Source organism: Triturus cristatus, unplaced genomic scaffold, assembly GCF_964204655.1.
Source record: "Triturus cristatus unplaced genomic scaffold, aTriCri1.1 SCAFFOLD_222, whole genome shotgun sequence".
In the NCBI taxonomy this organism is placed as follows: domain Eukaryota; kingdom Metazoa; phylum Chordata; class Amphibia; order Caudata; family Salamandridae; genus Triturus; species Triturus cristatus.
In genome coordinates this window covers 514,944-583,031 of record NW_028187493.1, presented here as the reverse complement: position 1 = coordinate 583,031, position 68,088 = coordinate 514,944, and positions in this window count along the sequence as shown.

The following is a 68,088-nucleotide window of genomic DNA, read 5'->3' as shown; positions in this document are numbered from 1 at the left end:
GGTTCTCTGGCTTGGAAGCATGTCTGCTGACCTGGATCTCTGGCTCTTGAGCAGCTCTGCTGACCTGGTTCTCTGGCTCTAGAGCAGCTCGGCTGACCTGGTTCTCTGGCTCTAAAGCAGCTCTGCTGACCTAGTTCTCTGGCTCTAGAGATTCTCTGCTGACCTGGATCTATGGCGCTAAAGCAGTTCTGCTGACCTGGTTCTCTGGCTTTGAAGCAGCTCTGCTGACCTGGTTCTCTGGCTCTACAGCAGCTCTACTGACCTGGTTCTTAGGCTGTAGAGCAACTCTGCTGACCTGTTTCTCTGGCTTTACAACGGCTCTGCTGACCTGGTTCTCTGGCTTTGAAGCAGCTCTGCTGACCTGGTTCTCCGGCTCTAAAGCAGCTCTGCTGACCTTGTTCTCTGGGTCTAGAGCAGCTCTGCTGACCTTGTTCTTAGGCTCTAAATCAGCTCTGCATTCCTGGTTCTTAGGCTCTAAAGCAGCTCTGCTGACCTGGTTCTCTGGCTCTAAAACGGCTCTGCTGACTTGGTTCTCTGGCTTTGAAGCAGCTCTGCTGACCTGGTTCTCTGGCTTTGACGCATCTCTGCTGACCTGGTTCTCTGGCTCTAGAGCATCTCTGCTGACCTGGTTCTCTCCCTCTAAAGCAGTTCTGCTGACCTGGTTCTCTGGCTCTAAAGCAGCTCTGCTGACCTAGTTCTCTGTCTCTATAGCAGCTCTGCAGACCTGGTTATTAGGCTCTAGAGCACCTCTGCTGACCTGGTTCTCTGACTCTAAAACGGCTCTGCTGACCTGGTTCTCTGGCTTTGAAGCAGCTCTGCTGACCTGGTTCTCCGGCTCTAAAGCAGCTCTGCTGACCTTGTTCTCTGGGTCTAGAGCAGCTCTGCATTCCTGGTTCTTAGGCTCTAAAGCAGCTCTGCTGACCTGGTTCTCTGGCTCTAAAACGGCTCTGCTGACCTGGTTCTCTGGCTTTGAAGCAGCTCTGCTGACCTGGTTCTCTGGCTATAAAGCAGCTCTGCTGACCTGGTTCTCTGGCTTTGAAGCATGTCTGCAGACCTGGTTCTCTGGCTCTAGAGCAGCTCTGCTGACCTGGTTCTCTGGCTCTAGAGCAGCTCTGCTGACCTGGTTCTCTGGCTTTTCAGCATGTCTGCTGACCTGATTCTCTGGCTCTAGAGCAGCTCTGCTGGCCTGGTTCTCTGGCTCTAAAGCAGCTCTGCTGACCTGATTCTCTGGCTCTAAAGCAGCTCTGCTGACCTGGTTCTCTGGCTCTAAAGCTGCTCTGCTGACCTAGTTCTCTGGCTCTAGAACGACTTTGCTGACCTGGCTCTGTTGCGCTAAAGCAGTTCTGCTGACCTGGTTCTCTGGCTTTGAAGCAGCTCTGCTGCCCTGGTTCTCTGGCTCTAGAGCAGCTCTGCTGACCTGGTTCTTAGGCTGTAGAGCACCTCTGCTGACCTGGTTCTCTGGCTCTACAACGGCTCTGCTGACCTTGTTTTCTGGCTTTGAAGCAGCGCTACTGACCTGGTTTTCTGGCTCTAAAGCAGCTCTGCTGACCTGGTTCTCTGCATCTAGAGCAGCTCTGCTGACCTTGTTCTTAGGCTCTAAAGCAGCTCTGCATTCCTGGTTCTTAGGCTCTAGAGCAGCTCCACAGACCTGGTTCTTAGGCTCTAGAGCAGCTCTGCTGACCTGGTTCTCTTGCTCTAAAACGGCTCTGCTGACCTGGTTTTCTGGCTTTAAAGCCGCGCTGCTGACCTGGTTTTCTGGCTCTAAAGCAGCTCTGCTGACCTGGTTTTCTGGCTCTAAAGCAGCTCTGCTGACCTGGTTCTCTGGCTAAAGAGCAGCTCTGCTGACCTGGTTCTTAGGCTGTAGAGCAACTCTGCTGACCTGGTTCTCTGGATCTACAACGGCTCTGCTGACCTGGTTTTCTGGCTTTGAAGCCACGCTGCTGACCTGGTTTTCTGGCTCTAAAGCTGCTCTGCTGACCTCGTTCTCTGGCTCTAGAGCATGTCTGCTGACCTGGTTCTCTGGCTCTAGAGCAGCTCTGCTGACCTGGTTCTCTGGCTCTAGAGCAGCTCTGCTGACTTGGTTCTCTGGCTCTAGTGCAGCTCTGCTGACCTGGTTCTCTGGCTTTGAAGCATGTCTGCTGACCTGGTTCTCTGGCTCTTGAGCAGCTCTGCTGACCTGGTTCTCTGGCTCTAGAGCAGCTCTGCTGACCTGGTTCTCTGGCTCTAGTGCAGCTCTGCTGACCTGGTTCTCAGGCACTTGAGCAGCTCCACTGACCTGGTTCTTAGCCTCTAGAGGAGCTCTGCTGACCTGTTTCTCAAGGCTCTAAAGCAGCTCTGCTGACCTAGTTCTCTGGCTCTAAAGCAACTCTGCTGACCTGGCTCTATTGCGCTAAAGCAGTTCTGCTGACCTGGTTCTCTGGCTTTGAAGCAGCTCTGCTGACCTGGTTCTCTGGCTGTAGAGCAGCTCTGCTGACCTGGTTCTTAGGCTGTAGAGCAACTCTGCTGACCTGGTTCTCTGGCTCTACAGCGGCTCTGCTGACCTGGTTTTCTGGCTTTGAAGCCGCGCTGCTAACCTGGTTTTCTGGCTCTAAAGCAGCTGTGCTGACCTGGTTCTCTGGCTCTAGAGCAGCTCTGCTGACCTTGTTCTTAGGCTCTAAAGCAGCTCTGCATTCCTGGTTCTTCCGCTCTAGAGCAGCTCTGCTGACCTGGTTCTCTGGCTCTAAAACGGCTCTGCTGACCTGGTTCTCTGGCTTTGAAGCAGCTCTGCTGACCTGGTTCTCTGGCTTTGAAGCATCTCTGCTGACCTGGTTCTCTGGCTCTAGAGCATCTCTGCAGAGCTGGTTCTCTCCCTCTAAAGCAGTTCTACAGACCTGGTTCTCTGGCTCTAAAGCAGCTCTGCTGACCTGGTTCTCTGGATCTAGAGCAGCTTTGCTGACCTGATTCTATGGCTCTAAAGCAGCTCTGCTGACTTGGATCTCTGGCTTTGAAGCAGCTCAGCTGACCTGGTTCTCTGGCTCTAAAGCAACTCTGCTGACCTTGTTCTTAGGCTCTAGAGCAGCTCCGCAGACCTGGTTCTTAGGCTCTAGAGCAGCTCTGCTGACCTGGTTCTCTTGCTCTAAAACGGCTCTGCTGACCTGGTTTTCTGGCTTTGAAGCCGCGCTGCGGACCTGGTTTTCTGGCTCTAAAGCAGCTCTGCTGACCTGGTTTTCTGGCTCTAAAGCAGCTCTGCTGACCTGGTTCTCTGGCTAAAGAGCAGCTCTGCTGACCTGGTTCTTAGGCTGTAGAGCAACTCTGCTGACCTGGTTCTCTGGATCTACAACGGCTCTGCTGACCTGGTTTTCTGGCTTTGAAGCCACGCTGCTGACCTGGTTTTCTGGCTCTAAAGCTGCTCTGCTGACCTGGTTCTCTGGCTCTAGAGCATGTCTGCTGACCTGGTTCTCTGGCTCTAGAGAAGCTCTGCTGACCTGGTTCTCTGGCTCTAGAGCAGCTCTGCTGACTTGGTTCTCTGGCTCTAGTGCAGCTCTGCTGACCTGGTTCTCTGGCTTTGAAGCATGTCTGCTGACCTGGTTCTCTGGCTCTTGAGCAGCTCTGCTGACCTGGTTCTCTGGCTCTAGAGCAGCTCTGCTGACCTGGTTCTCTGGCTCTAAAGCAGCTCTGCTGACCTAGTTCTCTGGCTCTAGAGCATCTCTGCTGACCTTTATCTATGGTGCTAAAGCAGTTCTGCTGACCTGGTTCTCTGGCTTTGAAGCAGCTCTGCTGACCTGGTTCTCTGGCTCTAGAGCAGCTCTGCTGACATGGTTCTTAGGCTGTAGAGCAACTCTGCTGACCTGTTTCTCTGGCTTTACAACGGCTCTGCTGACCTGGTTCTCTGGCTTTGAAGCAGCTCTGCTGACCTGGTTCTCCGGCTCTAAAGCAGCTCTGCTGACCTTGTTCTCTGGGTCTAGAGCAGCTCTGCATTCCTGGTTCTTAGGCTCTAAAGCAGCTCTGCTGACCTGGTTCTCTGGCTCTAAAACGGCTCTGCTGACCTGGTTCTCTGGCTTTGAAGCAGCTCTGCTGACCTGGTTCTCTGGCTTTGACGCATCTATGCTGACCTGGTTCTCTGGCTCTAGAGCATCTCTGCTGACCTGGTTCTCTCCCTCTAAAGCAGTTCTGCTGACCTGGTTCTCTGGCTCTAAAGCAGCTCTGCTGACCTAGTTCTCTGTCTCTATATCAGCTCTGCAGACCTGGTTATTAGGCTCTAGAGCAGCTCTGTTGACCTGGTTCTCTGGCTCTAGTGCAGCTCTGCTGACCTGGTTCTCAGGCACTTGAGCAGCTCCACTGACCTGCTTCTTAGCCTCTAGAGGAGCTCTGCTGACCTTGTTCTCTGGGTCTAGAGCAGCTCTGCTGACCTTGTTCTTAGGCTCTAAATCAGCTCTGCATTCCTGGTTCTTAGGCTCTAGAGCAGCTCTGCTGACCTGGTTTTCTGGCTCAAAAACCGCTCTGCTGACCTGGTTCTCTGGCTTTGAAGCAGCTCTGCTGACCTGGTTCTCCGGCTCTAAAGCAGCTCTGCTGACCTTGTTCTCTTGCTCTAGAGCAGCTCTGCTGACCTTGTTCTTAGGCTCTAAAGCAGCTCTGCATTCCTGGTTCTAGGCTCTAGAGCAGCTCTGCTGACCTGGTTCTATGGCTTTAAAGCAGGTCTGCTGACCTGATTCTAGGGTTCTAAACCAGATTTGCTGACCTGGTTCTGAGGCTCTAAAGCAGCTCTGCTGACCTGGTTCTCTGGCTCTAAAACAGCTCTGCTGACCTGGTTCTCTGGCTTTGAAGCAGCTCTGCTGACCTGGTTCTCTGGCTTTGACGCATCTATGCTGACCTGGTTCTCTGGCTCTAGAGCATCTCTGCTGACCTGGTTCTCTCCCTCTAAAGCAGTTCTGCTGACCTGGTTCTCTGGCTCTAAAGCAGCTCTGCTGACCTAGTTCTCTGTCTCTATAGCAGCTCTGCAGACCTGGTTATTAGGCTCTAGAGCACCTCTGCTGACCTGGTTCTCTGACTCTAGAGCATGTCTGCTGACCTGGTTCTCTGGCTCTAGAGCAGCTCTGCTGACCTGGCTCTCTGGCTAAAGAGCAGCTCTGCTGACCTGGTTCTTAGGCTGTAGAGCAACTCTGCTGACCTGGTTCTCTGGCTCTACAACGGCTCTGCTGACCTGGTTTTCTGGCTCTAGAGCATGTCTGCTGACCTGGTTCTCTGGCTCTAGAGCAGCTCTGCTGACCTGGTTCTCTGGTTCTAGAGCATGTCTGCTGACCTGGTTCTCTGGCTCTAGAGCAGCTCTGCTGACCTGGTTCTCTGGCTCTAGAGCAGCTCTGCAGACTTGGTTCTCTGGCTCTAGTGCAGCTCTGCTGACCTGGTTCTCTGGCTTGGAAGCATGTCTGCTGACCTGGATCTCTGGCTCTTGAGCAGCTCTGCTGACCTGGTTCTCTGGCTCTAGAGCAGCTCGGCTGACCTGGTTCTCTGGCTCTAAAGCAGCTCTGCTGACCTAGTTCTCTGGCTCTAGAGATTCTCTGCTGACCTGGATCTATGGCGCTAAAGCAGTTCTGCTGACCTGGTTCTCTGGCTTTGAAGCAGCTCTGCTGACCTGGTTCTCTGGCTCTACAGCAGCTCTACTGACCTGGTTCTTAGGCTGTAGAGCAACTCTGCTGACCTGTTTCTCTGGCTTTACAACGGCTCTGCTGACCTGGTTCTCTGGCTTTGAAGCAGCTCTGCTGACCTGGTTCTCCGGCTCTAAAGCAGCTCTGCTGACCTTGTTCTCTGGGTCTAGAGCAGCTCTGCTGACCTTGTTCTTAGGCTCTAAATCAGCTCTGCATTCCTGGTTCTTAGGCTCTAAAGCAGCTCTGCTGACCTGGTTCTCTGGCTCTAAAACGGCTCTGCTGACTTGGTTCTCTGGCTTTGAAGCAGCTCTGCTGACCTGGTTCTCTGGCTTTGACGCATCTCTGCTGACCTGGTTCTCTGGCTCTAGAGCATCTCTGCTGACCTGGTTCTCTCCCTCTAAAGCAGTTCTGCTGACCTGGTTCTCTGGCTCTAAAGCAGCTCTGCTGACCTAGTTCTCTGTCTCTATAGCAGCTCTGCAGACCTGGTTATTAGGCTCTAGAGCACCTCTGCTGACCTGGTTCTCTGACTCTAAAACGGCTCTGCTGACCTGGTTCTCTGGCTTTGAAGCAGCTCTGCTGACCTGGTTCTCCGGCTCTAAAGCAGCTCTGCTGACCTTGTTCTCTGGGTCTAGAGCAGCTCTGCATTCCTGGTTCTTAGGCTCTAAAGCAGCTCTGCTGACCTGGTTCTCTGGCTCTAAAACGGCTCTGCTGACCTGGTTCTCTGGCTTTGAAGCAGCTCTGCTGACCTGGTTCTCTGGCTATAAAGCAGCTCTGCTGACCTGGTTCTCTGGCTTTGAAGCATGTCTGCAGACCTGGTTCTCTGGCTCTAGAGCAGCTCTGCTGACCTGGTTCTCTGGCTCTAGAGCAGCTCTGCTGACCTGGTTCTCTGGCTTTTCAGCATGTCTGCTGACCTGATTCTCTGGCTCTAGAGCAGCTCTGCTGGCCTGGTTCTCTGGCTCTAAAGCAGCTCTGCTGACCTGATTCTCTGGCTCTAAAGCAGCTCTGCTGACCTGGTTCTCTGGCTCTAAAGCTGCTCTGCTGACCTAGTTCTCTGGCTCTAGAACGACTTTGCTGACCTGGCTCTGTTGCGCTAAAGCAGTTCTGCTGACCTGGTTCTCTGGCTTTGAAGCAGCTCTGCTGCCCTGGTTCTCTGGCTCTAGAGCAGCTCTGCTGACCTGGTTCTTAGGCTGTAGAGCACCTCTGCTGACCTGGTTCTCTGGCTCTACAACGGCTCTGCTGACCTTGTTTTCTGGCTTTGAAGCAGCGCTACTGACCTGGTTTTCTGGCTCTAAAGCAGCTCTGCTGACCTGGTTCTCTGCATCTAGAGCAGCTCTGCTGACCTTGTTCTTAGGCTCTAAAGCAGCTCTGCATTCCTGGTTCTTAGGCTCTAGAGCAGCTCCACAGACCTGGTTCTTAGGCTCTAGAGCAGCTCTGCTGACCTGGTTCTCTTGCTCTAAAACGGCTCTGCTGACCTGGTTTTCTGGCTTTAAAGCCGCGCTGCTGACCTGGTTTTCTGGCTCTAAAGCAGCTCTGCTGACCTGGTTTTCTGGCTCTAAAGCAGCTCTGCTGACCTGGTTCTCTGGCTAAAGAGCAACTCTGCTGACCTGGTTCTCTGGATCTACAACGGCTCTGCTGACCTGGTTTTCTGGCTTTGAAGCCACGCTGCTGACCTGGTTTTCTGGCTCTAAAGCTGCTCTGCTGACCTCGTTCTCTGGCTCTAGAGCATGTCTGCTGACCTGGTTCTCTGGCTCTAGAGCAGCTCTGCTGACCTGGTTCTCTGGATCTACAACGGCTCTGCTGACCTGGTTTTCTGGCTTTGAAGCCACGCTGCTGACCTGGTTTTCTGGCTCTAAAGCTGCTCTGCTGACCTCGTTCTCTGGCTCTAGAGCATGTCTGCTGACCTGGTTCTCTGGCTCTAGAGCAGCTCTGCTGACCTGGTTCTCTGGCTCTAGAGCAGCTCTGCTGACTTGGTTCTCTGGCTCTAGTGCAGCTCTGCTGACCTGGTTCTCTGGCTTTGAAGCATGTCTGCTGACCTGGTTCTCTGGCTCTTGAGCAGCTCTGCTGACCTGGTTCTCTGGCTCTAGAGCAGCTCTGCTGACCTGGTTCTCTGGCTCTAGTGCAGCTCTGCTGACCTGGTTCTCAGGCACTTGAGCAGCTCCACTGACCTGGTTCTTAGCCTCTAGAGGAGCTCTGCTGACCTGTTTCTCAAGGCTCTAAAGCAGCTCTGCTGACCTAGTTCTCTGGCTCTAAAGCAACTCTGCTGACCTGGCTCTATTGCGCTAAAGCAGTTCTGCTGACCTGGTTCTCTGGCTTTGAAGCAGCTCTGCTGACCTGGTTCTCTGGCTGTAGAGCAGCTCTGCTGACCTGGTTCTTAGGCTGTAGAGCAACTCTGCTGACCTGGTTCTCTGGCTCTACAGCGGCTCTGCTGACCTGGTTTTCTGGCTTTGAAGCCGCGCTGCTAACCTGGTTTTCTGGCTCTAAAGCAGCTGTGCTGACCTGGTTCTCTGGCTCTAGAGCAGCTCTGCTGACCTTGTTCTTAGGCTCTAAAGCAGCTCTGCATTCCTGGTTCTTCCGCTCTAGAGCAGCTCTGCTAACCTGGTTCTCTGGCTCTAAAACGGCTCTGCTGACCTGGTTCTCTGGCTTTGAAGCAGCTCTGCTGACCTGGTTCTCTGGCTTTGAAGCATCTCTGCTGACCTGGTTCTCTGGCTCTAGAGCATCTCTGCAGAGCTGGTTCTCTCCCTCTAAAGCAGTTCTACAGACCTGGTTCTCTGGCTCTAAAGCAGCTCTGCTGACCTGGTTCTCTGGATCTAGAGCAGCTTTGCTGACCTGATTCTATGGCTCTAAAGCAGCTCTGCTGACTTGGATCTCTGGCTTTGAAGCAGCTCAGCTGACCTGGTTCTCTGGCTCTAAAGCAACTCTGCTGACCTTGTTCTTAGGCTCTAGAGCAGCTCCGCAGACCTGGTTCTTAGGCTCTAGAGCAGCTCTGCTGACCTGGTTCTCTTGCTCTAAAACGGCTCTGCTGACCTGGTTTTCTGGCTTTGAAGCCGCGCTGCGGACCTGGTTTTCTGGCTCTAAAGCAGCTCTGCTGACCTGGTTTTCTGGCTCTAAAGCAGCTCTGCTGACCTGGTTCTCTGGCTAAAGAGCAGCTCTGCTGACCTGGTTCTTAGGCTGTAGAGCAACTCTGCTGACCTGGTTCTCTGGATCTACAACGGCTCTGTTGACCTGGTTTTCTGGCTTTGAAGCCACGCTGCTGACCTGGTTTTCTGGCTCTAAAGCTGCTCTGCTGACCTGGTTCTCTGGCTCTAGAGCATGTCTGCTGACCTGGTTCTCTGGCTCTAGAGAAGCTCTGCTGACCTGGTTCTCTGGCTCTAGAGCAGCTCTGCTGACTTGGTTCTCTGGCTCTAGTGCAGCTCTGCTGACCTGGTTCTCTGGCTTTGAAGCATGTCTGCTGACCTGGTTCTCTGGCTCTTGAGCAGCTCTGCTGACCTGGTTCTCTGGCTCTAGAGCAGCTCTGCTGACCTGGTTCTCTGGCTCTAAAGCAGCTCTGCTGACCTAGTTCTCTGGCTCTAGAGCATCTCTGCTGACCTTTATCTATGGTGCTAAAGCAGTTCTGCTGACCTGGTTCTCTGGCTTTGAAGCAGCTCTGCTGACCTGGTTCTCTGGCTCTAGAGCAGCTCTGCTGACATGGTTCTTAGGCTGTAGAGCAACTCTGCTGACCTGTTTCTCTGGCTTTACAACGGCTCTGCTGACCTGGTTCTCTGGCTTTGAAGCAGCTCTGCTGACCTGGTTCTCCGGCTCTAAAGCAGCTCTGCTGACCTTGTTCTCTGGGTCTAGAGCAGCTCTGCATTCCTGGTTCTTAGGCTCTAAAGCAGCTCTGCTGACCTGGTTCTCTGGCTCTAAAACGGCTCTGCTGACCTGGTTCTCTGGCTTTGAAGCAGCTCTGCTGACCTGGTTCTCTGGCTTTGACGCATCTATGCTGACCTGGTTCTCTGGCTCTAGAGCATCTCTGCTGACCTGGTTCTCTCCCTCTAAAGCAGTTCTGCTGACCTGGTTCTCTGGCTCTAAAGCAGCTCTGCTGACCTAGTTCTCTGTCTCTATATCAGCTCTGCAGACCTGGTTATTAGGCTCTAGAGCAGCTCTGTTGACCTGGTTCTCTGGCTCTAGTGCAGCTCTGCTGACCTGGTTCTCAGGCACTTGAGCAGCTCCACTGACCTGCTTCTTAGCCTCTAGAGGAGCTCTGCTGACCTTGTTCTCTGGGTCTAGAGCAGCTCTGCTGACCTTGTTCTTAGGCTCTAAATCAGCTCTGCATTCCTGGTTCTTAGGCTCTAGAGCAGCTCTGCTGACCTGGTTTTCTGGCTCAAAAACGGCTCTGCTGACCTGGTTCTCTGGCTTTGAAGCAGCTCTGCTGACCTGGTTCTCCGGCTCTAAAGCAGCTCCGCTGACCTTGTTCTCTTGCTCTAGAGCAGCTCTGCTGACCTTGTTCTTAGGCTCTAAAGCAGCTCTGCATTCCTGGTTCTAGGCTCTAGAGCAGCTCTGCTGACCTGGTTCTATGGCTTTAAAGCAGGTCTGCTGACCTGATTCTAGGGTTCTAAACCAGATTTGCTGACCTGGTTCTGAGGCTCTAAAGCAGCTCTGCTGACCTGGTTCTCTGGCTCTAAAACAGCTCTGCTGACCTGGTTCTCTGGCTTTGAAGCAGCTCTGCTGACCTGGTTCTCTGGCTTTGACGCATCTATGCTGACCTGGTTCTCTGGCTCTAGAGCATCTCTGCTGACCTGGTTCTCTCCCTCTAAAGCAGTTCTGCTGACCTGGTTCTCTGGCTCTAAAGCAGCTCTGCTGACCTAGTTCTCTGTCTCTATAGCAGCTCTGCAGACCTGGTTATTAGGCTCTAGAGCACCTCTGCTGACCTGGTTCTCTGACTCTAAAACGGCTCTGCTGACCTGGTTCTCTGACTCTAGAGCATGTCTGCTGACCTGGTTCTCTGGCTCTAGAGCAGCTCTGCTGACCTGGCTCTCTGGCTAAAGAGCAGCTCTGCTGACCTGGTTCTTAGGCTGTAGAGCAACTCTGCTGACCTGGTTCTCTGGCTCTACAACGGCTCTGCTGACCTGGTTTTCTGGCTTTGAAGCCACGCTGCTGACCTGGTGTTCTGGCTCTAAAGCAGCTCTGCTGACCTGGTTCTCTGGCTCTAGAGCATGTCTGCTGACCTGGTTCTCTGGCTCTAGAGCAGCTCTGCTGACCTGGTTCTCTGGCTCTAGAGCAGCTCTGCAGACTTGGTTCTCTGGCTCTAGTGCAGCTCTGCTGACCTGGTTCTCTGGCTTGGAAGCATGTCTGCTGACCTGGATCTCTGGCTCTTGAGCAGCTCTGCTGACCTGGTTCTCTGGCTCTAGAGCAGCTCGGCTGACCTGGTTCTCTGGCTCTAAAGCAGCTCTGCTGACCTAGTTCTCTGGCTCTAGAGATTCTCTGCTGACCTGGATCTATGGCGCTAAAGCAGTTCTGCTGACCTGGTTCTCTGGCTTTGAAGCAGCTCTGCTGACCTGGTTCTCTGGCTCTACAGCAGCTCTACTGACCTGGTTCTTAGGCTGTAGAGCAACTCTGCTGACCTGTTTCTCTGGCTTTACAACGGCTCTGCTGACCTGGTTCTCTGGCTTTGAAGCAGCTCTGCTGACCTGGTTCTCCGGCTCTAAAGCAGCTCTGCTGACCTTGTTCTCTGGGTCTAGAGCAGCTCTGCTGACCTTGTTCTTAGGCTCTAAATCAGCTCTGCATTCCTGGTTCTTAGGCTCTAAAGCAGCTCTGCTGACCTGGTTCTCTGGCTCTAAAACGGCTCTGCTGACTTGGTTCTCTGGCTTTGAAGCAGCTCTGCTGACCTGGTTCTCTGGCTTTGACGCATCTCTGCTGACCTGGTTCTCTGGCTCTAGAGCATCTCTGCTGACCTGGTTCTCTCCCTCTAAAGCAGTTCTGCTGACCTGGTTCTCTGGCTCTAAAGCAGCTCTGCTGACCTAGTTCTCTGTCTCTATAGCAGCTCTGCAGACCTGGTTATTAGGCTCTAGAGCACCTCTGCTGACCTGGTTCTCTGACTCTAAAACGGCTCTGCTGACCTGGTTCTCTGGCTTTGAAGCAGCTCTGCTGACCTGGTTCTCCGGCTCTAAAGCAGCTCTGCTGACCTTGTTCTCTGGGTCTAGAGCAGCTCTGCATTCCTGGTTCTTAGGCTCTAAAGCAGCTCTGCTGACCTGGTTCTCTGGCTCTAAAACGGCTCTGCTGACCTGGTTCTCTGGCTTTGAAGCAGCTCTGCTGACCTGGTTCTCTGGCTATAAAGCAGCTCTGCTGACCTGGTTCTCTGGCTTTGAAGCATGTCTGCAGACCTGGTTCTCTGGCTCTAGAGCAGCTCTGCTGACCTGGTTCTCTGGCTCTAGAGCAGCTCTGCTGACCTGGTTCTCTGGCTTTTCAGCATGTCTGCTGACCTGATTCTCTGGCTCTAGAGCAGCTCTGCTGGCCTGGTTCTCTGGCTCTAGAGCAGCTCTGCTGAACTGGTTCTCTGGCTCTAGAGCAGCTCTGCTGACCTAGTTCTCTGGCTCTAAAGCAGCTCTGCTGACCTGATTCTCTGGCTCTAAAGCAGCTCTGCTGACCTGGTTCTCTGGCTCTAAAGCTGCTCTGCTGACCTAGTTCTCTGGCTCTAGAACGACTTTGCTGACCTGGCTCTGTTGCGCTAAAGCAGTTCTGCTGACCTGGTTCTCTGGCTTTGAAGCAGCTCTGCTGCCCTGGTTCTCTGGCTCTAGAGCAGCTCTGCTGACCTGGTTCTTAGGCTGTAGAGCACCTCTGCTGACCTGGTTCTCTGGCTCTACAACGGCTCTGCTGACCTTGTTTTCTGGCTTTGAAGCAGCGCTACTGACCTGGTTTTCTGGCTCTAAAGCAGCTCTGCTGACCTGGTTCTCTGCATCTAGAGCAGCTCTGCTGACCTTGTTCTTAGGCTCTAAAGCAGCTCTGCATTCCTGGTTCTTAGGCTCTAGAGCAGCTCCACAGACCTGGTTCTTAGGCTCTAGAGCAGCTCTGCTGACCTGGTTCTCTTGCTCTAAAACGGCTCTGCTGACCTGGTTTTCTGGCTTTAAAGCCGCGCTGCTGACCTGGTTTTCTGGCTCTAAAGCAGCTCTGCTGACCTGGTTTTCTGGCTCTAAAGCAGCTCTGCTGACCTGGTTCTCTGGCTAAAGAGCAGCTCTGCTGACCTGGTTCTTAGGCTGTAGAGCAACTCTGCTGACCTGGTTCTCTGGATCTACAACGGCTCTGCTGACCTGGTTTTCTGGCTTTGAAGCCACGCTGCTGACCTGGTTTTCTGGCTCTAAAGCTGCTCTGCTGACCTCGTTCTCTGGCTCTAGAGCATGTCTGCTGACCTGGTTCTCTGGCTCTAGAGCAGCTCTGCTGACCTGGTTCTCTGGCTCTAGAGCAGCTCTGCTGACTTGGTTCTCTGGCTCTAGTGCAGCTCTGCTGACCTGGTTCTCTGGCTTTGAAGCATGTCTGCTGACCTGGTTCTCTGGCTCTTGAGCAGCTCTGCTGACCTGGTTCTCTGGCTCTAGAGCAGCTCTGCTGACCTGGTTCTCTGGCTCTAAAGCAGCTCTGCTGACCTAGTTCTCTGGCTCTAGAGCATCTCTGCTGACCATTATCTATGGTGCTAAAGCGGTTCTGCTGACCTGGTTCTCTGGCTTTGAAGCAGCTCTGCTGACCTGGTTCTCTGGCTCTAGAGCAGCTCTGCTGACATGGTTCTTAGGCTGTAGAACAACTCTGCTGACCTGTTTCTCTGGCTTTACAACGGCTCTGCTGACCTGGTTCTCTGGCTTTGAAGCAGCTCTGCTGACCTGGTTCTCCGGCTCTAAAGCAGCTCTGCTGACCTTGTTCTCTGGGTCTAGAGCAGCTCTGCTGACCTTGTTCTTAGGCTCTAAATCAGCTCTGCATTCCTGGTTCTTAGGCTCTAAAGCAGCTCTGCTGACCTGGTTCTCTGGCTCTAAAACGGCTCTGCTGACCTGGTTCTCTGGCTTTGAAGCAGCTCTGCTGACCTGGTTCTCTGGCTTTGACGCATCTATGCTGACCTGGTTCTCTGGCTCTAGAGCATCTCTGCTGACCTGGTTCTCTCCCTCTAAAGCAGTTCTGCTGACCTGGTTCTCTGGCTCTAAAGCAGCTCTGCTGACCTAGTTCTCTGTCTCTATAGCAGCTCTGCAGACCTGGTTATTAGGCTCTAGAGCACCTCTGCTGACCTGGTTCTCTGACTCTAAAACGGCTCTGCTGACCTGGAACTCTGGCTTTGAAGCAGCTCTACTGACCTCGTTCTACGGCTCTAAAGCAGCTCTGCTGACCTGGTTCTCTGGCTTTGAAGCATGTCTGCTGACCTGGTTCTCTGGCTCTAGAGCAGCTCTGCTGACCTGGTTCTCTAGCTCTAGAGCAGCTCTGCTGACCTGGTTCTCTAGCTCTAGAGCAGCTCTGCTGACTTGGTTCTCTGGCTTTGAAGCAGCTCTGCTGACCTGGTTCTCTGGCTCTAGAGCATCTCTGCAGAGCTGGTTCTCTCCCTCTAAAGCAGTTCTACTGACCTGGTTCTCTGGCTCTAAAGCAGCTCTGCTGACCTGGTTCTCTGGATCTAGAGCAGCTTTGCTGACCTGATTCTATGGCTCTAAAGCAGCTCTGCTGACATGGTTCTCTGGCTTTGAAGCAGCTCAGCTGACCTGGTTCTCTGGCTCTAAAGCAACTCTGCTGACCTTGTTCTTAGGCTCTAGAGCAGCTCCGCAGACCTGGTTCTTAGGCTCTAGAGCAGCTCTGCTGACCTGGTTCTCTTGCTCTAAAACGGCTCTGCTGACCTGGTTTTCTGGCTTTGAAGCTGCGCTGCTGACCTGGTTTTCTGGCTCTAAAGCAGCTCTGCTGACCTGGTTCTCTGGCTAAAGAGCAGCTCTGCTGACCTGGTTCTTAGGCTGTAGAGCAACTCTGCTGACCTGGTTCTATGGCTCTACAACGGCTCTGCTGACCTGGTTTTCTGGCTTTGAAGCCACGCTGCTGACCTGGTTTTCTGGCTCTAAAGCAGCTCTGCTGACCTGGTTCTCTGGCTCTAGAGCATGTCTGCTGACCTGGTTCTCTGGCTCTAGAGCAGCTCTGCTGACCTGGTTCTCTGGCTCTAGAGCAGCTCTGCTGACCTGGTTCTCTGGCTTGGAAGCATGTCTGCTGACCTGGTTCTCTGGCTTGGAAGCATGTCTGCTGACCTGGTTCTCTGGCTCTTGAGCAGCTCTGCTGACCTGGTTCTCTGGCTCTAGAGCAGCTCTGCTGACCTGGTTCTCTGACTCTAAAGCAGCTCTGCTGACCTAGTTCTCTGGCTCTAGAGCATCTCTGCTGACCTGGATCTATGGCGCTAAAGCAGTTCTGCTGACCTGGTTCTCTGGCTTTGAAGCAGCTCTGCTGACCTGGTTCTCTGGCTCTAGAGCAGCTCTGCTGACCTGGTTCTTAGGCTGTAGAGCAACTCTGCTGACCTGTTTCTCTGGCTTTACAACGGCTCTGCTGACCTGGTTCTCTGGCTTTGAAGCAGCTCTGCTGACCTGGTTCTCCGGCTCTAAAGCAGCTCTGCTGACCTGGTTCTCTGGGTCTAGAGCAGCTCTGCTGACCTTGTTCTTAGGCTCTAAATCAGCTCTGCATTCCTGGTTCTTAGGCTCTAAAGCAGCTCTGCTGACCTGGTTCTCTGGCTCTAAAACGGCTCTGCTGACCTGGTTCTCTGGCTTTGAAGCAGCTCTGCTGACCTGGTTCTCTGGCTTTGACGCATCTATGCTGACCTGGTTCTCTGGCTCTAGAGCATCTCTGCTGACCTGGTTCTCTCCCTCTAAAGCAGTTCTGCTGACCTGGTTCTCTGGCTCTAAAGCAGCTCTGCTGACCTAGTTCTCTGTCTCTATAGCAGCTCTGCAGACCTGGTTATTAGGCTCTAGAGCACCTCTGCTGACCTGGTTCTCTGACTCTAAAACAGCTCTGCTGACCTGGTTCTCAGGCACTTGAGCAGCTCCACTGACCTGGTTCTTAGCCTCTAGAGGAGCTCTGCTGACCTGTTTCTCAAGGCTCTAAAGCAGCTCTGCTGACCTAGTTCTCTGGCTCTAAAGCAACTCTGCTGACCTGGCTCGATTGCGCTAAAGCAGTTCTGCTGACCTGGTTCTCTGGCTTTGAAGCAGCTCTGCTGACCTGGTTCTCTGGCTCTAGAGCAGCTCTGCTGACCTGGTTCTTAGGCTGTAGAGCAACTCTGCTGACCTGGTTCTCTGGCTCTACAACGGCCCTGCTGACCTGGTTTTCTGGCTTTGAAGCCACGCTGCTGACCTGGTTTTCTGGCTCTAAAGCAGCTCTGCTGACCTGGTTCTCTGGCTCTAGAGCATGTCTGCTGACCTGGTTCTCTGGCTCTAAAGCAGCTCTGCTGACCTGGTTCTCTGGATCTAGAGCAGCTTTGCTGACCTGATTCTATGGCTCTAAAGCAGCTCTGCTGACTTGGTTCTCTGGCTTTGAAGCAGCTCACCTGACCTGGTTCTCTGGCTCTAAAGCAACTCTGCTGACCTTGTTCTTAGGCTCTAGAGCAGCTCCGCAGACCTGGTTCTTAGGCTCTAGAGCAGCTCTGCTGACCTGGTTCTCTTGCTCTAAAACGGCTCTGCTGACCTGGTTTTCTGGCTTTGAAGCCGCGCTGCTGACCTGGTTTTCTGGCTCTAAAGCAGCTCTTCTGACCTGGTTCTCTGGCTAAAGAGCAGCTCTGCTGACCTGGTTCTTAGGCTGTAGAGCAACTCTGCTGACCTGGTTCTCTGGCTCTACAACGGCTCTGCTGACCTGGTTTTCTGGCTTTGAAGCCACGCTGCTGACCTGGTTTTCTGGCTCTAAAGCAGCTCTGCTGACCTGGTTCTCTGGCTCTAGAGCATGTCTGCTGACCTGGTTCTCTGGCTCTAGAGCAGCTCTGCTGACCTGGTTCTCTGGCTCTAGAGCAGCTCTGCTGACCTGGTTCTCTGGCTCTAAAACGGCTCTGCTGACCTGGTTCTCTGGCTTTGAAGCAGCTCTGCTGACCTGGTTCTCTGGCTTTGAAGCATCTCTGCTGACCTGGTTCTCTGGCTCTAGAGCATCTCTGCAGAGCTGGTTCTCTGGCTCTTGAGCAGCTCTGCTGACCTGGTTCTCTGGCTCTAGAGCAGCTCTGCTGACCTGGTTCTCTGGCTCTAAAGCAGCTCTGCTGACCTAGTTCTCTGGCTCTAGAGCATCTCTGCTGACCTTTATCTATGGTGCTAAAGCAGTTCTGCTGACCTGGTTCTCTGGCTTTGAAGCAGCTCTGCTGACCTGGTTCTCTGGCTCTAGAGCAGCTCTGCTGACATGGTTCTTAGGCTGTAGAGCAACTCTGCTGACCTGTTTCTCTGGCTTTACAACGGCTCTGCTGACCTGGTTCTCTGGCTTTGAAGCAGCTCTGCTGACCTGGTTCTCAGGCACTTGAGCAGCTCCACTGACCCGGTTCTTAGCCTCTAGAGGAGCTCTGCTGACCTTGTTCTCTGGGTCTAGAGCAGCTCTGCTGACCTTGTTCTTAGGCTCTAAATCAGCTCTGCATTCCTGGTTCTTAGGCTCTAAAGCAGCTCTGCTGACCTGGTTCTCTGGCTCTAAAACAGCTCTGCTGACCTGGTTCTCTGGCTTTGAAGCAGCTCTGCTGACCTGGTTCTCTGGCTTTGACACATCTATGCTGACCTGGTTCTCTGGCTCTAGAGCATCTCTGCTGACCTGGTTCTCTCCCTCTAAAGCAGTTCTGCTGACCTGGTTCTCTGGCTCTAAAGCAGCTCTGCTGACCTAGTTCTCTGTCTCTATAGCAGCTCTGCAGACCTGGTTATTAGGCTCTAGAGCACCTCTGCTGACCTGGTTCTCTGACTCTAAAACGGCTCTGCTGACCTGGTTCTCTGACTCTAGAGCATGTCTGCTGACCTGGTTCTCTGGCTCTAGAGCAGCTCTGCTGACCTGGTTCTCTGGCTAAAGAGCAGCTCTGCTGACCTGGTTCTTTGGCTGTAGAGCAACTCTGCTGACCTGGTTCTCTGGCTCTACAACGGCTCTGCTGACCTGGTTTTCTGGCTTTGAAGCCACAATGCTGACCTGGTGTTCTGGCTCTAAAGCAGCTCTGCTGACCTGGTTCTCTGGCTCTAGAGCATGTCTGCTGACCTGGTTCTCTGGCTCTAGAGCAGCTCTGCTGACCTGGTTCTCTGGCTCTAGAGCAGCTCTGCAGACTTGGTTCTCTGGCTCTAGTGCAGCTCTGCTGACCTGGTTCTCTGGCTTGGAAGCATGTCTGCTGACCTGGTTCTCTGGCTCTTGAGCAGCTCTGCTGACCTGGTTCTCTGGCTCTAGAGCAGCTCGGCTGACCTGGTTCTCTGGCTCTAAAGCAGCTCTGCTGACCTAGTTCTCTGGCTCTAGAGATTCTCTGCTGACCTGGATCTATGGCGCTAAAGCAGTTCTGCTGACCTGGTTCTCTGGCTTTGAAGCAGCTCTGCTGACCTGGTTCTCTGGCTCTACAGCAGCTCTACTGACCTGGTTCTTAGGCTGTAGAGCAACTCTGCTGACCTGTTTCTCTGGCTTTACAACGGCTCTGCTGACCTGGTTCTCTGGCTTTGAAGCAGCTCTGCTGACCTGGTTCTCCGGCTCTAAAGCAGCTCTGCTGACCTTGTTCTCTGGGTCTAGAGCAGTTCTGCTGACCTTGTTCTTAGGCTCTAAATCAGCTCTGCATTCCTGGTTCTTAGGCTCTAAAGCAGCTCTGCTGACCTGGTTCTCTGGCTCTAAAACAGCTCTGCTGACTTGGTTCTCTGGCTTTGAAGCAGCTCTGCTGACCTGGTTCTCTGGCTTTGATGCATCTCTGCTGACCTGGTTCTCTGGCTCTAGAGCATCTCTGCTGACCTGGTTCTCTCCCTCTAAAGCAGTTCTGCTGACCTGGTTCTCTGGCTCTAAAGCAGCTCTGCTGACCTAGTTCTCTGTCTCTATAGCAGCTCTGCAGACCTGGTTCTTAGGCTCTAGAGCACCTCTGCTGACCTGGTTCTCTGACTCTAAAACGGCTCTGCTGACCTGGAACTCTGGCTTTGAAGCAGCTCTGCTGACCTCGTTCTATGGCTATAAAGCAGCTCTGCTGACCTGGTTCTCTGGCTTTGAAGCATGTCTGCAGACCTGGTTCTCTGGCTCTAGAGCAGCTCTGCTGACCTGGTTCTCTGGCTCTAGAGCAGCTCTGCTGACCTGGTTCTCTGGCTTTTCAGCATGTCTGCTGACCTGATTCTCTGGCTCTAGAGCAGCTCTGCTGGCCTGGTTCTCTGGCTCTAGAGCAGCTCTGCTGAACTGGTTCTCTGGCTCTAGAGCAGCTCTGCTGACCTAGTTCTCTGGCTCTAAAGCAGCTCTGCTGACCTGATTCTCTGGCTCTAAAGCAGCTCTGCTGACCTGGTTCTCTGGCTCTAAAGCTGCTCTGCTGACCTAGTTCTCTGGCTCTAGAACGACTTTGCTGACCTGGCTCTGTTGCGCTAAAGCAGTTCTGCTGACCTGGTTCTCTGGCTTTGAAGCAGCTCTGCTGCCCTGGTTCTCTGGCTCTAGAGCAGCTCTGCTGACCTGGTTCTTAGGCTGTAGAGCACCTCTGCTGACCTGGTTCTCTGGCTCTACAACGGCTCTGCTGACCTTGTTTTCTGGCTTTGAAGCAGCGCTACTGACCTGGTTTTCTGGCTCTAAAGCAGCTCTGCTCACCTGGTTCTCTGCATCTATAGCAGCTCTGCTGACCTTGTTCTTAGGCTCTAAAGCAGCTCTGCATTCCTGGTTCTTAGGCTCTAGAGCAGCTCCACAGACCTGGTTCTTAGGCTCTAGAGCAGCTCTGCTGACCTGGTTCTCTTGCTCTAAAACGGCTCTGCTGACCTGGTTTTCTGGCTTTAAAGCCGCGCTGCTGACCTGGTTTTCTGGCTCTAAAGCAGCTCTGCTGACCTGGTTTTCTGGCTCTAAAGCAGCTCTGCTGACCTGGTTCTCTGGCTAAAGAGCAGCTCTGCTGACCTGGTTCTTAGGCTGTAGAGCAACTCTGCTGACCTGGTTCTCTGGATCTACAACGGCTCTGCTGACCTGGTTTTCTGGCTTTGAAGCCACGCTGCTGACCTGGTTTTCTGGCTCTAAAGCTGCTCTGCTGACCTCGTTCTCTGGCTCTAGAGCATGTCTGCTGACCTGGTTCTCTGGCTCTAGAGCAGCTCTGCTGACCTGGTTCTCTGGCTCTAGAGCAGCTCTGCTGACTTGGTTCTCTGGCTCTAGTGCAGCTCTGCTGACCTGGTTCTCTGGCTTTGAAGCATGTCTGCTGACCTGGTTCTCTGGCTCTTGAGCATGTCTGCAGACCTGGTTCTCTGGCTCTAGAGCAGCTCTGCTGACCTGGTTCTCTGGCTCTAGAGCAGCTCTGCTGACCTGGTTCTCTGGCTTTTCAGCATGTCTGCTGACCTGATTCTCTGGCTCTAGAGCAGCTCTGCTGGCCTGGTTCTCTGGCTCTAGAGCAGCTCTGCTGAACTGGTTCTCTGGCTCTAGAGCAGCTCTGCTGACCTAGTTCTCTGGCTCTAAAGCAGCTCTGCTGACCTGATTCTCTGGCTCTAAAGCAGCTCTGCTGACCTGGTTCTCTGGCTCTAAAGCTGCTCTGCTGACCTAGTTCTCTGGCTCTAGAACGACTTTGCTGACCTGGCTCTGTTGCGCTAAAGCAGTTCTGCTGACCTGGTTCTCTGGCTTTGAAGCAGCTCTGCTGCCCTGGTTCTCTGGCTCTAGAGCAGCTCTGCTGACCTGGTTCTTAGGCTGTAGAGCACCTCTGCTGACCTGGTTCTCTGGCTCTACAACGGCTCTGCTGACCTTGTTTTCTGGCTTTGAAGCAGCGCTACTGACCTGGTTTTCTGGCTCTAAAGCAGCTCTGCTCACCTGGTTCTCTGCATCTATAGCAGCTCTGCTGACCTTGTTCTTAGGCTCTAAAGCAGCTCTGCATTCCTGGTTCTTAGGCTCTAGAGCAGCTCCACAGACCTGGTTCTTAGGCTCTAGAGCAGCTCTGCTGACCTGGTTCTCTTGCTCTAAAACGGCTCTGCTGACCTGGTTTTCTGGCTTTAAAGCCGCGCTGCTGACCTGGTTTTCTGGCTCTAAAGCAGCTCTGCTGACCTGGTTTTCTGGCTCTAAAGCAGCTCTGCTGACCTGGTTCTCTGGCTAAAGAGCAGCTCTGCTGACCTGGTTCTTAGGCTGTAGAGCAACTCTGCTGACCTGGTTCTCTGGATCTACAACGGCTCTGCTGACCTGGTTTTCTGGCTTTGAAGCCACGCTGCTGACCTGGTTTTCTGGCTCTAAAGCTGCTCTGCTGACCTCGTTCTCTGGCTCTAGAGCATGTCTGCTGACCTGGTTCTCTGGCTCTAGAGCAGCTCTGCTGACCTGGTTCTCTGGCTCTAGAGCAGCTCTGCTGACTTGGTTCTCTGGCTCTAGTGCAGCTCTGCTGACCTGGTTCTCTGGCTTTGAAGCATGTCTGCTGACCTGGTTCTCTGGCTCTTGAGCAGCTCTGCTGACCTGGTTCTCTAGCTCTAGAGCAGCTCTGCTGACCTGGTTCTCTGGCTCTAAAGCAGCTCTGCTGACCTAGTTCTCTGGCTCTAGAGCATCTCTGCTGACCTTTATCTATGGTGCTAAAGCAGTTCTGCTGACCTGGTTCTCTGCCTTTGAAGCAGCTCTGCTGACCTGGTTCTCTGGCTCTAGAGCAGCTCTGCTGACATGGTTCTTAGGCTGTAGAGCAACTCTGCTGACCTGTTTCTCTGGCTTTACAACGGCTCTGCTGACCTGGTTCTCTGGCTTTGAAGCAGCTCTGCTGACCTGGTTCTCCGGCTCTAAAGCAGCTCTGCTGACCTTGTTCTCTGGGTCTAGAGCAGCTCTGCTGACCTTGTTCTTAGGCTCTAAATCAGCTCTGCATTCCTGGTTCTTAGGCTCTAAAGCAGCTCTGCTGACCTGGTTCTCTGGCTCTAAAACGGCTCTGCTGACCTGGTTCTCTGGCTTTGAAGCAGCTCTGCTGACCTGGTTCTCTGGCTTTGACGCATCTATGCTGACCTGGTTCTCTGGCTTTGACGCATCTATGCTGACCTGGTTCTCTGGCTCTAGAGCATCTCTGCTGACCTGGTTCTCTCCCTCTAAAGTAGTTCTGCTGACCTGGTTCTCTGGCTCTAAAGCAGCTCTGCTGACCTAGTTCTCTGTCTCTATAGCAGCTCTGCAGACCTGGTTATTAGGCTCTAGAGCACCTCTGCTGACCTGGTTCTCTGACTCTAAAACGGCTCTGCTGACCTGGAACTCTGGCTTTGAAGCAGCTCTACTGACCTCGTTCTACGGCTCTAAAGCAGCTCTGCTGACCTGGTTCTCTGGCTTTGAAGCATGTCTGCTGACCTGGTTCTCTGGCTCTAGAGCAGCTCTGCTGACCTGGTTCTCTAGCTCTAGAGCAGCTCTGCTGACCTGGTTCTCTAGCTCTAGAGCAGCTCTGCTGACTTGGTTCTCTGGCTTTGAAGCAGCTCTGCTGACCTGGTTCTCTGGCTCTAGAGCATCTCTGCAGAGCTGGTTCTCTCCCTCTAAAGCAGTTCTACTGACCTGGTTCTCTGGCTCTAAAGCAGCTCTGCTGACCTGGTTCTCTGGATCTAGAGCAGCTTTGCTGACCTGATTCTATGGCTCTAAAGCAGCTCTGCTGACATGGTTCTCTGGCTTTGAAGCAGCTCAGCTGACCTGGTTCTCTGGCTCTAAAGCAACTCTGCTGACCTTGTTCTTAGGCTCTAGAGCAGCTCCGCAGACCTGGTTCTTAGGCTCTAGAGCAGCTCTGCTGACCTGGTTCTCTTGCTCTAAAACGGCTCTGCTGACCTGGTTTTCTGGCTTTGAAGCTGCGCTGCTGACCTGGTTTTCTGGCTCTAAAGCAGCTCTGCTGACCTGGTTCTCTGGCTAAAGAGCAGCTCTGCTGACCTGGTTCTTAGGCTGTAGAGCAACTCTGCTGACCTGGTTCTATGGCTCTACAACGGCTCTGCTGACCTGGTTTTCTGGCTTTGAAGCCACGCTGCTGACCTGGTTTTCTGGCTCTAAAGCAGCTCTGCTGACCTGGTTCTCTGGCTCTAGAGCATGTCTGCTGACCTGGTTCTCTGGCTCTAGAGCAGCTCTGCTGACCTGGTTCTCTGGCTCTAGAGCAGCTCTGCTGACCTGGTTCTCTGGCTTGGAAGCATGTCTGCTGACCTGGTTCTCTGGCTTGGAAGCATGTCTGCTGACCTGGTTCTCTGGCTCTTGAGCAGCTCTGCTGACCTGGTTCTCTGGCTCTAGAGCAGCTCTGCTGACCTGGTTCTCTGGCTCTAAAGCAGCTCTGCTGACCTAGTTCTCTGGCTCTAGAGCATCTCTGCTGACCTGGATCTATGGCGCTAAAGCAGTTCTGCTGACCTGGTTCTCTGGCTTTGAAGCAGCTCTGCTGACCTGGTTCTCTGGCTCTAAAACGGCTCTGCTGACCTGGTTCTCTGGCTTTGAAGCAGCTCTGCTGACCTGGTTCTCTGGCTTTGACGCATCTATGCTGACCTGGTTCTCTGGCTCTAGAGCATCTCTGCTGACCTGGTTCTCTCCCTCTAAAGCAGTTCTGCTGACCTGGTTCTCTGGCTCTAAAGCAGCTCTGCTGACCTAGTTCTCTGTCTCTATAGCAGCTCTGCAGACCTGGTTATTAGGCTCTAGAGCACCTCTGCTGACCTGGTTCTCTGACTCCAAAACAGCTCTGCTGACCTGGTTCTCAGGCACTTGAGCAGCTCCACTGACCTGGTTCTTAGCCTCTAGAGGAGCTCTGCTGACCTGTTTCTCAAGGCTCTAAAGCAGCTCTGCTGACCTAGTTCTCTGGCTCTAAAGCAACTCTGTTGACCTGGCTCGAGTGCGCTAAAGCAGTTCTGCTGACCTGGTTCTCTGGCTTTGAAGCAGCTCTGCTGACCTGGTTCTCTGGCTCTAGAGCAGCTCTGCTGACCTGGTTCTTAGGCTGTAGAGCAACTCTGCTGACCTGGTTCTCTGGCTCCACAGCGGCTCTGCTGACCTGGTTTTCTGGCTTTGAAGCCGCGCTGCTAACCTGGTTTTCTGGCTCTAAAGCAGCTGTGCTGACCTGGTTCTCTGGCTCTAGAGCAGCTCTGCTGACCTTGTTCTTAGGCTCTAAAGCAGCTCTGCATTCCTGGTTCTTACGCTCTAGAGCAGCTCTGCTGACCTGGTTCTCTGGCTTTAAAACGGCTCTGCTGACCTGGTTCTCTGGCTTTGAAGCAGCTCTGCTGACCTGGTTCTCTGGCTTTGAAGCATCTCTGCTGACCTGGTTCTCTGGCTCTAGAGCATCTCTGCAGAGCTGGTTCTCTCCCTCTAAAGCAGTTCTACTGACCTGGTTCTCTGGCTCTAAAGCAGCTCTGCTGACCTGGTTCTCTGGATCTAGAGCAGCTTTGCTGACCTGATTCTATGGCTCTAAAGCAGCTCTGCTGACTTGGTTCTCTGGCTTTGAAGCAGCTCACCTGACCTGGTTCTCTGGCTCTAAAGCAACTCTGCTGACCTTGTTCTTAGGCTCTAGAGCAGCTCCGCAGACCTGGTTCTTAGGCTCTAGAGCAGCTCTGCTGACCTGGTTCTCTTGCTCTAAAACGGCTCTGCTGACCTGGTTTTCTGGCTTTGAAGCCGCGCTGCTGACCTGGTTTTCTGGCTCTAAAGCAGCTCTTCTGACCTGGTTCTCTGGCTAAAGAGCAGCTCTGCTGACCTGGTTCTTAGGCTGTAGAGCAACTCTGCTGACCTGGTTCTCTGGCTCTACAACGGCTCTGCTGACCTGGTTTTCTGGCTTTGAAGCCACGCTGCTGACCTGGTTTTCTGGCTCTAAAGCAGCTCTGCTGACCTGGTTCTCTGGCTCTAGAGCATGTCTGCTGACCTGGTTCTCTGGCTCTAGAGCAGCTCTGCTGACCTGGTTCTCTGGCTCTAGAGCAGCTCTGCTGACCTGGTTCTCTGGCTCTAAAACGGCTCTGCTGACCTGGTTCTCTGGCTTTGAAGCAGCTCTGCTGACCTGGTTCTCTGGCTTTGAAGCATCTCTGCTGACCAGGTTCTCTGGCTCTAGAGCATCTCTGCAGAGCTGGTTCTCTCCCTCTAAAGCAGTTCTACTGACCTGGTTCTCTGGCTCTAAAGCAGCTCTGCTGACCTGGTTCTCTGGATCTAGAGCAGCTTTGCTGACCTGATTCTATGGCTCTAAAGCAGCTCTGCTGACTTGGTTCTCTGGCTTTGAAGCAGCTCACCTGACCTGGTTCTCTGGCTCTAAAGCAACTCTGCTGACCTTGTTCTTAGGCTCTAGAGCAGCTCCGCAGACCTGGTTCTTAGGCTCTAGAGCAGCTCTGCTGACCTGGTTCTCTTGCTCTAAAACGGCTCTGCTGACCTTGTTTTTCTGGCTTTGAAGCCGCGCTGCTGACCTGGTTTTCTGGCTCTAAAGCAGCTCTGCTGACCTGGTTCTCTGGCTAAAGAGCAGCTCTGCTGACCTGGTTCTTAGGCTGTAGAGCAACTCTGCTGACCTGGTTCTCTGGCTCTACAACGGCTCTGCTGACCTGCTTTTCTGGCTTTGAAGCCACGCTGCTGACCTGGTTTTCTGGCTCTAGAGCATGTCTGCTGACCTGGTTCTCTGGCTCTAGAGCAGCTCTGCTGACCTGGTTCTCTGGCTCTAGAGCAGCTCTGCAGACTTGGTTCTCTGGCTCTAGTGCAGCTCTGCTGACCTGGTTCTCTGGCTTGGAAGCATGTCTGCTGACCTGGTTCTCTGGCTCTTGAGCAGCTCTGCTGACCTGGTTCTCTGGCTCTAGAGCAGCTCGGCTGACCTGGTTCTCTGGCTCTAAATCAGCTCTGCTGACCTGGATCTATGGCGCTAAAGCAGTTCTGCTGACCTGGTTCTCTGGCTTTGAAGCAGCTCTGCTGACCTGGTTCTCTGGCTCTACAGCAGCTCTGCTGACCTGGTTCTTAGGCTATAGAGCAACTCTGCTCACCTGTTTCTCTGGCTTTACAACGGCTCTGCTGACCTGGTTCTCTGGCTTTGAAGCAGCTCTGCTGACCTGGTTCTCCGGCTCTAAAGCAGCTCTGCTGACCTTGTTCTCTGGGTCTAGAGCAGCTCTGCTGACCTTGTTCTTAGGCTCTAAATCAGCTCTGCATTCCTGGTTCTTAGGCTCTAAAGCAGCTCTGCTGACCTGGTTCTCTGGCTCTAAAACGGCTCTGCTGACCTGGTTCTCTGGCTTTGAAGCAGCTCTGCTGACCTGGTTCTCTGGCTTTGACGCATCTCTGCTGACCTGGTTCTCTGGCTCTAGAGCATCTCTGCTGACCTGGTTCTCTCCCTCTAAAGCAGTTCTGCTGACCTGGTTCTCTGGCTCTAAAGCAGCTCTGCTGACCTAGTTCTCTGTCTCTATAGCAGCTCTGCAGACCTGGTTATTAGGCTCTAGAGCACCTCTGCTGACCTGGTTCTCTGACTCTAAAACGGCTCTGCTGACCTGGAACTCTGGCTTTGAAGCAGCTCTGCTGACCTTGTTCTATGGCTATAAAGCAGCTCTGCTGACCTGGTTCTCTGGCTTTGAAGCATGTCTGCTGACCTGGTTCTCTGGCTCTAGAGCAGCTCTGCTGACCTGGTTCTCTGGCTCTAGAGCAGCTCTGCTGACCTGGTTCTCTGGCTTTTCAGCATGTCTGCTGACCTGATTCTCTGGCTCTAGAGCAGCTCTGCTGGCCTGGTTCTCTGGCTCTAGAGCAGCTCTGCTGAACTGGTTCTCTGGCTCTAGAGCAGCTCTGCTGACCTAGTTCTCTGGCTCTAAAGCAGCTCTGCTGACCTGATTCTCTGGCTCTAAAGCAGCTCTGCTGACCTGGTTCTCTGGCTCTAAAGCTGCTCTGCTGACCTAGTTCTCTGGCTCTAGAACGACTTTGCTGACCTGGCTCTGTTGCGCTAAAGCAGTTCTGCTGACCTGGCTCTCTGGCTTTGAAGCAGCTCTGCTGCCCTGGTTCTCTGGCTCTAGAGCAGCTCTGCTGACCTGGTTCTTAGGCTGTAGAGCACCTCTGCTGACCTGGTTCTCTGGCTCTACAACGGCTCTGCTGACCTTGTTTTCTGGCTTTGAAGCAGCGCTACTGACCTGGTTTTCTGGCTCTAAAGCAGCTCTGCTGACCTGGTTCTCTGCATCTAGAGCAGCTCTGCTGACCTTGTTCTTAGGCTCTACAGTAGCTCTGCATTCCTGGTTCTTAGGCTCTAGAGCAGCTCTGCTGACCTGGTTCTCCGGCTCTAAAATGGCTCTGCTGACCCGGTTCTCTGTCTTTGAAGCATCTCTGCTGACCTGGATCTCTGTTTCTATAGCAGCTCTGCAGACCTGGTTCTAGGGTTCTAGAGCAGCTCTGCTGACCTGATTCTATGGCTCTAAAGCAGCTTTGCTGACTTGGTTCTCTGGCTTTGAAGCAGCTCAGCTGACCTGGTTCTCTGGCTCTAAAGCAGCTCTGCTGACCTTGTTCTCCGTCTCTATAGCGGCACTGCAGACCTGGCTCTTAGGCTCTAGAGCAGCTCTGCTGACCTAGTTCTCTGGCTCTAGAGCAACTCTGCTGACCTGGTTCACTGGCTCTAGAGCAGCTCTGCTGACCTGGTTCTCTGGCTTTGAAGCATCTCTGCTGACCTGGTTCTCTGGCTCTAGAGCAGCTCTGCTGACCTGGTTCTCTCCCTCTAAAGCCGTTCTGCTGACCTGGTTCTCTGGCTCTAAAGCAGCTCTGCTGACCTGGTTCTCTCCCTCTAAAGCAGCTCTGCTGACCTGGTTTCTCTGGCTCTACAGCAGCTCTGCTGACCTGGTGCTCAGGCACTTGAGCAGCTCCACTGACCTGGTTCTTAGCCTCTAGAGGAGCTCTGCTGACCTGTTTCTCAAGGCTCTAAAGCAGCTCTGCTGACCTAGTTCTCTGGCTCTAGAGCAACTCTGCTGACCTGGCTTTATTGCGCTAAAGCAGTTCTGCTGACCTGGTTCTCTGGCTTTGAAGCAGCTCTGCTGACCTGGTTGTCTGGCTCTAGAGCAGCTCTGCTGACCTGGTTCGCTCCCTCTTAAGCAGTTCTGTTGACCTGGTTCTCTGGCTCTACAGCAGCTCTGCTGACCTGGTTCTCTGGCTCTAGAGCAGCTCTGCTGACCTGGTTCTTAGGCTCTAGAGAAGCTCTGCTGACCTGGTTCTCTGGCTCTAGAGCAGCTCTGCTGACCTGGTTCTCTGGCTCTAGAGCAGCTCTGCTGACCCAGTTCTTAGGCTCTAGAGCAGTTCTGCTGACATGGTTCTCTGGATCTAGAGCAGATCTGCTGACCTGGTTCTCTGCCTCTAATGCAGCTCTGCTGTCCTGGTTCTCTGGCACTAAAGCAGCTCTGCTGATGTGGTTCTCTCCCTCTAAAGCAGCTCTGCTGACCTGGTTTCTCTGGCTCTGCAGCAGCTCTGCTGACCTGGTTCTTTGGCTCTAGAGCTGCTCTGCTGACCTGGTTCGTAGGCTGTAGAGCAGCTTTGCTGACCTGGTTCTCTGGCTCTAATGCAGCTCTGCTGTCCTGGTTCACTGGCTCTAAATCAGCTCTGCTGACCTGGTTCTCTACCTCTAAAGCAGCTCTCCGTACCTCGTTTATCTGGCTCTGCAGCAGCTCTGCTGACCTGGTTCTCTGGCTCTAGAGCAGCTCTGCTGACCTGGTTCTTAGGCTCTAGAGAAGCTCTGCTGACCTGGTTCTATGGCTCTACAGCAGCTCTGCTGACCTGGTTCTCTGGCTCTAGATCAGCTCTGCTGACCTGGTTCTTAGGCTCTAGAGGAGCTTTGCTGACCTGGTTCTCTGGCTCTACATCAGCTCTGCTGACCTGGTTCTGTGGCTCTAACGCAGCTCTGCTGACGTGGTTTCTCTGACTCTACAGCAGCTCTGTTGACCTGGTATTCTGGCTCTAGAGCAGCTCTGCTGACCTGGTTCTTAGGCTCTAGAGGAGCTCTGCTGACCTGTTTCTCTGGCTCTAAAGCAGCTCTGCTGACCTGGTTCTCTGGCTCAAGAGCAGCTCTGCTGACCTGTTTCTCTGGCTCTAGAGTGGCTCTGCTGACCTGGTTCTCTGGTGCTAAAGCAGCTCAGCTGACCTGGTTCTCTGGCTCTAAAGCAGCTCTGCTGACCTGCTTCTCTACCTCTTAAGCTGCTCTGCTGACCTGGTTCTATGTCTCTAAAACAGCTCTGCCGACATGGTTCTCTCCCTCTAGAGAAGCTCTGCTGACCTGGTTTCTCTGGATCTGCAGCAGCTCTGCTGACCTGGTTCTCTGACTCTAGAGCAGCTCTGCTGACCTGGTTCGTAGGCTGTAGAGCAGCTCTGCTGACCTGCTTCTCTACCTCTTAAGCTGCTCTGCTGACCTGGTTCTCTGTCTCTAAAGCAGCTCTGCCAACATGGTTCTCTCCCTCTAAAGAAAATCTGCTGACCTGGTTTCTCTGGATCTGCAGCAGCTCTGCTGACCTGGTTCTCTGACTCTAATGCAGCTCTGCTGTCCTGGTTCACTGGCTCTAAATCAGCTCTGCTGACCTGGTTCTCTACCTCTAAAGCAGCTCTCCGTACCTCGTTTATCTGGCTCTACAGCAGCTCTGCTGACCAGGTTCTCTGGCTCTAGAGCAGCTCTGCTGACCTGGTTCTTAGGCTCTAGAGAAGCTCTGCTGACCTGGTTCTCTGGCTCTACAGCAGCTCTGCTGACCTGGTTCTCTGGCTCTAGAGCAGCTCTGCTGACCTGGTTCTTAGGCTCTAGAGGAGCTTTGCTGACCTGGTTCTCTGGCTCTACATCAGCTCTGCTGACCGGGTTCTGTGGCTCTAACGCAGCTCTGCTGACGTGGTTTCTCTGGCTCTACAGCAGCTCTGTTGACCTGGTACTCTGGCTCTAGAGCAGCTCTGCTGACCTGGTTCTTAGGCTCTAGAGGAGCTCTGCTGACCTGTTTCTCTGGCTCTAGAGCAGCTCTGCTGACCTGGTTCTCTGGCGCTAAAGCAGCTCAGCTGACCTGGTTCTCTGGCTCTAAAGCAGCTCTGCTGACCTGCTTCTCTACCTCTTAAGCTGCTCTGCTGACCTGGTTCTCTGTCTCTAAAGCAGCTCTGCCGACATGGTTCTCTCCCTCTAAAGAAGCTCTGCTGACCTGGTTTCTCTGGATCTGCAGCAGCTCTGCTGACCTGGTTCGTAGGCTGTAGAGCAGCTCTGCTGACCTGGTTCTCTGGCTCTACAACAGCTCTGCTGACCTGGTTCTCTGGCTTTGAAGCAGTTCTGTTGACCTGGTTCTCTGGCTCTACAGCAGCTCTGCTGACCTGGTTCTCTGGCTCTAGAGCAGCTCTGCTGACCTGGCTCGATTGCGCTAAAGCAGTTCTGCTGACCTGGTTCTCTGGCTTTGAAGCAGCTCTGCTGACCTGGTTCTCTGGCTCTAGAGCAGCTCTGCTGACCTGGTTCTTAGGCTGTAGAGCAACTCTGCTGACCTGGTTCTCTGGCTCTACAACGGCTCTGCTGACCTGGTTTTCTGGCTTTGAAGCCACGCTGCTGACCTGGTGTTCTGGCTCTAAAGCAGCTCTGCTGACCTGGTTCTCTGGCTCTAGAGCATGTCTGCTGACCTGGTTCTCTGGCTCTAGAGCAGCTCTGCTGACCTGGTTCTCTGGCTCTAGAGCAGCTCTGCAGGCTTGGTTCTCTGGCTCTAGTGCAGCTCTGCTGACCTGGTTCTCTGGCTTGGACGCATGTCTGCTGACCTGGTTCTCTGGCTCTTGAGCAGCTCTGCTGACCTGGTTCTCTGGCTCTAGAGCAGCTCGGCTGACCTGGTTCTCTGGCTCTAAAGCAGCTCTGCTGACCTAGTTCTCTGGCTCTAGAGATTCTCTGCTGACCTGGATCTATGGCGCTAAAGCAGTTCTGCTGACATGGTTCTCTGGCTTTGAAGCAGCTCTGCTGACCTGGTTCTCTGGCTCTACAGCAGCTCTACTGACCTGGTTCTTAGGCTGTAGAGCAACTCTGCTGACCTGTTTCTCTGGCTTTACAACGGCTCTGCTGACCTGGTTCTCTGGCTTTGAAGCAGCTCTGCTGACCTGGTTCTCCGGCTCTAAAGCAGCTCTGCTGACCTTGTTCTCTGGGTCTAGAGCAGCTCTGCTGACCTTGTTCTTAGGCTCTAAATCAGCTCTGCATTCCTGGTTCTTAGGCTCTAAAGCAGCTCTGCTGACCTGGTTCTCTGGCTCTAAAACGGCTCTGCTGACTTGGTTCTCTGGCTTTGAAGCAGCTCTGCTGACCTGGTTCTCTGGCTTTGACGCATCTCTGCTGACCTGGTTCTCTGGCTCTAGAGCATCTCTGCTGACCTGGTTCTCTCCCTCTAAAGCAGTTCTGCTGACCTGGTTCTCTGGCTCTAAAGCAGCTCTGCTGACCTAGTTCTCTGTCTCTATAGCAGCTCTGCAGACCTGGTTATTAGGCTCTAGAGCACCTCTGCTGACCTGGTTCTCTGACTCTAAAACGGCTCTGCTGACCTGGAACTCTAGCTTTGAAGCAGCTCTGCTGACCTCGTTCTATGGCTATAAAGCAGCTCTGCTGACCTGGTTCTCTGGCTTTGAAGCATGTCTGCAGACCTGGTTCTCTGGCTCTAGAGCAGCTCTGCTGACCTGGTTCTCTGGCTCTAGAGCAGCTCTGCTGACCTGGTTCTCTGGCTTTTCAGCATGTCTGCTGACCTGATTCTCTGGCTCTAAAATTGCTCTGCTGACCCGGTTCTCTGGCTTTGAAGCATCTCTGCTGACCTGGTTCTCTGGCTCTAGAGCAGCTCTGCTGAACTGGTTCTCTGGCTCTAGAGCAGCTCTGCTGACCTAGTTCTCTGGCTCTAAAGCAGCTCTGCTGACCTGATTCTCTGGCTCTAAAGCAGCTCTGCTGACCTGGTTCTCTGGCTCTAAAGCTGCTCTGCTGACCTAGTTCTCTGGCTCTAGAACGACTTTGCTGACCTGGCTCTGTTGCGCTAAAGCAGTTCTGCTGACCTGGTTCTCTGGCTTTGAAGCAGCTCTGCTGCCCTGGTTCTCTGGCTCTAGAGCAGCTCTGCTGACCTGGTTCTTAGGCTGTAGAGCACCTCTGCTGACCTGGTTCTCTGGCTCTACAACGGCTCTGCTGACCTTGTTTTCTGGCTTTGAAGCAGCGCTACTGACCTGGTTTTCTGGCTCTAAAGCAGCTCTGCTGACCTGGTTCTCTGCATCTAGAGCAGCTCTGCTGACCTTGTTCTTAGGCTCTAAAGCAGCTCTGCATTCCTGGTTCTTAGGCTCTAGAGCAGCTCCGCAGACCTGGTTCTTAGGCTCTAGAGCAGCTCTGCTGACCTGGTTCTCTTGCTCTAAAACGGCTCTGCTGACCTGGTTTTCTGGCTTTAAAGCCGCGCTGCTGACCTGGTTTTCTGGCTCTAAAGCAGCTCTGCTGACCTGGTTTTCTGGCTCTAAAGCAGCTCCGCTGACCTGGTTCTCTGGCTAAAGAGCAGCTCTGCTGACCTGGTTCTTAGGCTGTAGAGCAACTCTGCTGACCTGGTTCTCTGGATCTACAACGGCTCTGCTGACCTGGTTTTCTGGCTTTGAAGCCACGCTGCTGACCTGGTTTTCTGGCTCTAAAGCTGCTCTGCTGACCTCGTTCTCTGGCTCTAGAGCATGTCTGCTGACCTGGTTCTCTGGCTCTAGAGCAGCTCTGCTGACCTGGTTCTCTGGCTCTAGAGCAGCTCTGCTGACTTGGTTCTCTGGCTCTAGTGCAGCTCTGCTGACCTGGTTCTCTGGCTTTGAAGCATGTCTGCTGACCTGGTTCTCTGGCTCTTGAGCAGCTCTGCTGACCTGGTTCTCTGGCTCTAGAGCAGCTCTGCTTACCTGGTTCTCTGGCTCTAAAGCAGCTCTGCTGACCTAGTTCTCTGGCTCTAGAGCATCTCTGCTGACCTTTATCTATGGTGCTAAAGCAGTTCTGCTGACCTGGTTCTCTGGCTTTGAAGCAGCTCTGCTGACCTGGTTCTCTGGCTCTAGAGCAGCTCTGCTGACATGGTTCTTAGGCTGTAGAGCAACTCTGCTGACCTGTTTCTCTGGCTTTACAACGGCTCTGCTGACCTGGTTCTCTGGCTTTGAAGCAGCTCTGCTGACCTGGTTCTCCGGCTCTAAAGCAGCTCTGCTGACCTTGTTCTCTGGGTCTAGAGCAGCTCTGCTGACCTTGTTCTTAGGCTCTAAATCAGCTCTGCATTCCTGGTTCTTAGGCTCTAAAGCAGCTCTGCTGACCTGGTTATCTGGCTCTAAAACGGCTCTGCTGACCTGGTTCTCTGGCTTTGAAGCAGCTCTGCTGACCTGGTTCTCTGGCTTTGACGCATCTCTGCTGACCTGGTTCTCTGGCTCTAGAGCATCTCTGCTGACCTGGTTCTCTCCCTCTAAAGCAGTTCTGCTGACCTGGTTCTCTGGCTCTAAAGCAGCTCTGCTGACCTAGTTCTCTGTCTCTATAGCAGCTCTGCAGACCTGGTTATTAGGCTCTAGAGCACCTCTGCTGACCTGGTTCTCTGACTCTAAAACGGCTCTGCTGACCTGGAACTCTGGCTTTGAAGCAGCTCTACTGACCTCGTTCTACGGCTCTAAAGCAGCTCTGCTGACCTGGTTCTCTGGCTTTGAAGCATGTCTGCTGACCTGGTTCTCTGGCTCTAGAGCAGCTCTGCTGACCTGGTTCTCTAGCTCTAGAGCAGCTCTGCTGACCTGGTTCTCTGGCTCTAGAGCATCTCTGCAGAGCTGGTTCTCTCCCTCTAAAGCAGTTCTACTGACCTGGTTCTCTGGCTCTAAAGCAGCTCTGCTGACCTGGTTCTCTGGATCTAGAGCAGCTTTGCTGACCTGATTCTATGGCTCTAAAGCAGCTCTGCTGACATGGTTCTCTGGCTCTAGAGCATCTCTGCAGAGCTGGTTCTCTCCCTCTAAAGCAGTTCTACTGCCCTGGTTCTCTGGCTCTAAAGCAGCTCTGCTGACCTGGTTCTCTCCCTCTAAAGCAGTTCTACTGACCTGGTTATCTGGCTCTAAAGCAGCTCTGCTGACCTGGTTCTCTGGATCTAGAGCAGCTTTGCTGACCTGATTCTATGGCTCTAAAGCAGCTCTGCTGACATGGTTCTCTGGCTTTGAAGCAGCTCAGCTGACCTGGTTCTCTGGCTCTAAAGCAACTCTGCTGACCTTGTTCTTAGGCTCTAGAGCAGCTCCGCAGACCTGGTTCTTAGGCTCTAGAGCAGCTCTGCTGACCTGGTTCTCTTGCTCTAAAACGGCTCTGCTGACCTCGTTTTCTGGCTTTGAAGCCGCGCTGCTGACCTGGTTTTCTGGCTCTAAAGCAGCTCTGCTGACCTGGTTCTCTGGCTAAAGAGCAGCTCTGCTGACCTGGTTCTTAGGCTGTAGAGCAACTCTGCTGACCTGGTTCTATGGCTCTACAACGGCTCTGCTGACCTGGTTTTCTGGCTTTGAAGCCACGCTGCTGACCTGGTTTTCTGGCTCTAAAGCAGCTCTGCTGACCTGGTTCTCTGGCTCTAGAGCATGTCTGCTGACCTGGTTCTCTGGCTCTAGAGCAGCTCTGCTGACCTGGTTCTCTGGCTCTAGAGCAGCTCTGCTGACTTGGTTCTCTGGCTCTAGTGCAGCTCTGCTGACCTGGTTCTCTGGCTTGGAAGCATGTCTGCTGACCTGGTTCTCTGGCTCTTGAGCAGCTCTGCTGACCTGGTTCTCTGGCTCTAGAGCAGCTCTGCTGACCTGGTTCTCTGGCTCTAAAGCAGCTCTGCTGACCTAGTTCTCTGGCTCTAGAGCATCTCTGCTGACCTGGATCTATGGCGCTAAAGCAGTTCTGCTGACCTGGTTCTCTGGCTTTGAAGCAGCTCTGCTGACCTGGTTCTCTGGCTCTAGAGCAGCTCTGCTGACCTGGTTCTTAGGCTGTAGAGCAACTCTGCTGACCTGTTTCTCTGGCTTTACAACGGCTCTGCTGACCTGGTTCTCTGGCTTTGAAGCAGCTCTGCTGACCTGGTTCTCCGGCTCTAAAGCAGCTCTGCTGACCTTGTTCTCTGGGTCTAGAGCAGCTCTGCTGACCTTGTTCTTAGGCTCTAAATCAGCTCTGCATTCCTGGTTCTTAGGCTCTAAAGCAGCTCTGCTGACCTGGTTCTCTGGCTCTAAAACGGCTCTGCTGACCTGGTTCTCTGGCTTTGAAGCAGCTCTGCTGACCTGGTTCTCTGGCTTTGACGCATCTATGCTGACCTGGTTCTCTGGCTCTAGAGCATCTCTGCTGACCTGGTTCTCTCCCTCTAAAGCAGTTCTGCTGACCTGGTTCTCTGGCTCTAAAGCAGCTCTGCTGACCTAGTTCTCTGTCTCTATAGCAGCTCTGCAGACCTGGTTATTAGGCTCTAGAGCACCTCTGCTGACCTGGTTCTCAGGCACTTGAGCAGCTCCACTGACCTGGTTCTTAGCCTCTAGAGGAGCTCTGCTGACCTGTTTCTCAAGGCTCTAAAGCAGCTCTGCTGACCTAGTTCTCTGGCTCTAAAGCAACTCTGCTGACCTGGCTCGATTGCGCTAAAGCAGTTCTGCTGACCTGGTTCTCTGGCTTTGAAGCAGCTCTGCTGACCTGGTTCTCTGGCTCTAGAGCAGCTCTGCTGACCTGGTTCTTAGGCTGTAGAGCAACTCTGCTGACCTGGTTCTCTGGCTCCACAGCGGCTCTGCTGACCTGGTTTTCTGGCTTTGAAGCCGCGCTGCTAACCTGGTTTTCTGGCTATAAAGCAGCTGTGCTGACCTGGTTCTCTGGCTCTAGAGCAGCTCTGCTGACCTTGTTCTTAGGCTCTAAAGCAGCTCTGCATTCCTGGTTCTTACGCTCTAGAGCAGCTCTGCTGACCTTGTTCTCTGGCTCTAAAACGGCTCTGCTGACCTGGTTCTTAGGCTCTAGAGGAGCTTTGCTGACCTGGTTCTCTGGCTCTACATCAGCTCTGCTGACCTGGTTCTGTGGCTCTAACGCAGCTCTGCTGACGTGGTTTCTCTGACTCTACAGCAGCTCTGTTGACCTGGTATTCTGGCTCTAGAGCAGCTCTGCTGACCTGGTTCTTAGGCTCTAGAGGAGCTCTGCTGACCTGTTTCTCTGGCTCTAAAGCAGCTCTGCTGACCTGGTTCTCTGGCTCAAGAGCAGCTCTGCTGACCTGTTTCTCTGGCTCTAGAGTGGCTCTGCTGACCTGGTTCTCTGGTGCTAAAGCAGCTCAGCTGACCTGGTTCTCTGGCTCTAAAGCAGCTCTGCTGACCTGCTTCTCTACCTCTTAAGCTGCTCTGCTGACCTGGTTCTATGTCTCTAAAACAGCTCTGCCGACATGGTTCTCTCCCTCTAGAGAAGCTCTGCTGACCTGGTTTCTCTGGATCTGCAGCAGCTCTGCTGACCTGGTTCTCTGACTCTAGAGCAGCTCTGCTGACCTGGTTCGTAGGCTGTAGAGCAGCTCTGCTGACCTGCTTCTCTGGATCTGCAGCAGCTCTGCTGACCTGGTTCTCTGACTCTAATGCAGCTCTGCTGTCCTGGTTCACTGGCTCTAAATCAGCTCTGCTGACCTGGTTCTCTACCTCTAAAGCAGCTCTCCGTACCTCGTTTATCTGGCTCTACAGCAGCTCTGCTGACCAGGTTCTCTGGCTCTAGAGCAGCTCTGCTGACCTGGTTCTTAGGCTCTAGAGAAGCTCTGCTGACCTGGTTCTCTGGCTCTACAGCAGCTCTGCTGACCTGGTTCTCTGGCTCTAGAGCAGCTCTGCTGACCTGGTTCTTAGGGTCTAGAGGAGCTTTGCTGACCTGGTTCTCTGGCTCTACATCAGCTCTGCTGACCGGGTTCTGTGGCTCTAACGCAGCTCTGCTGACGTGGTTTCTCTGGCTCTACAGCAGCTCTGTTGACCTGGTACTCTGGCTCTAGAGCAGCTCTGCTGACCTGGTTCTTAGGCTCTAGAGGAGCTCTGCTGACCTGTTTCTCTGGCTCTAGAGCAGCTCTGCTGACCTGGTTCTCTGGCGCTAAAGCAGCTCAGCTGACCTGGTTCTCTGGCTCTAAAGCAGCTCTGCTGACCTGCTTCTCTACCTCTTAAGCTGCTCTGCTGACCTGGTTCTCTGTCTCTAAAGCAGCTCTGCCGACATGGTTCTCTCCCTCTAAAGAAGCTCTGCTGACCTGGTTTCTCTGGATCTGCAGCAGCTCTGCTGACCTGGTTCGTAGGCTGTAGAGCAGCTCTGCTGACCTGGTTCTCTGGCTCTACAACAGCTCTGCTGACCTGGTTCTCTGGCTTTGAAGCAGTTCTGTTGACCTGGTTCTCTGGCTCTACAGCAGCTCTGCTGACCTGGTTCTCTGGCTCTAGAGCAGCTCTGCTGACCTGGCTCGATTGCGCTAAAGCAGTTCTGCTGACCTGGTTCTCTGGCTTTGAAGCAGCTCTGCTGACCTGGTTCTCTGGCTCTAGAGCAGCTCTGCTGACCTGGTTCTTAGGCTGTAGAGCAACTCTGCTGACCTGGTTCTCTGGCTCTACAACGGCTCTGCTGACCTGGTTTTCTGGCTTTGAAGCCACGCTGCTGACCTGGTGTTCTGGCTCTAAAGCAGCTCTGCTGACCTGGTTCTCTGGCTCTAGAGCATGTCTGCTGACCTGGTTCTCTGGCTCTAGAGCAGCTCTGCTGACCTGGTTCTCTGGCTCTAGAGCAGCTCTGCAGGCTTGGTTCTCTGGCTCTAGTGCAGCTCTGCTGACCTGGTTCTCTGGCTTGGACGCATGTCTGCTGACCTGGTTCTCTGGCTCTTGAGCAGCTCTGCTGACCTGGTTCTCTGGCTCTAGAGCAGCTCGGCTGACCTGGTTCTCTGGCTCTAAAGCAGCTCTGCTGACCTAGTTCTCTGGCTCTAGAGATTCTCTGCTGACCTGGATCTATGGCGCTAAAGCAGTTCTGCTGACATGGTTCTCTGGCTTTGAAGCAGCTCTGCTGACCTGGTTCTCTGGCTCTACAGCAGCTCTACTGACCTGGTTCTTAGGCTGTAGAGCAACTCTGCTGACCTGTTTCTCTGGCTTTACAACGGCTCTGCTGACCTGGTTCTCTGGCTTTGAAGCAGCTCTGCTGACCTGGTTCTCCGGCTCTAAAGCAGCTCTGCTGACCTTGTTCTCTGGGTCTAGAGCAGCTCTGCTGACCTTGTTCTTAGGCTCTAAATCAGCTCTGCATTCCTGGTTCTTAGGCTCTAAAGCAGCTCTGCTGACCTGGTTCTCTGGCTCTAAAACGGCTCTGCTGACTTGGTTCTCTGGCTTTGAAGCAGCTCTGCTGACCTGGTTCTCTGGCTTTGACGCATCTCTGCTGACCTGGTTCTCTGGCTCTAGAGCATCTCTGCTGACCTGGTTCTCTCCCTCTAAAGCAGTTCTGCTGACCTGGTTCTCTGGCTCTAAAGCAGCTCTGCTGACCTAGTTCTCTGTCTCTATAGCAGCTCTGCAGACCTGGTTATTAGGCTCTAGAGCACCTCTGCTGACCTGGTTCTCTGACTCTAAAACGGCTCTGCTGACCTGGAACTCTAGCTTTGAAGCAGCTCTGCTGACCTCGTTCTATGGCTATAAAGCAGCTCTGCTGACCTGGTTCTCTGGCTTTGAAGCATGTCTGCAGACCTGGTTCTCTGGCTCTAGAGCAGCTCTGCTGACCTGGTTCTCTGGCTTTTCAGCATGTCTGCTGACCTGATTCTCTGGCTCTAGAGCAGCTCTGCTGGCCTGGTTCTCTGGCTCTAGAGCAGCTCTGCTGAACTGGTTCTCTGGCTCTAGAGCAGCTCTGCTGACCTAGTTCTCTGGCTCTAAAGCAGCTCTGCTGACCTGATTCTCTGGCTCTAAAGCAGCTCTGCTGACCTGGTTCTCTGGCTCTAAAGCTGCTCTGCTGACCTAGTTCTCTGGCTCTAGAACGACTTTGCTGACCTGGCTCTGTTGCGCTAAAGCAGTTCTGCTGACCTGGTTCTCTGGCTTTGAAGCAGCTCTGCTGCCCTGGTTCTCTGGCTCTAGAGCAGCTCTGCTGACCTGGTTCTTAGGCTGTAGAGCACCTCTGCTGACCTGGTTCTCTGGCTCTACAACGGCTCTGCTGACCTTGTTTTCTGGCTTTGAAGCAGCGCTACTGACCTGGTTTTCTGGCTCTAAAGCAGCTCTGCTGACCTGGTTCTCTGCATCTAGAGCAGCTCTGCTGACCTTGTTCTTAGGCTCTAAAGCAGCTCTGCATTCCTGGTTCTTAGGCTCTAGAGCAGCTCCGCAGACCTGGTTCTTAGGCTCTAGAGCAGCTCTGCTGACCTGGTTCTCTTGCTCTAAAACGGCTTTGCTGACCTGGTTTTCTGGCTTTAAAGCCGCGCTGCTGACCTGGTTTTCTGGCTCTAAAGCAGCTCTGCTGACCTGGTTTTCTGGCTCTAAAGCAGCTCCGCTGACCTGGTTCTCTGGCTAAAGAGCAGCTCTGCTGACCTGGTTCTTAGGCTGTAGAGCAACTCTGCTGACCTGGTTCTCTGGATCTACAACGGCTCTGCTGACCTGGTTTTCTGGCTTTGAAGCCACGCTGCTGACCTGGTTTTCTGGCTCTAAAGCTGCTCTGCTGACCTCGTTCTCTGGCTCTAGAGCATGTCTGCTGACCTGGTTCTCTGGCTCTAGAGCAGCTCTGCTGACCTGGTTCTCTGGCTCTAGAGCAGCTCTGCTGACTTGGTTCTCTGGCTCTAGTGCAGCTCTGCTGACCTGGTTCTCTGGCTTTGAAGCATGTCTGCTGACCTGGTTCTCTGGCTCTTGAGCAGCTCTGCTGACCTGGTTCTCTGGCTCTAGAGCAGCTCTGCTGACCTGGTTCTCTGGCTCTAAAGCAGCTCTGCTGACCTAGTTCTCTGGCTCTAGAGCATCTCTGCTGACCTTTATCTATGGTGCTAAAGCAGTTCTGCTGACCTGGTTCTCTGGCTTTGAAGCAGCTCTGCTGACCTGGTTCTCTGGCTCTAGAGCAGCTCTGCTGACATGGTTCTTAGGCTGTAGAGCAACTCTGCTGACCTGTTTCTCTGGCTTTACAACGGCTCTGCTGACCTGGTTCTCTGGCTTTGAAGCAGCTCTGCTGACCTGGTTCTCCGGCTCTAAAGCAGCTCTGCTGACCTTGTTCTCTGGGTCTAGAGCAGCTCTGCTGACCTTGTTCTTAGGCTCTAAATCAGCTCTGCATTCCTGGTTCTTAGGCTCTAAAGCAGCTCTGCTGACCTGGTTCTCTGGCTCTAAAACGGCTCTGCTGACCTGGTTCTCTGGCTTTGAAGCAGCTCTGCTGACCTGGTTCTCTGGCTTTGACGCATCTCTGCTGACCTGGTTCTCTGGCTCTAGAGCATCTCTGCTGACCTGGTTCTCTCCCTCTAAAGCAGTTCTGCTGACCTGGTTCTCTGGCTCTAAAGCAGCTCTGCTGACCTAGTTCTCTGTCTCTATAGCAGCTCTGCAGACCTGGTTATTAGGCTCTAGAGCACCTCTGCTGACCTGGTTCTCTGACTCTAAAACGGCTCTGCTGACCTGGAACTCTGGCTTTGAAGCAGCTCTACTGACCTCGTTCTACGGCTCTAAAGCAGCTCTGCTGACCTGGTTCTCTGGCTTTGAAGCATGTCTGCTGACCTGGTTCTCTGGCTCTAGAGCAGCTCTGCTGACCTGGTTCTCTAGCTCTAGAGCAGCTCTGCTGACCTGGTTTTCTGGCTCTAGAGCAGCTCTGCTGACTTGGTTCTCTGGCTCTAGAGCATCTCTGCAGAGCTGGTTCTCTCCCTCTAAAGCAGTTCTACTGACCTGGTTCTCTGGCTCTAAAGCAGCTCTGCTGACCTGGTTCTCTGGATCTAGAGCAGCTTTGCTGACCTGATTCTATGGCTCTAAAGCAGCTCTGCTGACATGGTTCTCTGGCTCTAGAGCATCTCTGCAGAGCTGGTTCTCTCCCTCTAAAGCAGTTCTACTGCCCTGGTTCTCTGGCTCTAAAGCAGCTCTGCTGACCTGGTTCTCTCCCTCTAAAGCAGTTCTACTGACCTGGTTCTCTGGCTCTAAAGCAGCTCTGCTGACCTGGTTCTCTGGATCTAGAGCAGCTTTGCTGACCTGATTCTATGGCTCTAAAGCAGCTCTGCTGACATGGTTCTCTGGCTTTGAAGCAGCTCAGCTGACCTGGTTCTCTGGCTCTAAAGCAACTCTGCTGACCTTGTTCTTAGGCTCTAGAGCAGCTCCGCAGACCTGGTTCTTAGGCTCTAGAGCAGCTCTGCTGACCTGGTTCTCTTGCTCTAAAACGGCTCTGCTGACCTCGTTTTCTGGCTTTGAAGCCGCGCTGCTGACCTGGTTTTCTGGCTCTAAAGCAGCTCTGCTGACCTGGTTCTCTGGCTAAAGAGCAGCTCTGCTGACCTGGTTCTTAGGCTGTAGAGCAACTCTGCTGACCTGGTTCTATGGCTCTACAACGGCTCTGCTGACCTGGTTTTCTGGCTTTGAAGCCACGCTGCTGACCTGGTTTTCTGGCTCTAAAGCAGCTCTGCTGACCTGGTTCTCTGGCTCTAGAGCATGTCTGCTGACCTGGTTCTCTGGCTCTAGAGCAGCTCTGCTGACCTGGTTCTCTGGCTCTAGAGCAGCTCTGCTGACTTGGTTCTCTGGCTCTAGTGCAGCTCTGCTGACCTGGTTCTCTGGCTTGGAAGCATGTCTGCTGACCTGGTTCTCTGGCTCTTGAGCAGCTCTGCTGACCTGGTTCTCTGGCTCTAGAGCAGCTCTGCTGACCTGGTTCTCTGGCTCTAAAGCAGCTCTGCTGACCTAGTTCTCTGGCTCTAGAGCATCTCTGCTGACCTGGATCTATGGCGCTAAAGCAGTTCTGCTGACCTGGTTCTCTGGCTTTGAAGCAGCTCTGCTGACCTGGTTCTCTGGCTCTAGAGCAGCTCTGCTGACCTGGTTCTTAGGCTGTAGAGCAACTCTGCTGACCTGTTTCTCTGGCTTTACAACGGCTCTGCTGACCTGGTTCTCTGGCTTTGAAGCAGCTCTGCTGACCTGGTTCTCCGGCTCTAAAGCAGCTCTGCTGACCTTGTTCTCTGGGTCTAGAGCAGCTCTGCTGACCTTGTTCTTAGGCTCTAAATCAGCTCTGCATTCCTGGTTCTTAGGCTCTAAAGCAGCTCTGCTGACCTGGTTCTCTGGCTCTAAAACGGCTCTGCTGACCTGGTTCTCTGGCTTTGAAGCAGCTCTGCTGACCTGGTTCTCTGGCTTTGACGCATCTATGCTGACCTGGTTCTCTGGCTCTAGAGCATCTCTGCTGACCTGGTTCTCTCCCTCTAAAGCAGTTCTGCTGACCTGGTTCTCTGGCTCTAAAGCAGCTCTGCTGACCTAGTTCTCTGTCTCTATAGCAGCTCTGCAGACCTGGTTATTAGGCTCTAGAGCACCTCTGCTGACCTGGTTCTCAGGCACTTGAGCAGCTCCACTGACCTGGTTCTTAGCCTCTAGAGGAGCTCTGCTGACCTGTTTCTCAAGGCTCTAAAGCAGCTCTGCTGACCTAGTTCTCTGGCTCTAAAGCAACTCTGCTGACCTGGCTCGATTGCGCTAAAGCAGTTCTGCTGACCTGGTTCTCTGGCTTTGAAGCAGCTCTGCTGACCTGGTTCTCTGGCTCTAGAGCAGCTCTGCTGACCTGGTTCTTAGGCTGTAGAGCAACTCTGCTGACCTGGTTCTCTGGCTCCACAGCGGCTCTGCTGACCTGGTTTTCTGGCTTTGAAGCCGCGCTGCTAACCTGGTTTTCTGGCTATAAAGCAGCTGTGCTGACCTGGTTCTCTGGCTCTAGAGCAGCTCTGCATTCCTGGTTCTTACGCTCTAGAGCAGCTCTGCTGACCTTGTTCTCTGGCTCTAAAACGGCTCTGCTGACCTGGTTCTCTGGCTTTGAAGCAGCTCTGCTGACCTGGTTCTCTGGCTTTGAAGCATCTCTGCTGACCTGGTTCTCTGGCTCTAGAGCATCTCTGCAGAGCTGGTTCTCTCCCTCTAAAGCAGTTCTACTGACCTGGTTCTCTGGCTATAAAGCAGCTCTGCTGACCTGGTTCTCTGGATCTAGAGCAGCTTTGCTGACCTGATTCTATGGCTCTAAAGCAGCTCTGCTGACTTGGTTCTCTGGCTTTGAAGCAGCTCACCTGACCTGGTTCTCTGGCTCTAAAGCAACTCTGCTGACCTTGTTCTTAGGCTCTAGAGCAGCTCTGCTGACCTGGTTCTCTTGCTCTAAAACGGCTCTGCTGACCTGGTTTTCTGGCTTTGAAGCCGCGCTGCTGACCTGGTTTTCTGGCTCTAAAGCAGCTCTTCTGACCTGGTTCTCTGGCTAAAGAGCAGCTCTGCTGACCTGGTTCTTAGGCTGTAGAGCAACTCTGCTGACCTGGTTCTCTGGCTCTACAACTGCTCTGCTGACCTGGTTTTCTGGCTTTGAAGCCACGCTGCTGACCTGGTTTTCTGGCTCTAAAGCAGCTCTGCTGACCTGGTTCTCTGGCTCTAGAGCATGTCTGCTGACCTGGTTCTCTGGCTCTAGAGCAGCTCTGCTGACCTGGTTCTCTGGCTCTAGAGCAGCTCTGCTGACCTGGTTCTCTGGCTCTAAAACGGCTCTGCTGACCTGGTTCTCTGGCTTTGAAGCAGCTCTGCTGACCTGGTTCTCTGGCTTTGAAGCATCTCTGCTGACCTGGTTCTCTGGCTCTAGAGCATCTCTGCAGAGCTGGTTCTCTCCCTCTAAAGCAGTTCTACTGACCTGGTTCTCTGGCTCTAAAGCAGCTCTGCTGACCTGGTTCTCTGGATCTAGAGCAGCTTTGCTGACCTGATTCTATGGCTCTAAAGCAGCTCTGCTGACTTGGTTCTCTGGCTTTGAAGCAGCTCACCTGACCTGGTTCTCTGGCTCTAAAGCAACTCAGCTGACCTTGTTCTTAGGCTCTAGAGCAGCTCCGCAGACCTGGTTCTTAGGCTCTAGAGCAGCTCTGCTGACCTGGTTCTCTTGCTCTAAAACGGCTCTGCTGACCTTGTTTTTCTGGCTTTGAAGCCGCGCTGCTGACCTGGTTTTCTGGCTCTAAAGCAGCTCTGCTGACCTGGTTCTCTGGCTAAAGAGCAGCTCTGCTGACCTGGTTCTTAGGCTGTAGAGCAACTCTGCTGACCTGGTTCTCTGGCTCTACAACGGCTCTGCTGACCTGGTTTTCTGGCTTTGAAGCCACGCTGCTGACCTGGTTTTCTGGTTCTAAAGCAGCTCTGCTGACCTGGTTCTCTGGCTCTAGAGCATGTCTGCTGACCTGGTTCTCTGGCTCTAGAGCAGCTCTGCTGACCTGGTTCTCTGGCTCTAGAGCAGCTCTGAAGACTTGGTTCTCTGGCTCTAGTGCAGCTCTGCTGACCTGGTTCTCTGGCTTGGAAGCATGTCTGCTGACCTGGTTCTCTGGCTCTTGAGCAGCTCTGCTGACCTGGTTCTCTGGCTCTAGAGCAGCTCGGCTGACCTGGTTCTCTGGCTCTAAATCAGCTCTGCTGACCTAGTTCTCTGGCTCTAGAGCTTCTCTGCTGACCTGGATCTATGGCGCTAAAGCAGTTCTGCTGACCTGGTTCTCTGGCTTTGAAGCAGCTCTGCTGACCTGGTTCTCTGGCTCTACAGCAGCTCTGCTGACCTGGTTCTTAGGCTATAGAGCAACTCTGCTGACCTGTTTCTCTGGCTTTACAACGGCTCTGCTGACCTGGTTCTCTGGCTTTGAAGCAGCTCTGCTGACCTGGTTCTCCGGCTCTAAAGCAGCTCTGCTGACCTTGTTCTTTGGGTCTAGAGCAGCTCTGCTGACCTTGTTCTTAGGCTCTAAATCAGCTCTGCATTCCTGGTTCTTAGGCTCTAAAGCAGCTCTGCTGACCTGGTTCTCTGGCTCTAAAACGGCTCTGCTGACCTGGTTCTCTGGCTTTGAAGCAGCTCTGCTGACCTGGTTCTCTGGCTTTGACGCATCTCTGCTGACCTGGTTCTCTGGCTCTAGAGCATCTCTGCTGACCTGGTTCTCTCCCTCTAAAGCAGTTCTGCTGACCTGGTTCTCTGGCTCTAAAGCAGCTCTGCTGACCTAGTTCTCTGTCTCTATAGCAGCTCTGCAGACCTGGTTATTAGGCTCTAGAGCACCTCTGCTGACCTGGTTCTCTGACTCTAAAACGGCTCTGCTGACCTGGAACTCTGGCTTTGAAGCAGCTCTGCTGACCTCGTTCTATGGCTATAAAACAGCTCTGCTGACCTGGTTCTCTGGCTTTGAAGCATGTCTGCTGACCTGGTTCTCTGGCTCTAGAGCAGCTCTGCTGACCTGGTTCTCTGGCTCTAGAGCAGCTCTGCTGACCTGGTTCTCTGGCTTTTCAGCATGTCTGCTGACCTGATTCTCTGGCTCTAGAGCAGCTCTGCTGGCCTGGTTCTCTGGCTCTAGAGCAGCTCTTCTGAACTGGTTCTCTGGCTCTAGAGCACCTCAGCTGACCTAGTTCTCTGGCTCTAAAGCAGCTCTGCTGACCTGATTCTCTGGCTCTAAAGCAGCTCTGCTGACCTGGTTCTCTGGCTCTAAAGCTGCTCTGCTGACCTAGTTCTCTGGCTCTAGAACGACTTTGCTGACCTGGCTCTGTTGCGCTAAAGCAGTTCTGCTGACCTGGTTCTCTGGCTTTGAAGCAGCTCTGCTGCCCTGGTTCTCTGGCTCTAGAGCAGCTCTGCTGACCTGGTTCTTAGGCTGTAGAGCACCTCTGCTGACCTGGTTCTCTGGCTCTACAACGGCTCTGCTGACCTTGTTTTCTGGCTTTGAAGCAGCGCTACTGACCTGGTTTTCTGGCTCTAAAGCAGCTCTGCTGACCTGGTTCTCTGCATCTAGAGCAGCTCTGCTGACCTTGTTCTTAGGCTCTAAAGTAGCTCTGCATTCCTGGTTCTTAGGCTCTAGAGCAGCTCTGCTGACCTGGTTCTCCGGCTCTAAAATGGCTCTGCTGACCCGGTTCTCTGTCTTTGAAGCATCTCTGCTGACCTGGATCTCTGTTTCTATAGCAGCTCTGCAGACCTGGTTCTAGGGTTCTAGAGCAGCTCTGCTGACCTGATTCTATGGCTCTAAAGCAGCTTTGCTGACTTGGTTCTCTGGCTTTGAAGCAGCTCAGCTGACCTGGTTCTCTGGCTCTAAAGCAGCTCTGCTGACCTTGTTCTCTGTCTCTATAGCGGCACTGCAGACCTGGCTCTTAGGCTCTAGAGCAGCTCTGCTGACCTAGTTCTCTGGCACTAGAGCAACTCTGCTGACCTGGTTCACTGGCTCTAGAGCAGCTCTGCTGACCTGGTTCTCTGGCTTTGAAGCATCTCTGCTGACCTGGTTCTCTGGCTCTAGAGCAGCTCTGCTGACCTGGTTCTCTCCCTCTAAAGCCGTTCTGCTGACCTGGTTCTCTGGCTCTAAAGCAGCTCTGCTGACCTGGTTCTCTCCCTCTAAAGCAGCTCTGCTGACCTGGTTTCTCTGGCTCTACAACAGCTCTGCTGACCTGGTGCTCAGGCACTTGAGCAGCTCCACTGACCTGGTTCTTAGCCTCTAGAGGAGCTCTGCTGACCTGTTTCTCAAGGCTCTAAAGCAGCTCTGCTGACCTAGTTCTCTGGCTCTAGAGCAACTCTGCTGACCTGGCTCTATTGCGCTAAAGCAGTTCTGCTGACCTGGTTCTCTGGCTTTGAAGCAGGTCTGCTGACCTGGTTGTCTGGCTCTAGAGCAGCTCTGCTGACCTGGTTCGCTCCCTCTTAAGCAGTTCTGTTGACCTGGTTCTCTGGCTCTACAGCAGCTCTGCTGACCTGGTTCTCTGGCTCTAGAGGAGCTCTGCTGACCTGGTTCTTAGGCTCTAGAGAAGCTCTGCTGACCTGGTTCTCTGGCTCTAGAGCAGCTCTGCTGACCTGGTTCTCTGGCTCTAGAGCAGCTCTGCTGACCCAGTTCTTAGGCTCTAGAGCAGTTCTGCTGACATGGTTCTCTGGATCTAGAGCAGATCTGCTGACCTGGTTCTCTGCCTCTAATGCAGCTCTGCTGTCCTGGTTCTCTGGCACTAAAGCAGCTCTGCTGATGTGGTTCTCTCCCTCTAAAGCAGCTCTGCTGACCTGGTTTCTCTGGCTCTGCAGCAGCTCTGCTGACCTGGTTCTTTGGCTCTAGAGCTGCTCTGCTGACCTGGTTCGTAGGCTGTAGAGCAGCTTTGCTGACCTGGTTCTCTGGCTCTAATGCAGCTCTGCTGTCCTGGTTCACTGGCTCTAAATCAGCTCTGCTGACCTGGTTCTCTACCTCTAAAGCAGCTCTCCGTACCTCGTTTATCTGGCTCTGCAGCAGCTCTGCTGACCTGGTTCTCTGGCTCTAGAGCAGCTCTGCTGACCTGGTTCTTAGGCTCTAGGGAAGCTCTGCTGACCTGGTTCTATGGCTCTACAGCAGCTCTGCTGACCTGGTTCTCTGGCTCTAGAGCAGCTCTGCTGACCTGGTTCTTAGGCTCTAGAGGAGCTTTGCTGACCTGGTTCTCTGGCTCTACATCAGCTCTGCTGACCTGGTTCTGTGGCTCTAACGCAGCTCTGCTGACGTGGTTTCTCTGACTCTACAGCAGCTCTGTTGACCTGGTATTCTGGCTCTAGAGCAGCTCTGCTGACCTGGTTCTTAGGCTCTAGAGGAGCTCTGCTGACCTGTTTCTCTGGCTCTAAAGCAGCTCTGCTGACCTGGTTCTCTGGCTCTAGAGCAGCTCTGCTGACCTGTTTCTCTGGCTCTAGAGTGGCTCTGCTGACCTGGTTCTCTGGTGCTAAAGCAGCTCAGCTGACCTGGTTCTCTGGCTCTAAAGCAGCTCCGCTGACCTGCTTCTCTACCTCTTAAGCTGCTCTGCTGACCTGGTTCTATGTCTCTAAAACAGCTCTGCCGACATGGTTCTCTCCCTCTAGAGAAGCTCTGCTGACCTGGTTTCTCTGGATCTGCAGCAGCTCTGCTGACCTGGTTCTCTGACTCTAGAGCAGCTCTGCTGACCTGGTTCGTAGGCTGTAGAGCAGCTCTGCTGACCTGCTTCTCTACCTCTTAAGCTGCTCTGCTGACCTGGTTCTCTGTCTCTAAAGCAGCTCTGCCGACATGGTTCTCTCCCTCTAAAGAAAATCTGCTGACCTGGTTTCTCTGGATCTGCAGCAGCTCTGCTGACCTGGTTCTCTGACTCTAATGCAGCTCTGCTGTCCTGGTTCACTGGCTCTAAATCAGCTCTGCTGACCTGGTTCTCTACCTCTAAAGCAGCTCTCCGTACCTCGTTTATCTGGCTCTACAGCAGGTCTGCTGACCTGGTTCTCTGGCTCTAGAGCAGCTCTGCTGACCTGGTTCTTAGGCTCTAGAGAAGCTCTGCTGACCTGGTTCTCTGGCTCTACAGCAGCTCTGCTGACCTGGTTCTCTGGCTCTAGAGCAGCTCTGCTGACCTGGTTCTTAGGCTCTAGAGGAGCTTTGCTGACCTGGTTCTCTGGCTCTACATCAGCTCTGCTGACCGGGTTCTGTGGCTCTAACGCAGCTCTGCTGACGTGGTTTCTCTGGCTCTACAGCAGCTCTGTTGACCTGGTACTCTGGCTCTAGAGCAGCTCTGCTGACCTGGTTCTTAGGCTCTAGAGGAGCTCTGCTGACCTGTTTCTCTGGCTCTAAAGCAGTTCTGCTGACCTGGTTCTCTGGCTCTAGAGCAGCTCTGCTGACCTGGTTCTCTGGCTCTAGAGTGGCTCTGCTGACCTGGTTCTCTGGCGCTAAAGCAGCTCAGCTGACCTGGTTCTCTGGCTCTAAAGCAGCTCTGCTGACCTGCTTCTCTACCTCTTAAGCTGCTCTGCTGACCTGGTTCTCTGTCTCTAAAGCAGCTCTGCCGACATGGTTCTCTCCCTCTAAAGAAGCTCTGCTGACCTGGTTCGTAGGCTGTAGAGCAGCTCTGCTGACCTGGTTCTCTGGCTCTACAACAGCTCTGCTGACCTGGTTCTCTGGCTTTGAAGCAGCTCTGCTGACCTGGTTGTCTGGCTCTAGAGCAGCTCTGCTGACCTGGTTCTCTCCCTCTTAAGCAGTTCTGTTGACCTGGTTCTCTGGCTCTACAGCAGCTCTGCTGACCTGGTTCTCTGGCTCTAGAGCAGCTCTGCTGACCTGGTTCTTAGGCTCTAGAGAAGCTCTGCTGACCTGGTTCTCTGGCTCTACAGCAGCTCTGCTGACCTGGTTCTCTGGCTCTAGAGCAGCTCTGCTGACCTGGTTGTTAGGCTCTAAAGGAGCTCTGCTGACCTGGTTCTCTGGCTCTACATCAGCTCTGCTGACCTGGTTCTGTGGCTCTAACGCAGCTCTGCTGACGTGGTTTCTCTGGCTCTACAGCAGCTCTGCTGACCTGGTTCTCTGGCTCTAGAGCAGCTCTGTTGACCTGGTTCTTAGGCTCTAGAGGAGCTCTGCTGACCTGTTTCTCTGGCTCTAAAGCAGCTCTGCTGACCTGGTTCTCTGGCTCTAGAGCAGCTCTGCTGACCTGGTTCTCTGGCTCTAGAGCAGCTCTGCTGACCTGGTTCTCTGGCTTTGAAGCAGCTCTGCTGACCTGGTTGTCTGGCTCTAGAGCAGCTCTGCTGACCTGGTTCTCTCCCTCTTAAGCAGTTCTGTTGACCTGGTTCTCTGGCTCTACAGCAGCTCTGCTGACCTGGTTCTCTGGCTCTAGAGCAGCTCTGCTGACCTGGTTCTTAGGCTCTAGAGAAGCTCTGCTGACCTGGTTCTCTGGCTCTACAGCAGCTCTGCTGACCTGATTCTCTGGCTCTAGAGCAGCTCTGCTGACCTGGTTCTTAGGCTCTAAAGCAGCTCTGCTGACCTGGTTCTCTGGCTCTAGAGCAGCTCTGCTGACCTGGTTCTCTGGCTCTAGAGTAGCTCTGCTGACCTGGTTCTCTGGCTCTAGAGCAGCTCTGCTGACCTGGTTCTCTGGCTTTAGAGCTGCTCTGCTGACCTGGTTCTCTGCCTCTAAAGCAGCTCTACTGACCTGATTCTATGTCTCTAAATCAGCTCTGCTAACCTGGTTCTTAGGCTCTAAAGCAGCTCTGCTGACCCAGTTCTCTGGCTCTAGAGGAGCTCTGATGACCTGGTTCTATGGCTCTACAGCAGCTCTGCTGACCTGTTTCTCTCCCTCTGAAGCAGCTCTGCTGACCTGGTTCTCTGGCTCTAGAGCAGCTCTGCTGACCTGGTTCTCTGGCTCTAAAGTAGCTCTCCTGACCTGGTTCTCTGGCTCTAGAGCAGCTCTGCTGACCTGGTTCTCTACCTCTAAGGCAGCTCTGCTGGCCTGGTTCTCTGACTCTAAAGCAGCTTTGCTGACTTGGTTCTCTGGCTCTAAAGCAGCTTTGCTGACTTGGTTCTCTGGATTTGAAGCAGCTCTGCTGACCTGGTTCTATGGCTTTAAAGCAGCTCTGCTGACTTGGTTCTCTGTCTCTAGAGCAGCTCTGCTGACCCAGTTCTTAGGCTCTAGAGCAGTTCTGCTGACATGGTTCTCTGGATCTAGAGCAGATCTGCTGACCTGGTTCTCTGCCTCTAATGCAGCTCTGCTGTCCTGGTTCTCTGGCACTAAAGCAGCTCTGCTGACGTGGTTCTCTCCCTCTAAAGCAGCTCTGCTGACCTGGTTTCTCTGGCTCTGCAGCAGCTCTGCTGACCTGGTTCTCTGGCTCTAGAGCTGCTCTGCTGACCTGGTTCGTAGGCTGTAGAGCAGCTTTGCTGTCCTGGTTCTCTGGCTCTAATGCAGCTCTGCTGTCCTGGTTCACTGGCTCTAAAGCAGCTCTGCTGACCTGGTTCTCTACCTCTAAAGCAGCTCTCGGTACCTCGTTTATCTGGCTCTACAGCAGCTCTGCTGACCTGCTTCTCTGGCTCTAGAGCAGCTCTGCTGACCTGGTTCTTAGGCTCCAGAGGAGCTCTGCTGACCTGGTTCTCTGGCTCTAAAGCAGCTCTGCTGACATGGTTCTCTGGTTCTAGAGCAGCTCTGCTGACCTGATTCTATGGCTCTAAAGCAGCTTTGCTGACCTGGTTCTGAGGCTCTAAAGCAGCTCTGCTGACCTGGTTCTCTGGCTCTAAAGCAGCTCTGCTGACCTAGTTCTCTGTCTCTAGAGTAGCTCTGCTGACCTGGTTCTATGGCTCTACAGCAACTCTGCTGACCTGTTTCTCTCCCACTAAAGCAGCTCTGCTGACCTGGTTCTCTGGCTCTAGAGCAGCTCTGCTGACTTGGTTCTTAAGTTCTAGAGCAGCTCTGCTGACCTGGTTTTCTGGCGCTAAAGCAGATCTGCTGACCTGGTTCTCTGGCTCTAAAGCAGCTCTCCTGACATGGTTCTCTGGCCCTAGAGCAGCTCTGCTGACCTGCTTCTCTACTTCTTAAACTGCTCTGCTGACCTGGTTCTCTGTCTCTAAAGCAGCTCTGCTGACATGGTTCTCTCCCAATAAAGAAGCTATGCGACCTGGTTTTTCTGGCTCTACAGCATCTCTGCTGACCTGCTTCTCTACTTCTTAAGCTGCTCTGCTGACCTGGTTCTCTGTCTCTAAAGCAGCTCTGCTGACATGGTTCTCTCCAAATAAAGAAGCTATGCTGACCTGGTTTTTCTGGCTCTAAATCAGCTCTCCTGACGTGGTTCTCTTCCTCTAAAGCAGCTCTGCTGACCTGGTTTCTCTGGACCTGCAGCAGCTCTGCTGACCTGGTTCTTAGGCTGTAGAGCAGCAATGCTGACCTGGTTCTCTTGCTCTACATAGCTCTGCTGACCTGGTTCTCTGGCTTCGAAGCAGCTCTGCTGACCTGGTTCTCTGGCTCTACATCAGCTCTGCTGACCTGGTTCTGTGGCTCTAATGCAGCTCTGCTGATGTGGTGTCTCTGGCTCTACAGCAGCTTTGTTGACCTGGTTCTCTGGCTCTAGAGCAGCTCTGCTGACCTGGTTCTTAGGCTCTAGAGGAGCTCTGCTGAGCTGTTTCTCTGGCTCTAAAGCAGCTCTGCTGACCTGGTTCTCTGGCTCTAGAGCAGCTCTGCTGACCTGGTTCTCTGGCTCTAGAGCGGCTCTGCTGACCTGGTTCTCTGGCTCTAGAGCAGCTCTGCTGACCTGGTTCTCTGGCTTTAGAGCTGCTCTGCTGACCCAGTTCTCTGGCTCTAGAGGAGCTCTGCTGACCTGGTTCTATGGCTCTACAGCAACTCTGCTGACCTGTTTCTCACCCTCTAAAGCAGCTCTGCTGACTTGGTTCTCTAGCTCTAGAGCAGCTCTGCTGACCTGGTTCTTAGGCTGTAGAGCAGCTCCGCTGACATGGTTCTCTCTCTCTAAAGAAGCTATGCTGACCTGGTTTTTCTGGCTCTAGAGCATCTCTGCTGACCAAGTTCTCTGGCTCTAGAGCAGCTCTTCTGACCCAGTTCTTAGGCTCTAGAGCAGATCTGATGACCTGGTTCTCTGCCTCTAATGCAGATCTGCTGTCCTGGTTCACTGGCTGTAAAGCAGCTCTGCTGACGTGGTTCTCTCCCTCTAAAGCAGCTCTGCTGACCTGGTTTCTCTGGCTCTACAGCAGCTCTGCTGACCTGGTTCTCTGGCTCTAGAGCAGCTCTGCTTACCTGGTTCTTAAGCTCTAGAGGATCTCTGCTGACCTGGTTCTCTGGCTCTACAGCAGCTCTGCTGACCTGGTTCTCTGGCTCTAGAGCAGCTCTGCTGACCCGGTTCTTAGGATCTAGAGGAGCTCTGCTGACCGGGTTCTCTGGCTCTACATCAGCTCTGCTGACCTGGTTCTGTGGCTCTAATGCAGCTCTGCTGCCGTGGTTCTTTGGCTCTAGAGCGACTCTGCTGACCTGGTTATCTGGCTCTTGAGCAGCTCTGCTGACCTGGTTCTCTGGCTTTAGAGCTGCTCTGCTGACCCAGTTCTCTGGCTCTAGAGGAGCTCTGATGACCTGGTTCTATGGCTCTACAGCAGCTCTGCTGACCTGGTGCTATGGCTCTACAGCAACTCTGCTGACCTGTTTCTCTCCCTCTAAAGCAGATCTGCTGACCTGGTTCTCTGGCTCCAGAGCAGCTTTGCTGACCTGGTTCGTAGGCTGTAGTGCAGCTCCGCTGACCTGGTTCTTAGGTTCTAGAGCAGCTCTGCTGACCTGGTTTTCTGGCGCTAAAGCAGCTCTGCTGACCTGGTTCTCTGGCTCTAAAATAGCTCTCCTGACCTGGTTCTCTGGCTCTAGAGCTGCTCTGCTGACCTGGTTCTCTGCCTCTAAAGCAGCTCTGCTGACCCAGTTCTCTGGCTCTAGAGAAGCTCTAATGACCTGGTTCTATGGCTCTACAGCAGCTCTGCTGACCTGGTTCTATGGCTCTACTGCAACTCTGCTGACCTGTTTCTCTCCCTCTAATGCAGCTCTGCTGACCTGGTTCTCTCCCTCTAAAGCAGCTCTGCTGACCTGGTTCTCTGGCTCTAGAGCAGCTCTGCTGACCTGGTTCTTAGGCTTTAGAGCAGCTCCGCTGACCTGGTTCTTAGGTTCTAGAGCAGCTCTGCTGACCTGGTTTTCTGAGGCTAAAGCAGCTCTGCTGACCTGGTTCTCTGGCTCTAAAGTAGCTCTCCTGGCCTGGTTCTCTGGCTCTAGAGCAGCTCTGCTGACCTGCTTCTCTACCTCTAAGGCAGCTCTGCTGACCTGGTTCTCTGGCTCTACAGCAGCTCTGCTGACCTGGTTCTATGGCTCTACAGCAACTCTGCTGACCTGTTTCTCTCCCTCTAATGCAGCTCTGCTGACCTGGTTCTCTGGCTCTAGAGCAGCTCTGCTGACCTGGTTCTTAGGCTGTAGAGCAGCTCCGCTGACCTGGTTCTTAGGTTCTAGAGCAGCTCTGCTGACCTGGTTTTCTGGCGCTAAAGCAGCTCTGCTGACCTGGTTCTCTGGCTCTAAAGTAGCTCTCCTGACCTGGTTCTCTGGCTCTAACGCAGCTCTGCTGACCTGCTTCTCTACCTCTAAGGCAGCTCTGCTGACCTGGTTCTCTGGCTCTAAAGTAGCTCTCCTGACCTGGTTTCTCTGGCTCTAGAGCAGCTCTGCTGACCTGCTTCTCTACCTCTAAGGCAGCTCTGCTGACCTGGTTCTCTGACTCTAAAGCAGCTCTGCTGACCTGTTTCTCTCCTTCTAAACAGGCTATGCTGTCCTCGTTTTTCTGGCTCTACAGCATCTCTGCTGACCTAGTTCTTTGGCTCTAGAGCAGCTCTGCTGACCCATTTCTTAGGCTCTAGAGCAGCTCTGCTGTCCTAGTTTTCTGGCTCTAAAGCAGCTCTGCTGACATGTTTCTCTCCCTCTAAAGCAGCTCTGCTGACCTGGTTTCTCTGGCTCTGCAGCAGCTCTGCTGACCTGGTTCTCTGGCTCTAGAGCTGCTCTGCTGGCCTGGTTCTTAGGCTGTAGAGCAGCTCTGCTGACCTGGTTCTCTGGCTCTACACCAGCTCTGCTGACCCGGTTCTCTGGCTTTGAAGCAGCTCTGCTGACCTGGTTCTCTGGCTCTAGAGCAGCTCTGCTGACCTGGTTCAATCCCTGTAAAGCAGTTCTGCTGACCTGGTTCTCTGGCTCTACAGCAGCTCTGCTGACCTGGTTCTCTCCCTCTAAAGCAGCTCTGCGTACCTCGTTTATCTGGCTCTACAGTAGCTCTGCTGACCTGGTTCTCTGGCTCTAGAGCAGCTCTGCTGACCTGGTTCTCTGGCTCTAAAGCAGGTCTGCTGACCTGATTCTAGGGTTCTAAAGCAGCTTTGCTGACCTGGTTCTGAGGCTCTAAAGCAGCTCTGCTGAGCTGGTTCTCTGGCTCTAAAGCAGCTCTGTTGACCTAGTTCTCTGGCTCTAGATCAGCTCTGCTGACCTGGTTCTCTGGCTCTATAACGGCTCTGCTGACCTGGTTCTCTGGCTCTGCAGCAGCTCTGCTGACCTGGTTCTATGGCTCTACATCAGCTCTGCTGACCTGGTTCTCAGGCTCTACATCAGCTCTGCTGACCTGGTTCTCAGGCTCTAAAGCAGCTCTGCTGACCTGGTTCTCTGACTCTAAAGCAGCTCTGCTGACCTGGTTCTATGGCTTTAAAGCAGCTCTGCTGACTTGGTTCTCTGGCTCTAGAGCAGCTCTGCTGACCCAGTTCTTAGGCTCTAGAGCAGTTCTGCTGACATGGTTCTCTGGATCTAGAGCAGATCTGCTGACCTGGCTCTCAGGCTCTAAAGCAGCTCTGCCGACCTGGTTATCTGACTCTAAAGCAGCTCTGCTGACCTGGTTCTATGGCTTTAAAGCAGCTCTGCTGACTTGGTTCTCTGGCTCTAGAGCAGCTCTGCTGACCAAGTTCTTAGGCTCTAGAGCAGTTCTGCTGACATGGTTCTCTGGATCTAGAGCAGATCTGCTGACCTGGCTCTCTGTCTCTAATGCAGCTCTGCTGTCCTGGTTTTCTGGCTCTAGAGCTGCTCTGCTGGCCTGGTTCTTAGGCTGTAGAGCAGCTCTGCTGACCTGGTTCTCTGGCTCTACACCAGCTCTGCTGACCCGGTTCTCTGGCTTTGAAGCAGCTCTTCTGACCTGGTTCTCTGGCTCTAGAGCAGCTCTGCTGACCTGGTTCAATCCCTCTAAAGCACTTCTGCTGACCTGGTTCTCTGGCTCTAAAGCAGCTCTGCTGACCTGGTTCTCTCCCTCTAATGCAGCTCTGCTGTCCTGGTTCTCTGGCACTAAAGCAGCTCTGCTGACGTGGTTCTCTCCCTCTAAAGCAGCTCTGCTAACCTGGTTTCTCTGGCTCTGCAGCAGCTCTGCTGACCTGGTTCTCTGGCTCTAGAGCTGCTCTGCTGACCTGGTTCGTAGGCTGAAGAGCAGCTTTGCTGACCTGGTTCTCTGGCTCTAATGCAGCTCTGCTGTCCTGGTTCACTGGCTCTAAAGCAGCTCTGCTGACCTGGTTCTCTACCTCTAAAGCAGCTCTCGGTACCTCGTTTATCTGGCTCTACAGCAGCTCTGCTGACCTGCTTCTCTGGCTCTAGAGCAGCTCTGCTGACCTGGTTCTTAGGCTCCAGAGGAGCTCTGCTGACCTGGTTCTCTGGCTCTAAAGCAGCTCTGCTCACATGGTTCTCTGGCTCTAGAGCAGCTCTGCTGACCTGATTCTATGGCTCTAAAGCAGCTTTGCTGACCTGGTTCTGAGGCTCTAAAGCAGCTCTGCTGACCTGGTTCTCCGGCTCTAAAGCAGCTCTGCTGACCTAGTTCTCTGTCTCTAGAGTAGCTCTGCTGACCTGGTTCTATGGCTCTACAGCAACTCTGCTGACCTGTTTCTCTCCCACTAAAGCAGCTCTGCTGACCTGGTTCTCTGGCTCTAGAGCAGCTCTGCTGACTTGGTTCTTAAGTTCTAGAGCAGCTCTGCTGACCTGGTTTTCTGGCGCTAAAGCAGATCTGCTGACCTGGTTCTCTGGCTCTAAAGCAGCTCTCCTGACATGGTTCTCTGGCCCTAGAGCAGCTCTGCTGACCTGCTTCTCTACTTCTTAAACTGCTCTGCTGACCTGGTTCTCTGTCTCTAAAGCAGCTCTGCTGACATGGTTCTCTCCCAATAAAGAAGCTATGCTGACCTGGTTTTTCTGGCTCTACAGCATCTCTGCTGACCTGCTTCTCTACTTCTTAAGCTGCTCTGCTGACCTGGTTCTCTGTCTCTAAAGCAGCTCTGCTGACATGGTTCTCTCCCAATAAAGAAGCTATGCCGACCTGTTTTTTCTGGCTCTAAATCAGCTCTGCTGATGTGGTTCTCTCCCTCTAAAGCAGCTCTGCTGACCTGGTTTCTCTGGACCTGCAGCAGCTCTGCTGACCTGGTTCTCTGACTCTAGAGCTACTCTGCTGACCTGGTTCTTAGGCTGTAGAGCAGCAATGCTGACCTGGTTCTCTTGCTCTACATAGCTCTGCTGACCTGGTTCTCTGGCTTCGAAGCAGCTCTGCTGACCTGGTTCTCTGGCTCTAGAGCAGCTCTGCTGACCTGGTTCTCTGGCTCTAGAGCAGCTCTGCTGACCTGGTTCTTAGTCTCTAGAGGAGCTCTGCTGACCTGGTTCTCTGGCTCTACATCAGCTCTGCTGACCTGGTTCTGTGGCTCTAATGCAGCTCTGCTGACGTGGTGTCTCTGGCTCTACAGCAGCTTTGTTGACCTGGTTCTCTGGCTCTAGAGCAGCTCTGCTGACCTGGTTCTTAGGCTCTAGAGGAGCTCTGCTGAGCTGTTTCTCTGGCTCTAAAGCAGCTCTGCTGACCTGGTTCTCTGGCTCTAGAGCAGCTCTGCTGACCTGGTTCTCTGGCTCTAGAGCGGCTCTGCTGACCTGGTTCTCTGGCTCTAGAGCAGCTCTGCTGACCTGGTTCTCTGGCTTTAGAGCTGCTCTGCTGACCCAGTTCTCTGGCTCTAGAGGAGCTCTGATGACCTGGTTCTATGGCTCTACAGCAGCTCTGCTGACCTGGTTCTATGGCTCTACAGCAACTCTGCTGACCTGTTTCTCACCCTCTAAAGCAGCTCTGCTGACTTGGTTCTCTAGCTCTAGAGCAGCTCTGCTGACCTTGTTCTTAGGCTGTAGAGGAGCTCCGCTGACATGGTTCTCTCTCTCTAAAGAAGCTATGCTGACCTGGTTTTTCTGGCTCTAGAGCATCTCTGCTGACAAAGTTCTCTGGCTCTAGAGCAGCTCTTCTGACCCAGTTCTTAGGCTCTAGAGCAGATCTGATGACCTGGTTCTCTGCCTCTAATGCAGATCTGCTGTCCTGGTTCACTGGCTGTAAAGCAGCTCTGCTGACGTGGTTCTCTCCCTCTAAAGCAGCTCTGCTGACCTGGTTTCTCTGGCTCTACAGCAGCTCTGCTGACCTGGTTCTCTGGCTCTAGAGCAGCTCAGCTTACCTGGTTCTTAAGCTCTAGAGGATCTCTGCTGACCTGGTTCTCTGGCTCTACAGCAGCTCTGCTGACCTGGTTCTCTGGCTCTAGAGCAGCTCTGCTGACCCGGTTCTTAGGATCTAGAGGAGCTCTGCTGACCGGGTTCTCTGGCTCTACATCAGCTCTGCTGACCTGGTTCTGTGGCTCTAATGCAGCTCTGCTGCCGTGGTTCTTTGGCTCTAGAGCGACTCTGCTGACCTGGTTATCTGGCTCTTGAGCAGCTCTGCTGACCTGGTTCTCTGGCTTTAGAGCTGCTCTGCTGACCCAGTTCTCTGGCTCTAGAGGAGCTCTGATGACCTGGGTCTATGGCTCTACAGCAGCTCTGCTGACCTGGTGCTATGGCTCTACAGCAACTCTGCTGACCTGTTTCTCTCCCTCTAAAGCAGATCTGCTGACCTGGTTCTCTGGCTCTAGAGCAGCTTTGCTGACCTGGTTCGTAGGCTGTAGTGCAGCTCCGCTGACCTGGTTCTTAGGTTCTAGAGCAGCTCTGCTGACCTGGTTTTCTGGCGCTAAAGCAGCTCTGCTGACCTGGTTCTCTGGCTCTAAAATAGCTCTCCTGACCTGGTTCTCTGGCCCTAGAGCTGCTCTGCTGACCTGGTTCTCTGCCTCTAAAGCAGCTCTGCTGACCCAGTTCTCTGGCTCTAGAGGAGCTCTAATGACCTGGTTCTGTGGCTCTACAGCAGCTCTGCTGACCTGGTTCTATGGCTCTACAGCAACTCTGCTGACCTGTTTCTCTCCCTCTAAAGCAGCTCTGCTGACCTGGTTCTCTGGCTCTAGAGCAGCTCTGCTGACCTGGTTCTTAGGCTGTAGAGCAGCTCCGCTGACCTGGTTCTTAGGTTCTAGAGCAGCTCTGCTGACCTGGTTTTCTGGCGCTAAAGCAGCTCTGCTGACCTGGTTCTCTGGCTCTAAAGTAGCTCTCCTGGCCTGGTTCTCTGGCTCTAGAGCAGCTCTGCTGACCTGCTTCTCTACCTCTAAGGCAGCTCTGCTGACCTGGTTCTCTGGCTCTACAGCAGCTCTGCTGACCTGGTTCTATGGCTCTACAGCAACTCTGCTGACCTGTTTCTCTCCCTCTAATGCAGCTCTGCTGACCTGGTTCTCTGGCTCTAGAGCAGCTCTGCTGACCTGGTTCTTAGGCTGTAGAGCAGCTCCGCTGACCTTGTTCTTAGGTTCTAGAGCAGCTCTGCTGACCTGGTTTTCTGGCGCTAAAGCAGCTCTGCTGACCTGGTTCTCTGGCTCTAAAGTAGCTCTCCTGACCTGGTTCTCTGGCTCTAACGCAGCTCTGCTGACCTGCTTCTCTACCTCTAAGGCACCTCTGCTGACCTGGTTCTCTGGCTCTAAAGTAGCTCTCCTGACCTGGTCTCTCTGGCTCTAGAGCAGCTCTGCTGACCTGCTTCTCTACCTCTAAGGCAGCTCTGCTGACCTGGTTCTCTGACTCTAAAGCAGCTCTGCTGACCTGTTTCTCTCCTTCTAAACAGGCTATGCTGTCCTCGTTTTTCTGGCTCTACAGCATCTCTGCTGACCTAGTTCTTTGGCTCTAGAGCAGCTCTGCTGACCCATTTCTTAGGCTCTAGAGCAGATCTGCTGACCTGGCTCTCTGTCTCTAATGCAGCTCTGCTGTCCTGGTTTTCTGGCTCTAAAGCAGCTCTGCTGACATGTTTCTCTCCCTCTAAAGCAGCTCTGCTGACCTGGTTTCTCTGGCTCTGCAGCAGCTCTGCTGACCTGGTTCTCTGGCTCTAGAGCTGCTCTGCTGGCCTGGTTCTTAGGCTGTAGAGCAGCTCTGCTGACCTGGTTCTCTGGCTCTACACCAGCTCTGCTGACCCGGTTCTCTGGCTTTGAAGCAGCTCTGCTGACCTGGTTCTCTGGCTCTAGAGCAGCTCTGCTGACCTGGTTCAAGCCCTGTAAAGCAGTTCTGCTGACCTGGTTCTCTGGCTCTACAGCAGCTCTGCTGACCTGGTTCTCTCCCTCTAAAGCAGCTCTGCGTACCTCGTTTATCTGGCTCTACAGTAGCTCTGCTGACCTGGTTCTCTGGCTCTAGAGCAGCTCTGCTGACCTGGTTCTCTGGCTCTAAAGCAGGTCTGCTGACCTGATTCTAGGGTTCTAAAGCAGCTTTGCTGACCTGGTTCTGAGGCTCTAAAGCAGCTCTGCTGACCTGGTTCTCTGGCTCTAAAGCAGCTCTGTTGACCTAGTTCTCTGGCTCTAGATCAGCTCTGCTGACCTGGTTCTCTGGCTCTATAACGGCTCTGCTGATCTGGTTCTCTGGCTCTGCAGCAGCTCTGCTGACCTGGTTCTATGGCTCTACATCAGCTCTGCTGACCTGGTTCTCAGGCTCTGTTAGACCTGGCACCTTGGCGTGAGTTTCCCTTCCACTTTTTGATGGTGTGCCTCGATTGTTTTGCTGGTGTTGTCCGCTCAGGGCACTGCGCCACGGCTAATCCGTGCCGCAGTGCAAGTGGTCCCTAGGTAAAGTGTACCTGTAATTGATGTCCATGATTGGTTTATTGGATTCACTGTCAGTCCCCAGTAAAGTGACCAGGGGTGCCAGGGCTTGTGAATGCCAATGCTGCTGGTGGGCTTGCAGCGCTGGTTGCGCCACCCACAGAAAGCGGCCCTGTAAAATGTGTCTAGGGTCTGCCACCGCAGACCCTGTGCGCGGTCCGGGACCGTCGCGCTGACTGCGCAAGTGCCCCCACTTGCCAGTCCCTAAACCTTCCCTTACCTACATATTAGCCACCCCTCTGGTAGGCCCACGGGCAGGGTGCATTGTAGGCATAAGGTAGGACATGCCCTGATGTGTGTGGCATGTCTTAGTAGTGAATTACAGCCATTTTCGTTCTTCACTATTGAAGGCTACCTGCTCTCCATAGGCCAGAATGGGCTGCTGGGATCACGCCAACGCTGTGACCCCAGTGGACTCAGAGAGCATGGTAGAGTGTCAAGTTTAGTATGCCTGAACTCAGGATAATAAAATACTTCTTGTAGTCAAGTTTATTTTAATATCCTGGGTTTGTAAATACTACTTTTAGAAAGTTAGTATTTACTGACCTGACCATCTCAGTCCGCCTCTGCTGTGTGTGTGTGTTCTGCCTGGCAACAGTAAGGAGCAGGGTGGGGGGATCCCCAGCGACAGGTTGGCTGCCAGGTGGTGGGTAGAGAGGTGACACCTGGATGGGTGGGAGGAGTACACCTTGACTCTTGAATAGCCCTGTGCTCTGCCACCACAAAGCCGGCGCCGCCCCCTGTGGGGCGGCTGATGTCTCTGCCCTGCTGCTGAAAGGAAAGAGCAGAGTCACCATAACAAAGTGCTCCAGAACTGGACTGAGCCAGGCCTAGGCCCCCTGGCGCTAAAGAACAAAAGAATCATGGTATAAAAGTAGGAGCCTGGCTCCTAAGAAATCAGAATCCTGTTTACCACAAAGAACCTCTGCCCGACTAGAAGGAGAAGAAGACGCTGGAGGAGCTGGCCTGCTGCTTGCCTTGCTGAGAAAGGAGAGGAAGAGACTACTGAAAAGACTTTGCTACTTTGTGCTTGAACATTCTCCAAGGGCTTGATCTGAGCTTGCCCCCTGAACTGAACCCCAGGAACAGTGGGTTCTCTGTGCTTTTGCTCGTCCTCCAATTCGAGCCGTGTGTGCATCCCGCTGGAAAGAGACTGCGCCCCTCATCGCCCCTCCTAGGGCCGTGACACTCAGAAGCTCGCCTGCCTCAAACCCGTGAGAGCCCCGCTCCGTCCCGAGCCGCTCTCTGTCCCCGGGCCAGGCCGCCTGCATCCCTGTCACCGCCTGCTACTGGAGCGCGCTGACCGCGCTATCACCCCTCCCGCCGGAAGCCGTCCGACGACTGTGATCTACGCCGGGTCATCCAGCTGCACTGACCGTGCCCTGCGACCCCGCTTCGCTATCCCCGGACATCTCAGGCCGCGCCGCCCCCGCTGTGGAGACCCTCCTGCACCGCCGTGCTAAAGGGTCGCTGGCCGCGCCTGCCTACGTGCCCACACCTGCTGATTGAGGACCCAAGAACACTTCTTAAGCCGAGAGTCGCACCGACCTGTGCCGACTCTCCACATCACGAAAGAAGTTCCAGTATCGGGCTCGGGGCCCGCAACGCCTTATTTCCCCGTTCGCAGGAGCCGATCTCTGTGAGTACTGGAACCACAAGTAACATTTGCAAGAGACTACAAGGTCTCCATTTGAAGCTACGAACAACGAACATTTGCCTGCTTTACAACCTGGTGGCATAGCGAAAACGTTATTGGTCTTGTGATAAGTCTGCTGAGATATATATACCTATTTTTACATAAAGAAGCGTATTTTTATATATATCCAAGTCTGGTGTCCGTTTCTGGGGGGATTGATGTATTTACTGTGTGTATGATTGTAAGTGCTTAACCAACAACGCCTGAGGAATCGCCTTGGCTGCTCACGCCACGCACCTAGAGGGTGAGCAAGGGTCATTCGCGAGGGGTTATCCTGCGCCCTGACGTGGAGGAGAGGGTTCCTGCTTGACACAAGGGCAACCTTGCGCCAACCAGAGATCCCCGACTCTAACATTGTTGGCAGCGGTTGGGATTTCGGATTTGCACTTGTAATTTGCATACAGTGAATTAGTAATCACCAGATAGTGAGAGCAGACCAAATAACGCAGCCACAGGTTTTTATTTGTGGAACTTTGTTGAGACATCTGCCATTACTGCAACCATGCCTGGCTCACTCTCCGCTGGAAGAGCACTCTCTGTGATTTCCGGAATAGATGAGGTGGATTGGGAGAGACTGGAAGGCTACACGATAGAGCAATTGAAAGGCTACAGTGTAAAATTCCGAGTTCCCCATGCTGGATTCAAGAGGAGAACCCAGTACGCCAAGGCGCTGAGAGCCTGGAAGGAGTCACGAGACCCACGGAATGCGGGGGACATCGTTCCACCCGACAACCTTGAGGAGCCCAGCAGAGTCCGGTCGCCAGAGGAGCTGGCAGACAGGGCAGCTGACAGGGCGCATGCAATGGAGATGGCAAAGTTGGCAGGACAAATGGAAATGGAAAAGCAGAAGTTGGCCCTGGAGGCACAACAACGCCAAATGGATAATGATATAAGATTGAAGGAGTTGGAGCTGAAGGCGAAAAGTTTGGACACCGCTCCTTCTGGTGGCAGCACTCCACCAGCGCAGGTAGAGTCCAAGGTGTACATCCCCAAAGATGTAGTAAAGGAGTATTTTAGAAAGGATGACATAGGGCAGTGGTTTAGAGCCTACGAGGTGGCCATGTCCTCACACCGGGTCCCTGAGAAAGACTGGGGAGCGGGGTTGTGGGGAAGGTTCCTTGCTGAAGGGCGGGACACACTGTTAGATTTGCCCTTAGAAGTCCAGACCTCATACCCCCATATGAAGGAAGCTTTAATGACTAGGTATGGGTTAACTCCTGAGCTATATAGACAGAGGTTCAGGGAGACCAAGAAGATCCCTGAGAGTACGTATGTGGAGTATGTGTCCTTTTTCTGCAGAGCGCTGGATAGTTGGGTGAAGGGTAGCAAAGTGAATGATTATCAAGGGCTGCTTGATTTAATTGCATGGGAGCACTTGTCCAGTCAATGTTTTCCTGAGCTACGCCAGCACCTGATAGATAGCAAGCTGTCCAACCCGAGGAAGCTTGCTGAGGAGGCGGACCGCTGGCTCAGCACCAGGGTCCACAAGGGTCAAGTGGGACACTCCGCCAAAGGTGGGCAGGGTCCCCAGCAGAAGAGTGGGGGGGACAAGGGTAAACAGAAGGGGTTCCAAAAAGGCCCCCAAAGTAATTCCCAAGGGAACCAGCAGAAGGGTTCTCAGCCTCCCCCACCCCGCAGCAGAACGGGGCCCCGACAGGTAGACCTGTTCCCAAGGGGCCCTTCAATTGTTATAGGTGTGGTGACCCGGGTCACATTGCCTCTGATCCTAAGTGTCGCCTGTTTGGTAAGACCGCACCCACTGGTGCTCCACCCCGGCAAGTAGCTAGTGTTAACTTTGGGGAGGAGGTAGCAGTCCAGGAGGGTGGGGGTCCCGGGCAGATGACCCTAGTCTCGCTAGGAGACAGTGAGATGGTCCCTGTAACCTACCTGCCCTCTAACACTAAGAAATATGGGCAAGTGGTGACCATCAATGGAAAGAAGGTTGAGGCTCTTAGAGATACAGGAGCCAGCGTGACCTCGGTGAGGCAACACCTGGTGTCTCAAGAGCAAATTGTACCCAATGCCTACTGTAGGGTTGTCAATGCTGACAACGTAGAGAGTCGTTGTCCAATGGCTCAAGTTCCCTTTGAGTGGGGGGAGGTCTCTGGTACTCTACAAGTCGCTGTGAGAACTGACATGCCTGTAGACTGTCTGCTAGGGAACAACCTGGAGAGTTCCCCTTGGGAAAAGGTGGAGAAGACCACGCATCTGAGGATGGTGGGTCTACCCGACTGGGCGTGCGTGACCACCCGGTCCATGGCAGCCAGTAGGGGTGTTGAGAGGGTCCTGGAGCCTGAGGGAGAGGTCCAGGGACCGGCCTTAGGGAGAAGGCGCAGGAGGCGCGGGAAACCGGCCCCCGAAGTTCCCACGGCCCAGGAGGAAGCAGACCCTGAGGGGGATGCTCTGGAGCCTACCGGGGAACAGATTGCCGAACTGGGAGACTTGCCTGAGCTGACCCATTGGCAGCAAGAAGGAGGTCCCTCCAGGGAGGAATTCTGCAGGGAGCAGAAAGAATGCCCTTCTCTCGTGGGTATGCGGCAACAGGCTGCAGACCAGGCCAACGGTGTTCAGGCCAAAACACACTACGTGTACTGGGAGAGTGACCTCCTGTATTCCGAGCCTAAGGCTGCTGAACCTGGGTCAGCCCGTGTGCTGGTGGTACCCCAGAAGTTCAGAACCTTCCTACTGGGGCTGGCTCACGATGTGCCTTTAGCAGGACATTTGGGGATGGACAAGACCTATGACAGGCTTGTCACCCACTTTTACTGGCCCCAAATGCATAAGAATTCAGATTCCTACTGCAGAACCTGTCAGACTTGCCAGGCAAGTGGTAAGAGCGGAGGGAAGCACAAGGCTCCTCTGCAACCTTTCCCTGTGGTCGGTACGCCATTCCAACGAGTGGGTATTGATATTGTGGGGCCTCTGGACCCCAAGACAGCCCTGGGCAACAGGTTCATCCTGGTCTTGGTGGACCATGCCACCCGGTACCCTGAAGCCATCCCTCTGAGGACAGTGACGGCCCCCGTGGTGGGACGGGCACTGATGGGAATTTTCTCCCGAGTGGGATTCCCTCTAGAGGTGGTGAGCGACAGGGGGACCAATTTCATATCCACGTATATTAAATCCCTGTGGAAGGAGTGTGGGGTAACTTACAAGTTCACCACTCCTTACCACCCCCAAGGAAATGGGTTGGTTGAGAGATTCAACCGAACCCTCAAAGGCATGATCATGGGCCTGGACGGTCCAATGAGGCGTAAGTGGGACGTCCTCTTGCCATGCCTGCTCTTCGCTTACCGAGAGGTGCCACAGAAGTCTCTAGGATTCAGCCCCTTTAAGCTTCTGTATGGGCACCCGGTAAGAGGACCTCTGAGTTTGGTAAAGGAAGGCTGGGAGCAATCTCCCAGGAAACCTCCCCAGAATGTATATAGTTACATGCTGGCCTTCCGAAACCAGACTCGGCGTTTCAGGCAACTTGCTGAGGCAAATCTGGAAGCCAGCCAGGAGGAGATGAAGCGGTGGTACGACCGGAATGCCACTCTGGTAGAGCTTCAACCTGGACAAAAGGTGTGGGTCTTGGCCCCAGTGGAGCCTTGTGCACTTCAGGATAAGTGGACAGGTCCATTTGAGGTTGTGGAGCGCAAAAGTCCTATCACCTACTTGGTGGACATGCAGTCTCCCAGGAACCCTTTGAGGGTCCTACATGTTAACCGCCTTAAGCCCCACTTAGAGAGGACCGAAGTGGGCATGCTGCTGGCCACTGATGATGGAATAGAAGAGGAGACCGAGCCTCTTCCTGACCTCTTAGTGGCCTCTGAGAAAGATGGGTCAGTGGATGGAGTTAACCTCTCACCCACCCTGACGCCCGAACAACAGGAAGATTGCCGCCACTTGCTGGGGCAGTTTCCCGATAGATTCTCCCTGGTTCCTGGTGTCACAGATTGGTGCGTCCATGATGTGGACACAGGAGACAGCTACCTGTGAAGCACAAGGCTTACAGGGTAACTGACAGGGTCAGAGCTTGCATTAAGGAGGAGGTCTCCAAAATGCTTGCGCTAGGGGTGGTTGAGTCCTCCAGCAGTCCTTGGTCCAGCCCCGTGGTCTTGGTCCCCAAAGCTGCTGCGCCGGGAGCCACACCTGAACTCCGGTTCTGTGTGGACTACAGAGGACTCAATTCAGTAACGAAGACTGACGCGCACCCCATCCCCAGAGCTGATGAGCTCATTGATCGGCTGGGGGCTGCCCGGTTCCTCAGCAGGTTTGATTTAACGTCTGGGTACTGGCAGATCGCCTTGACCGATGGGGCCAAAGAGAGGTCAGCATTCTCTACCCCAGATGGGCACTTCCAGTTCCGAGTCATGCCATTTGGAATGAAGAATGCCCCTGCCACCTTTCAGAGGTTGGTCAACCAGGTACTGGTTGGGCTGGATGCGTTCAGTGCCGCCTACCTGGATGACATCGCAGTGTTCAGTGCCACCTGGCCCGAACACCTGCGCCACCTCTGGGAAGTGTTGATGGCTCTGCGCCGAGCAGGCCTCACGATCAAGGCAAGCAAGTGCCAGATCAGGCAGGGTTCCGTGGTGTACTTGGGACACCAAGTGTGGAGTGGCAAGGTGGCACCCTTGCAACCCAAAATTGAGACCATCCTGGCTTGGGAACCCCCCAAGACGCAGACCGCAGTGAGGGCCTTCCTGGGGCTCACTGACTGGAGGTTCGTCAAGGGCTATGGAACGATTGTTGCCCCCTTGACAGAGCTGACTTCCAAGAAGCAGCCCAGGAACGTGATTTGGACTGACACATGTCAGAAAGCTTTCGACACCCTGAAGACTGCCATGTGCACGGCGCCCGTGCTCTTGGCCCCTGACTTCTCCAAGGAATTCCTAGTACAGACAGACGCTTCAGAGCATGGTGTAGGGGCTGTTCTCTCACAGATGACTGAGGAGGGCTGGGACCAACCCGTAGCCTTCATCAGTAGGAGGTTACTTCCACGGGAAAGTAGGTGGAGTGCAATTGAGCGAGAAGCATTTGCTGTGGTCTGGGCGCTGAAGAAGCTAAGACCCTACTTGTTTGGGTCTCACTTCCGGGTTCAGACGGACCACAGGCCCCTCAGATGGTTGATGCAAATGAGGGGTGAGAACCCGAAGCTGTTGAGGTGGTCCATCTCCCTACAGGGTATGGATTTTACGGTGGAACACCGTCCTGGTACAGATCACGCCAACGCTGACGGTCTGTCCAGGTATTTCCGCCTTAGTGACGAGGAACCCCCTGGGCAAGGGTAGTTCTCCCCACATTTCAGCTGGAGGGGACACGTGTTAGACCTGGCACCTTGGCGTGAGTTTCCCTTCCACTTTTTGATGGTGTGCCTCGATTGTTTTGCTGGTGTTGTCCGCTCAGGGCACTGCGCCACGGCTAATCCGTGCCGCAGTGCAAGTGCTCCCTAGGTAAAGTGTACCTGTAATTGATGTCCATGATTGGTTTATTGGATTCACTGTCAGTCCCCAGTAAAGTGCACCAGGGGTGCCAGGGCTTGTGAATGCCAATGCTGCTGGTGGGCTTGCAGCGCTGGTTGCGCCACCCACAGAAAGCGGCCCTGTAAAATGTGTCTAGGGTCTGCCACCGCAGACCCTGTGCGCGGTCCGGGACCGTCGCGCTGACTGCGCAAGTGCCCCCACTTGCCAGTCCCTAAACCTTCCCTTACCTACATATTAGCCACCCCTCTGGTAGGCCCACGGGCAGGGTGCATTGTAGGCATAAGGTAGGACATGCCCTGATGTGTGTGGCATGTCTTAGTAGTGAATTACAGCCATTTTCGTTCTTCACTATTGAAGGCTACCTGCTCTCCATAGGCCAGAATGGGCTGCTGGGATCACGCCAACGCTGTGACCCCAGTGGACTCAGAGAGCATGGTAGAGTGTCAAGTTTAGTATGCCTGAACTCAGGATAATAAAATACTTCTTGTAGTCAAGTTTATTTTAATATCCTGGGTTTGTAAATACTACTTTTAGAAAGTTAGTATTTACTGACCTGACCATCTCAGTCCGCCTCTGCTGTGTGTGTGTGTTCTGCCTGGCAACAGTAAGGAGCAGGGTGGGGGGATCCCCAGAGACAGGTTGGCTGCCAGGTGGTGGGTAGAGAGGTGACACCTGGATGGGTGGGAGGAGTACACCTTGACTCTTGAATAGCCCTGTGCTCTGCCACCACAAAGCCGGCGCCGCCCCCTGTGGGGCGGCTGATGTCTCTGCCCTGCTGCTGAAAGGAAAGAGCAGAGTCACCATAACAAAGTGCTCCAGAACTGGACTGCGCCAGGCCTAGGCCCCCTGGCGCTAAAGAACAAAAGAATCATGGTATAAAAGTAGGAGCCTGGCTCCTAAGAAATCAGAATCCTGTTTACCACAAAGAACCTCTGCCCGACTAGAAGGAGAAGAAGACGCTGGAGGAGCTGGCCTGCTGCTTGCCTTGCTGAGAAAGGAGAGGAAGAGACTACTGAAAAGACTTTGCTACTTTGTGCTTGAACATTCTCCAAGGGCTTGAT